A 72,089-nucleotide genomic window follows, 5' to 3' on the forward strand; every position below is an offset into this window, starting at 1 on the left:
GTAATTGGCATATTTTCGGTATGAAACGTCGTAATTTGAAACTGAAAATAGGTGCGGAGAGTCAGAAATCGGCTCAAAAATCACGCTTAGGAGTCAAATTTCCGACATTTCAGACATTTTGAAAACTGCAGGGGGGTTTGGGCAAAATATGACCAATCGACGTTTTTAGTAATTGGCATATTTTCGGTATAAAAAGTCGTAATTTGAAACTGAAAACAGGTGTAGATAGTCAGAATTCGGATAAAAAATCACGCTCAGGAGTCAAATTTTCGACATTTCAGACGTTTTGAAAACTGCAGGGGGGTTTGGGCAAAATATGACCCATCGCCGTTTACAGTAATTGGCATATTTTCGGTATGAAACGTCGTATTTTGAAAATAAAAATAGGTGCAGTGAGTCAGAATTCGGCTCAAAAATCACGCTCAGGAGTCAAATTTCCGACATTTCAGACATTTTAAAAACTGCAGGGGGGTTTGGGCAAAATATGACCCATCGCCGTTTTCAGTAATTGGCATATTTTCGGTATGAAAAGTCGTAATTTGAAACTGAAAATAGGTGCAGAGAGACAGAATTTGGATAAAAAATCACGCTCAGGAGTCAAATTTCCGACATTTCAGACATTTTGAAAACTGCAGGGGGGTTTGGGCAAAATATGACCCATCGCCGTTTACAGTAATTGGCATATTTTCGGTATGAAACTTCGTAATTTGAAACTAAAAATAGGTGCAGAGAGTCAGAATTTGGCTCAAAAATCACGCTCAGGAGTCAAATTTCCGACATTTCAGACATTTTGAAAACTGCAGGGGGGGTTTGGGCAAAATATGACCCATCGCCGTTTTCAGTAATTGGCATATTTTCGGTATAAAAAGTCGTAATTTGAAACTGAAAAAAGTTGAAGAGAGTCAGAATTCGGATAAAAAATCACGCTCAGGAGTCAAATTTCCGACACTTCAGACATTTTGAAAACTGCAGGGGGGTTTGGGCAAAATATGACCCATCGCCGTTTACAGTAATTGGCATATTTTCGGTATGAAACGTCGTAATTTGAAACTGAAAATAGGTGCAGAGAGTCAGAATTCGGATAAAAAATCACGCTCTGGAGTCAAATTTCCGACATTTCCGACATTTTGAAAACTGCAGGGGAGTTTGGACAAAATATGACCCATCGCCGTTTACAGTAATTGGCATATTTTCGGTATGAAAAGTCGTAATTTGAAACTGAAAATAGGTGCAGAGAGACAGAATTCGGATAAAAAATTACGCTCAGGAGTCAAATTTCCGACATTTCAGATATTTGAAAACTGCAGGGGGGCTTGGGCAAAATATGACCCATCGCCGTTTTCAGTAATTGGCATATTTTCGGTATGAAACGTCGTAATTTGAAACTGAAAATAGGTGCAGAGAGTCAGAATTCGGCTCAAAAATCACGCTTAGGAGTCAAATTTCAGACATTTTGAAAACTGCAGGGGGGTTTTGGTAAAATATGACCCATCGCCGTTTTCAGTAATGTGCATATTTTCGGTATGAAACGTCGTAATTTGAAACTGAAAATAGGTGTAGAGAGTCAGAATTCAGCTCAAAAATCACACTCAGGAGCCAAATTTCCGACATTTCGGACATTTTAAAAACTGCAGGGGGGTTTGGGTAAAATATGACCCATCGCCGTTTTCAGTAATTGGCATATTTTCGGTATGAAACGTCGTAATTTGAAACTGAAAATAGGTGCGGAGAGTCAGAAATCGGCTCAAAAATCACGCTTAGGAGTCAAATTTCCGACATTTCAGACATTTTGAAAACTGCAGGGGGGTTTGGGCAAAATATGACCAATCGACGTTTTTAGTAATTGGCATATTTTCGGTATAAAAAGTCGTAATTTGAAACTGAAAACAGGTGTAGATAGTCAGAATTCGGATAAAAAATCACGCTCAGGAGTCAAATTTTCGACATTTCAGACGTTTTGAAAACTGCAGGGGGGTTTGGGCAAAATATGACCCATCGCCGTTTACAGTAATTGGCATATTTTCGGTATGAAACGTCGTATTTTGAAAATAAAAATAGGTGCAGTGAGTCAGAATTCGGCTCAAAAATCACGCTCAGGAGTCAAATTTCCGACATTTCAGACATTTTAAAAACTGCAGGGGGGTTTGGGCAAAATATGACCCATCGCCGTTTTCAGTAATGTGCATATTTTCGGTATGAAACGTCGTAATTTGAAACTGAAAATAGGTGCAGAGAGTCAGAATTCGGCTCAAAAATCACACTCAGGAGCCAAATTTTCGACATTTCAGACATTTTAAAAACTGCAGGGGGGTTTGGGCAAAATATGACCCATCGCCGTTTTCAGTAATTGGCATATTTTCGGTATGAAACGTCGTAATTTGAAACTGAAAATAGGTGCAGAGAGTCAGAATTCGGCTCAAAAATCACACTCAGGAGCCAAATTTTCGACATTTCAGACATTTTAAAAACTGCAGGGGGGTTTGGGCAAAATATGACCCATCGCCGTTTTCAGTAATTAGCATATTTTCGGTATAAAAAGTCGTAATTTGAAACTGAAAATAGGTGCAGAGAGTCAGAATTCGGATAAAAAATCACGCTCAGGAGTCAAATTTTCGACATTTCAGACAGTTTGAAAACTGCAGGGGGGTTTGGGCAAAATACGACACATCACCGTTTTCAGTAATTGGCATTATTTCGGTATGAAAAGTCGTAATTTGAAACTGAAAATAGGTGCAGAGAGACAGAATTCGGATAAAAAATCACACTTAGGAGTAAAATTTGCGACATTTCAGACATTTTGAAAACTGCAGGGGGGTTTGGGCAAAATATGACCCATCGCCGTTTACAGTAATTGGCATATTTTCGGTATGAAACGTCGTATTTTGAAAATAAAAATAGGTGCAAAGAGTCAGAATTCGGCTCAAAAATCACGCTTAGGAGTCAAATTTCCGACATTTCAGACATTTTAAAAACTGCAGGGGGGTTTGGGCAAAATATGACCAATCGCCGTTTTCAGTAATGTGCATATTTTCGGTATGAAACGTCGTAATTTGAAACTGAAAATAAGTGGAAAGAGTCAGAATTCGGATAAAAAATCACACTCAGGAGCCAAATTTCCGACATTTCAGACATTTTAAAAACTGCAGGGGGGTTTGGGCAAAATATGACCCATCGCTGTTTTCAGTAATTGGCATATTTTCGGTATGAAACGTCGTAATTTGAAACTGAAAATAGGTGCAGAGAGTCAGAATTCGGCTCAAAAATCACGGTCAGGAGGAAAATTTCCGACATTTTAGACATTTTGAAAACTGAAGGGGGGTTTGTGCAAAATATGACCCATCGTTGTTTTCAGTAATTGGCATATTTTCTGTATAAAAAGTCGTAATTTGAAACTGAAAATAGGTGCAAAGAGTCAGAATTCGGGTAAAAAATCAGGCTCAGGAGTCAAATTTCCGACATTTCCGACATTTTGAAAACTGCAGGGGAGTTTGGGCAAAATGTGACCCATCGCCATTAACAGTAATTGGCATATTTTCGGTATGAAAAGTCGTAATTTGAAACTGAAAATAGGTGCAGAGAGACATAATTAGGATAAAAAATCACGCTCAGGAGTCAAATTTCCGACATTTCAGACATTTTGAAAACTGCAGGGGGGTTTTGGCAAAATATGACCCATCGCCGTTTTCAGTAATTGGCATATTTTCGGTATGAAACGTCGTAATTTGAAACTGAAAATAGGTGCAGAGAGTCAGAACTCAGCTCAAAAATCACACTCAGGAGCCAAATTTCAGACATTTCAGACATTTTAAAAACTGCAGGGGGGTTTGGGCAAAATATGACCCATCGCCGTTTTCAGTAATTGGCATATTTTCGGTATGAAACGTCGTAATTTGAAACTGAAAATAGGTGCAGAGAGTCAGAACTCAGCTCAAAAATCACACTCAGGAGCCAAATTTCAGACATTTCAGACATTTTAAAAACTGCAGGGGGGTTTGGGCAAAATATGACCCATCGCCGTTTTCAGTAATTGGCATATTTTCGGTATGAAACGTCGTAATTTGAAACTGAAAATAGGTGCAGAGAGTCAGAACTCAGCTCAAAAATCACACTCAGGAGCCAAATTTCAGACATTTCAGACATTTTAAAAACTGCAGGGGGGTTTGGGCAAAATATGACCCATCGCCGTTTTCAGTAATTGGCATATTTTCGGTATAAAAAGTCGTAATTTGAAACTGAAAACAGGTGTAGATAGTCAGAATTCGGATAAAAAATCACGCTCAGGAGTCAAATTTTCGACATTTCAGACGTTTTGAAAACTGCAGGGGGGTTTGGGCAAAATATGACCCATCGCCGTTTACAGTAATTGGCATATTTTCGGTATGAAACGTCGTATTTTGAAAATAAAAATAGGTGCAGTGAGTCAGAATTCGGCTCAAAAATCACGCTCAGGAGTCAAATTTCCGACATTTCAGACATTTTAAAAACTGCAGGGGGGTTTGGGCAAAATATGACCCATCGCCGTTTTCAGTAATTGGCATATTTTCGGTATGAAAAGTCGTAATTTGAAACTGAAAATAGGTGCAGAGAGACAGAATTTGGATAAAAAATCACGCTCAGGAGTCAAATTTCCGACATTTCAGACATTTTGAAAACTGCAGGGGGGTTTGGGCAAAATATGACCCATCGCCGTTTACAGTAATTGGCATATTTTCGGTATGAAACTTCGTAATTTGAAACTAAAAATAGGTGCAGAGAGTCAGAATTTGGCTCAAAAATCACGCTCAGGAGTCAAATTTCCGACATTTCAGACATTTTGAAAACTGCAGGGGGGGTTTGGGCAAAATATGACCCATCGCCGTTTTCAGTAATTGGCATATTTTCGGTATAAAAAGTCGTAATTTGAAACTGAAAAAAGTTGAAGAGAGTCAGAATTCGGATAAAAAATCACGCTCAGGAGTCAAATTTCCGACACTTCAGACATTTTGAAAACTGCAGGGGGGTTTGGGCAAAATATGACCCATCGCCGTTTACAGTAATTGGCATATTTTCGGTATGAAACGTCGTAATTTGAAACTGAAAATAGGTGCAGAGAGTCAGAATTCGGATAAAAAATCACGCTCTGGAGTCAAATTTCCGACATTTCCGACATTTTGAAAACTGCAGGGGAGTTTGGACAAAATATGACCCATCGCCGTTTACAGTAATTGGCATATTTTCGGTATGAAAAGTCGTAATTTGAAACTGAAAATAGGTGCAGAGAGACAGAATTCGGATAAAAAATTACGCTCAGGAGTCAAATTTCCGACATTTCAGATATTTGAAAACTGCAGGGGGGCTTGGGCAAAATATGACCCATCGCCGTTTTCAGTAATTGGCATATTTTCGGTATGAAACGTCGTAATTTGAAACTGAAAATAGGTGCAGAGAGTCAGAATTCGGCTCAAAAATCACGCTTAGGAGTCAAATTTCAGACATTTTGAAAACTGCAGGGGGGTTTTGGTAAAATATGACCCATCGCCGTTTTCAGTAATGTGCATATTTTCGGTATGAAACGTCGTAATTTGAAACTGAAAATAGGTGTAGAGAGTCAGAATTCAGCTCAAAAATCACACTCAGGAGCCAAATTTCCGACATTTCGGACATTTTAAAAACTGCAGGGGGGTTTGGGTAAAATATGACCCATCGCCGTTTTCAGTAATTGGCATATTTTCGGTATGAAACGTCGTAATTTGAAACTGAAAATAGGTGCGGAGAGTCAGAAATCGGCTCAAAAATCACGCTTAGGAGTCAAATTTCCGACATTTCAGACATTTTGAAAACTGCAGGGGGGTTTGGGCAAAATATGACCAATCGACGTTTTTAGTAATTGGCATATTTTCGGTATAAAAAGTCGTAATTTGAAACTGAAAACAGGTGTAGATAGTCAGAATTCGGATAAAAAATCACGCTCAGGAGTCAAATTTTCGACATTTCAGACGTTTTGAAAACTGCAGGGGGGTTTGGGCAAAATATGACCCATCGCCGTTTACAGTAATTGGCATATTTTCGGTATGAAACGTCGTATTTTGAAAATAAAAATAGGTGCAGTGAGTCAGAATTCGGCTCAAAAATCACGCTCAGGAGTCAAATTTCCGACATTTCAGACATTTTAAAAACTGCAGGGGGGTTTGGGCAAAATATGACCCATCGCCGTTTTCAGTAATGTGCATATTTTCGGTATGAAACGTCGTAATTTGAAACTGAAAATAGGTGCAGAGAGTCAGAATTCGGCTCAAAAATCACACTCAGGAGCCAAATTTTCGACATTTCAGACATTTTAAAAACTGCAGGGGGGTTTGGGCAAAATATGACCCATCGCCGTTTTCAGTAATTGGCATATTTTCGGTATGAAACGTCGTAATTTGAAACTGAAAATAGGTGCAGAGAGTCAGAATTCGGCTCAAAAATCACACTCAGGAGCCAAATTTTCGACATTTCAGACATTTTAAAAACTGCAGGGGGGTTTGGGCAAAATATGACCCATCGCCGTTTTCAGTAATTAGCATATTTTCGGTATAAAAAGTCGTAATTTGAAACTGAAAATAGGTGCAGAGAGTCAGAATTCGGATAAAAAATCACGCTCAGGAGTCAAATTTTCGACATTTCAGACAGTTTGAAAACTGCAGGGGGGTTTGGGCAAAATACGACACATCACCGTTTTCAGTAATTGGCATTATTTCGGTATGAAAAGTCGTAATTTGAAACTGAAAATAGGTGCAGAGAGACAGAATTCGGATAAAAAATCACACTTAGGAGTAAAATTTGCGACATTTCAGACATTTTGAAAACTGCAGGGGGGTTTGGGCAAAATATGACCCATCGCCGTTTACAGTAATTGGCATATTTTCGGTATGAAACGTCGTATTTTGAAAATAAAAATAGGTGCAAAGAGTCAGAATTCGGCTCAAAAATCACGCTTAGGAGTCAAATTTCCGACATTTCAGACATTTTAAAAACTGCAGGGGGGTTTGGGCAAAATATGACCAATCGCCGTTTTCAGTAATGTGCATATTTTCGGTATGAAACGTCGTAATTTGAAACTGAAAATAAGTGGAAAGAGTCAGAATTCGGATAAAAAATCACACTCAGGAGCCAAATTTCCGACATTTCAGACATTTTAAAAACTGCAGGGGGGTTTGGGCAAAATATGACCCATCGCTGTTTTCAGTAATTGGCATATTTTCGGTATGAAACGTCGTAATTTGAAACTGAAAATAGGTGCAGAGAGTCAGAATTCGGCTCAAAAATCACGGTCAGGAGGAAAATTTCCGACATTTTAGACATTTTGAAAACTGAAGGGGGGTTTGTGCAAAATATGACCCATCGTTGTTTTCAGTAATTGGCATATTTTCTGTATAAAAAGTCGTAATTTGAAACTGAAAATAGGTGCAAAGAGTCAGAATTCGGGTAAAAAATCAGGCTCAGGAGTCAAATTTCCGACATTTCCGACATTTTGAAAACTGCAGGGGAGTTTGGGCAAAATGTGACCCATCGCCATTAACAGTAATTGGCATATTTTCGGTATGAAAAGTCGTAATTTGAAACTGAAAATAGGTGCAGAGAGACATAATTAGGATAAAAAATCACGCTCAGGAGTCAAATTTCCGACATTTCAGACATTTTGAAAACTGCAGGGGGGTTTTGGCAAAATATGACCCATCGCCGTTTTCAGTAATTGGCATATTTTCGGTATGAAACGTCGTAATTTGAAACTGAAAATAGGTGCAGAGAGTCAGAACTCAGCTCAAAAATCACACTCAGGAGCCAAATTTCAGACATTTCAGACATTTTAAAAACTGCAGGGGGGTTTGGGCAAAATATGACCCATCGCCGTTTTCAGTAATTGGCATATTTTCGGTATGAAACGTCGTAATTTGAAACTGAAAATAGGTGCAGAGAGTCAGAACTCAGCTCAAAAATCACACTCAGGAGCCAAATTTCAGACATTTCAGACATTTTAAAAACTGCAGGGGGGTTTGGGCAAAATATGACCCATCGCCGTTTTCAGTAATTGGCATATTTTCGGTATGAAACGTCGTAATTTGAAACTGAAAATAGGTGCAGAGAGTCAGATTTCGGCTCAAAAATCACGCTTAGGAGTCAAATTTCCGACATTTCAGACATTTTGAAAACTGCAGGGGGGGTTTGGGCAAAATATGACCAATCGCCGTTTTCAGTAATTGGCATATTTTCGGTATAAAAAGTCGTAATTTGAAACTGAAAACAGGTGTAGATAGTCAGAATTCGGATAAAAAATCACGCTCAGGAGTCAAATTTTCGACATTTCAGACATTTTGAAAACTGCAGGGGGGTTTGGGCAAAATATGACCCATCGCCGTTTTCAGTAATTGGCATATTTTCGGTATGAAAAGTCGTAATTTGAAACTGAAAATAGGTGCAGAGAGACAGAATTTGGATAGAAAATCACGCTCAGGAGTCAAATTTCCGACATTTCAGACATTTTGAAAACTGCAGGGGGGTTTGGGCAAAATATGACCCATCGCCGTTTACAGTAATTGGCATATTTTCGGTATGAAACGTCGTATTTTGAAAATAAAAATAGGTGCAGAGAGTCAGAATTCGGCTCAAAAATCACGCTCAGGAGTGAAATTTCCGACATTTCAGACATTTTAAAAACTGCAGGGGGTTTGGGCAAAATATGACCCATCGCCGTTTTCAGTAATTGGCATTATTTCGGTATGAAAAGTCGTAATTTGAAACTGAAAATAGGTGCAGAGAGACAGAATTCGGATAAAAAATCACACTTAGGAGTAAAATTTGCGACATTTCAGACATTTTGAAAACTGCAGGGGGGTTTGGGCAAAATATGACCCATCGCCGTTTTCAGTAATTGGCATATTTTCGGTATGAAACTTCGTAATTTGAAACTAAAAATAGGTGCAGAGAGTCAGAATTCGACTCAAAAATCACGCTCATGAGTCAAATTTCCGACATTTCAGACATTTTAAAAACTGCAGGGGGGTTTGGGCAAAATATGACCCATCGTTGTTTTCAGTAATTGGCATATTTTCGGTATAAAAAGTCGTAAGTTGAAACTGAAAATAGGTGTAAAGAGTCAGAATTCGGATAAAAAATCAGGCTCAGGAGTCAAATTTCCGACATTTCAGACATTTTGAAAACTGCAGGGGGGTATTGGGCAAAATATGACCAATCGACGTTTTTAGTAATTGGCATATTTTCGGTATAAAAAGTCGTAATTTGAAACTGAAAACAGGTGTAGATAGTCAGAATTCGGAAAAAAAATCACGCTCAGGAGTCAAATTTTCGACATTTCAGACATTTTGAAAATTGCAGGGGGGTTTGGGCAAAATATGACCCATCGCCGTTTTCAGTAATTGGCATATTTTCGGTATGAAAACTCGTAATTTGAAACTGAAAATAGGTGCAGAGAGACAGAATTTGGATAAAAAATCACGCTCAGGAGTCAAATTTCCGACATTTCAGACATTTTGAAAACTGCAGGGGGGTTTGGGCAAAATATGACCCATCGCCGTTTACAGTAATTGGCATATTTTCGGTATGAAACTTCGTAATTTGAAACTAAAAATAGGTGCAGAGAGTCAGAATTTGGCTCAAAAATCACGCTCAGGAGTCAAATTTCCGACATTTCAGACATTTTGAAAACTGCAGGGGGGGTTTGGGCAAAATATGACCCATCGCCGTTTTCAGTAATTGGCATATTTTCGGTATAAAAAGTCGTAATTTGAAACTGAAAAAAGTTGAAGAGAGTCAGAATTCGGATAAAAAATCACGCTCAGGAGTCAAATTTCCGACACTTCAGACATTTTGAAAACTGCAGGGGGGTTTGGGCAAAATATGACCCATCGCCGTTTACAGTAATTGGCATATTTTCGGTATGAAACGTCGTAATTTGAAACTGAAAATAGGTGCAGAGAGTCAGAATTCGGATAAAAAATCACGCTCAGGAGTCAAATTTCCGACATTTCAGACATTTTGAAAACTGCAGGGGGGTTTGGGCAAAATATGACCCATCGCCGTTTTCAGTAATTGGCATATTTTCGGTATGAAACGTCGTAATTTGAAACTGAAAATAGGTGCAGAGAGTCAGAATTCGGCTCAAAAATCACGCTTAGGAGTCAAATTTCAGACCTTTTGAAAACTGCAGGGGGGTTTGGACAAAATACGACCCATCACCGTTTTCAGTAATTGGCATATTTTCGGTATGAAAAGTCGTAATTTAAAACTGAAAATAGGTGCAGAGAGACAGAATTCAGATAAAAAATCACACTTAGGAGTCAAATTTCCGACATTTCAGACATTTTGAAAACTGCAGAGGGGTTTGGGCAAAATATGACCCATCGCCGTTTACAGTAATTGGCATATTTTCGGTATGAAACGTCGTATTTTGAAAATAAAAATAGGTGCAGTGAGTCAGAATTCGGCTCAAAAATCACGCTCAGGAGTCAAATTTCCGACATTTCAGACATTTTAAAAACTGCAGGGGGGTTTGGGCAAAATATGACCCATCGCCGTTTTCAGTAATGTGCATATTTTCGGTATGAAACGTCGTAATTTGAAACTGAAAATAGGTGCAGAGAGTCAGAATTCGGCTCAAAAATCACACTCAGGAGCCAAATTTTCGACATTTCAGACATTTTAAAAACTGCAGGGGGGTTTGGGCAAAATATGACCCATCGCCGTTTTCAGTAATTGGCATATTTTCGGTATGAAACGTCGTAATTTGAAACTGAAAATAGGTGCAGAGAGTCAGAATTCGGCTCAAAAATCACACTCAGGAGCCAAATTTTCGACATTTCAGACATTTTAAAAACTGCAGGGGGGTTTGGGCAAAATATGACCCATCGCCGTTTTCAGTAATTAGCATATTTTCGGTATAAAAAGTCGTAATTTGAAACTGAAAATAGGTGCAGAGAGTCAGAATTCGGATAAAAAATCACGCTCAGGAGTCAAATTTCCGACATTTTGAAAACTGCAGGGGAGTTTGGGCAAAATATGACCCATCGCCGTTTACAGTAATTGGCATATTTTCGGTATGAAAAGTCGTAATTTGAAACTGAAAATAGGTGCAGAGAGACAGAATTCGGATAAAAAATCACGCCCAGGAGTCAAATTTCCGACATTTCAGACATTTTGAAAACAGCAGGGGGGTTTGGGCAAAATATGACCCATCGCCGTTTTCCGTAATGTGCATATTTTCGGTATGAAACGTCGTTATTTGAAACTGAAAATAGGTGCAGAGAGTCAGAATTCAGCTCAAAAATCACACTCAGGAGCCAAATTTCCGACATTTCAGACATTTTAAAAACTGCAGGGGGGTTTGGGCAAAATATGACCCATCGCCGTTTTCAGTAATTGGCATATTTTCGGTATGAAACGTCGTAATTTGAAACTGAAAATAGGTGCAGAGAGTCAGAATTCGGCTCAAAAATCACGCTTAGGAGTCAAATTTCCGACATTTCAGACATTTTGAAAACTGCAGGGGGGTTTGGGCAAAATATGACCCATCGCCGTTTTCAGTAATTGGCATATTTTCGGTATGAAAAGTCGTAATTTGAAACTGAAAATAGGTTCAGAGAGACAGAATTTGGATAAAAAATCACGTTCAGGAGTCAAATTTCCGACATTTCAGACATTTTGAAAACTGCAGGGGGGTTTGGGCAAAATATGAACCATCGCCGTTTACAGTAATTGGCATATTTTCGGTATGAAACGTCGTATTTTGAAACTAAAAATAGGTGCAGAGAGTCAGAATTCGGATAAAAAATCACGCTCAGGAGTCAAATTTTCGACATTTCAGACATTTTGAAAACTGCAGGGGGGTTTGGGCAAAATATGACCCATCGCCGTTTTCAGTAATGTGCATATTTTCGGTATGAAACGTCGTAATTTGAAACTGAAAATAGGTGCAGAGAGTCAGAATTCGGCTCAAAAATCACGCTCAGGAGTCAAATTTCCGACATTTCAGAAATTTTAAAAACTGCAGGGGGGTTTGGGCAAAATATGACACATTGCCGTTTTCAGTAATAGGCATATTTTCGGTATGAAACGTCGTAATTTGAAACTAAAAATAGGTGCAGAGAGTCAGAATTTGCCTAAAAAATCACGCTCAGGAGTCAAATTTCCGACATTTCAGACATTTTGAAAACTGCAGGGGGGGTTTGGGCAAAATATGACCCATCGCCGTTTTCAGTAATTGGCATATTTTCGGTATGAAACGTCGTAATTTGAAACTGAAAATAGGTGCAGAGAGTCAGAATTCGGCTCAAAAATCACGCTTAGGAGTCAAATTTTAGACATTTTGAAAACTGCAGGGGGGTTTTGGCAAAATATGACCAATCGCCGTTTTCAGTAATTGGCATATTTTCGGTATAAAAAGTCGTAATTTGAAACTGAAAACAGGTGTAGAGAGTCAGAATTCGGATAAAAAATCACGCTCAGGAGTCAAACTTTCGACATTTCAGACATTTTGAAAACTGCTGGGGGGTTTGGGCAAAATACGACCCATTACCGTTTTCAGTAATTGGCATATTTTCGGTATGAAAAGTCGTGATTTGAAACTGAAAATAGGTGCAGAGAGACAGAATTCGGATAAAAAATCACACTTAGGAGTCAAATTTCCGACATTTCAGACATTTTGAAAACTGCAGGGGGGTTTGGGCAAAATATGACCCATCGCCGTTTTCAGTAATTGGCATATTTTCGGTATGAAACGTCGTAATTTGAAACTGAAAATAGGTGCAGAGAGTCAGAATTCGGCTCAAAAATCATGGTCAGGAGGAAAATTTCCGACATTTCAGACATTTTAAAAACTGCAGGGGGGTTTGGGCAAAATATGACCCATCGCCGTTTTCCGTAATGTGCATATTTTCGGTATAAAACGTCGTAATTTGAAACTGAAAATAGGTGCAGAGAGTCAGAATTCAGCTCAAAAATCACACTCAGGAGCCAAATTTCCGACATTTCAGACATTTTAAAAACTGCAGGGGGGTTTGGGCAAAATATGACCCATCGCTGTTTTCAGTAATTGGCATATTTTCGGTATGAAACGTCGTAATTTGAAACTGAAAATAGGTGCAGAGAGTCAGAATTCGGCTCAAAAATCACGCTTAGGAGTCAAATTTCCGACATTTCAGACATTTTGAAAACTGCAGGGGGGTTTGTGCAAAATATGACCAATCGCCGTGTTCAGTAATTGGCATATTTTCGGTATAAAAAGTCGTAATTTGAAACTGAAAACAGGTGTAGAGAGTCATAATTCGGATTAAAAATCACGTTCAGGAGTCAAATTTTCGACATTTCAGACATTTTGAAAACTGCAGGGGGGTTTGGGCAAAATATGACCCATCGCCGTTTTCAGTAATTGGCATATTTTCGGTATGAAAAGTCGTATTTTGAAAATAAAAATAGGTGCAGAGAGTCAGAATTCGGCTCAAAAATCACGCTCAGGAGTCAAATTTCCGACATTTCAGACATTTTAAAAACTGCCGGGGGTTTGGGCAAAATATGACCCATTGCCGTTTTCAGTAATGTGCATATTTTCGGTATGAAACGTCGTAATTTGAAACTGAAAATAAGTGCAGAGAGTCAGAATTCGGCTCAAAAATCACGCTCAGGAGCCAAATTTCCGACATTTCAGACATTTTAAAAACTGCAAGGGGGTTTGGGCAAAATATGACCCATTGCCGTTTTGAGTAATTGGCATATTTTCGGTATGAAACGTCGTAATTTGAAACTAAAATTAGGTGCAGAGAGTCAGAATTTGGCTCAAAAATCACGCTCAGGAGTCAAATTTCCGACATTTCAGACATTTTTAAACTGCAGGGGGGTTTGGGCAAAATATGACCCATCGTTGTTTTCAGTAATTGGCATATTTTCGGTATAAAAATTCGTAATTTGAAACTGAAAATAGGTGCAAAGAGCCAGAATTCGGATAAAAAATCAGGCTCAGGAGTCAAATTTCCGACATTTCCGACATTTTGAAAACTGCAGGGGAGTTTGGGCAAAATATGACCCATCGCCGTTTACAGTAATTGGCATATTTTCGGTATGAAAAGTCGTAATTTGAAACTGAAAATAGGTGCAGAGAGACAGAATTCGGATAAAAAATCACGCTCAGGAGTCAAATTTCCGACATTTCAGACATTTTGAAAACTGCAGGGGGGTTTTGGCAAAATATGACCCATCGCCGTTTTCAGTAATGTGCATATTTTCGGTATGAAACGTCGTAATTTGAAACTGAAAATAGGTGCAGAGAGTCAGAATTCAGCTCAAAAATCACACTCAGGAGTCAAATTTCCGACATTTCAGACATTTTAAAAACTGCAGGGGGGTTTGGGCAAAATATGACCCATCGCCGTTTTCAGTAATTGGCATATTTTCGGTATGAAACGTCGTAATTTGAAACTGAAAATAGGTGCAGAGAGTCAGAATTCGGCTCAAAAATCACGCTTAGGAGTCAAATTTCCGACATTTCAGACATTTTGAAAACTGCAGGGGGTTTTGGGCAAAATATGACCAATCGCCGTTTTCAGTAATTGGCATATTTTCGGTATAAAAAGTCGTAATTTGAAACTGAAAAAAGTTGCAGAGAGTCAGAATTCGGATAAAAAATCACGCTCAGGAGTCAAATTTCCGACACTTCAGACATTTTGAAAACTGCAGGGGGGTTTGGGCAAAATATGACCCATCGCCGTTTACAGTAATTGGCATATTTTCGGTATGAAACGTCGTAATTTGAAACTGAAAATAGGTGCAGAGAGTCAGAATTCGGATAAAAAATCACGCTCAGGAGTCAAATTTCCGACATTTCCGACATTTTGAAAACTGCAGGGGAGTTTGGACAAAATATGACCCATCGCCGTTTACCGTAATTGGCATATTTTCGGTATGAAAAGTCGTAATTTGAAACTGAAAATAGGTGCAGAGAGACAGAATTCGGATAAAAAATCACGCTCAGGAGTCAAATTTTCGACATTTCAGACATTTTGAAAACTGCAGGGGGGTTTGGGCAAAATATGACCCATCGCCGTTTTCAGTAATGTGCATATTTTCGGTATGAAACTTCGTAATTTGAAACTGAAAATAGGTGCAGAGAGTCAGAATTCGGCTCAAAAATCACGCTCAGGAGCCAAATTTCCGACATTTCAGAAATTTTAAAAACTGCAGGGGGGTTTGGGCAAAATATAACACATTGCCGTTTTCAGTAATAGGCATATTTTCGGTATGAAACGTCGTAATTTGAAACTAAAAATAGGTGCAGAGAGTCAGAATTTGACTAAAAAATCACGCTCAGGAGTCAAATTTCCGACATTTCAGACATTTTGAAAACTGCAGGGGGGGTTTGGGCAAAATATGACCCATCGCCGTTTTCAGTAATTGGCATATTTTCGGTATGAAACGTCGTAATTTGAAACTGAAAATAGGTGCAGAGAGTCAGAATTCGGCTCAAAAATCACGCTTAGGAGTCAAATTTCAGACATTTTGAAAACTGCAGGGGGGTTTTGGCAAAATATGACCAATCGCCGTTTTCAGTAATTGGCATATTTTCGGTATAAAAAGTCGTAATTTGAAACTGAAAACAGGTGTAGAGAGTCAGAATTCGGATAAAAAATCACGCTTCGGAGTCAAATTTTCGACATTTCAGACATTTTGAAAACTGCTGGGGGGTTTGGGCAAAATACGACCCATTACCGTTTTCAGTAATTGGCATATTTTCGGTATGAAAAGTCGTGATTTGAAACTGAAAATAGGTGCAGAGAGACAGAATTCGGATAAAAAATCACACTTAGGAGTCAAATTTCCGACATTTCAGACATTTTGAAAACTGCAGGGGGGTTTGGGCAAAATATGACCCATCGCCGTTTTCAGTAATTGGCATATTTTCGGTATGAAACGTCGTAATTTGAAACTGAAAATAGGTGCAGCGAGTCAGAATTCGGCTCAAAAATCATGGTCAGGAGGAAAATTTCCGACATTTCAGACATTTTGAAAACAGCAGGGGGGTTTGGGCAAAATATGACCCATCGCCGTTTTCCGTAATGTGCATATTTTCGGTATAAAACGTCGTAATTTGAAACTGAAAATAGGTGCAGAGAGTCAGAATTCAGCTCAAAAATCACACTCAGGAGCCAAATTTCCGACATTTCAGACATTTTAAAAACTGCAGGGGGGTTTGGGCAAAATATGACCCATCGCTGTTTTCAGTAATTGGCATATTTTCGGTATGAAACGTCGTAATTTGAAACTGAAAATAGGTGCAGAGAGTCAGAATTCGGCTCAAAAATCACGCTTAGGAGTCAAATTTCCGACATTTCAGACATTTTGAAAACTGCAGGGGGGTTTGTGCAAAATATGACCAATCGCCGTGTTCAGTAATTGGCATATTTTCGGTATAAAAAGTCGTAATTTGAAACTGAAAACAGGTGTAGAGAGTCAGAATTCGGATAAAAAATCACGTTCAGGAGTCAAATTTTCGACATTTCAGACATTTTGAAAACTGCAGGGGGGTTTGGGCAAAATATGACCCATCGCCGTTTTCAGTAATTGGCATATTTTTGGTATGAAAAGTCGTATTTTGAAAATAAAAATAGGTGCAGAGAGTCAGAATTCGGCTCAAAAATCACGCTCAGGAGTCAAATTTCCGACATTTCAGACATTTTAAAAACTGCAGGGGGTTTGGGCAAAATATGACCCATTGCCGTTTTCAGTATTGTGCATATTTTCGGTATGAAACGTCGTAATTTGAAACTGAAAATAAGTGCAGAAGGTCAGAATTCGGCTCAAAAATCACGCTCAGGAGCCAAATTTCCGACATTTCAGACATTTTAAAAACTGCAGGGGGGTTTGGGCAAAATATGACCCATTGCCGTTTTGAGTAATTGGCATATTTTCGGTATGAAACGTCGTAATTTGAAACTAAAATTAGGTGCAGAGAGTCAGAATTTGGCTCAAAAATCACGCTCAGGAGTCAAATTTCCGACATTTCAGACATTTTAAAAACTGCAGGGGGGTTTGGGCAAAATATGACCCATCGTTGTTTTCAGTAATTGGCATATTTTCGGTATAAAAATTCGTAATTTGAAACTGAAAATAGGTGCAAAGAGTCAGAATTCGGCTCAAAAATCACGCTTAGGAGTCAAATTTCCGACATTTCAGACATTTTGAAAACTGCAGGGGGTTTTGGGCAAAATATGACCAATCGCCGTTTTCAATAATTGGCATATTTTCGGTATAAAAAGTCGTAATTTGAAACTGAAAATAGGTGCAGAGAGACAGAATTCGGATAAAAAATCACGCTCAGGATTCAAATTTCCGACATTTCAGACATTTTGAAAACTGCAGGGGGGTTTTGGCAAAATATGACCCATCGCCGTTTTCAGTAATGTGCATATTTTCGGTATGAAACGTTGTAATTTGAAACTGAAAATAAGTGCAGAGAGTCAGAATTCGGCTCAAAAATCACGCTCAGGAGCCAAATTTCCGACATTTCAGACATTTTGAAAACTGCAGGGGGGTTTGGGCAAAATATGACCCATCGCCGTTTTCAGTAATTGGCATATTTTCGGTATGAAACGTCGTAATTTGAAACTGAAAATAGGTGCAGAGAGTCAGAATTCGGCTCAAAAATCACGCTTAGGAGTCAAATTTCCGACATTTCAGACATTTTGAAAACTGCAGGGGTTTTTGGGCAAAATATGACCAATCGCCGTTTTCAGTAATTGGCATATTTTCGGTATAAAAAGTCGTAATTTGAAACTGAAAACAGGTGTAGATAGACAGAATTCGGATAAAAAATCACGCTCAGGAGTCAAATTTCCGACATTTCAAACATTTTGAAAACTGCAGGGGGGGTTTGGGCAAAATATGACCCATCGCCGTTTACAGTAATTGGCATATTTTCGGTATGAAACGTCGTATTTTGAAAATAAAAATAGGTGCAGAGAGTCAGAATTCGGCTCAAAAATCACGCTCAGGAGTCAAATTTATGACATTTCAGACATTTTAAAAACTGAAGGGGGTTTGGGCAAAATATGACCCATCGCCGTTTTCAGGAATGTGCATATTTTCGGTATGAAACGTCGTAATTTGAAACTGAAAATAAGTGCAGAGAGTCAGAATTCGGCTCAAAAATCACGCTCAGGAGCCAAATTTCCGACATTTCAGACATTTTAAAAACTGCAGGGGGGTTTGGGCAAAATATGACCCATTGCCGTTTTGAGTAATTGGCATATTTTCGGTATGAAACGTCGTAATTTGAAACTGAAAAAAGGTGCAGAGAGTCAGAATTCGGCTCAAAAATCACGCTCAGGAGCCAAATTTCCGACATTTCAGACATTTTAAAAACTGCAGGGGGGTTTGGGCAAAATATGACCCATTGCCGTTTTCAGTAATTGGCATATTTTCGGTATGAAACGTCGTAATTTGAAACTAAAAATAAGTGCAGAGAGTCAGAATTTGGCTCAAAAATCACGCTCAGGAGTCAAATTTCCGACATTTCAGACATTTTGAAAACTGCAGGGGGGTTTGGGCAAAATATGACCCATTGCCGTTTTCAGTAATTGGCATATTTTCGGTATGAAAAGTCGTATTTTGAAAAAAAAAATAGGTGCAGAGAGTCAGAATTCGGCTCAAAAATCACGCTCAGGAGTCAAATTTCCGACATTTCAGACATTTTAAAAACTGCAGGGGGTTTGGGCAAAATATGACCTATCGCCGTTTTCAGTAATGTGCATATTTTCGGTATGAAACGTTGTAATTTGAAACTGAAAATAAGTGCAGAGAGTCAGAATTCGGCTCAAAAATCACGCTCAGGAGCCAAATTTCCGACATTTCAGACATTTTAAAAACTGCAGGGGGGTTTGGGCAAAATATGACCCATCGCCGTTTTCAGTAATTGGCATATTTTCGGTATGAAACGTCGTAATTTGAAACTGAAAATAGGTGCAGAGTCAGAATTCGGCTCAAAAATCACGCTTAGGAGTCAAATTTCCGACATTTCAGACATTTTGAAAACTGCAGGGGGTTTTGGGCAAAATATGACCAATCGCCGTTTTCAGTAATTGGCATATTTTCGGTATAAAAAGTCGTAATTTGAAACTGAAAACAGGTGTAGATAGACAGAATTCGGATAAAAAATCACGCTCAGGAGTCAAATTTTCGACATTTCAGACATTTTGAAAACTGCAGGGGGGTTTGGGCAAAATATGACCCATCGCCGTTTACAGTAATTGGCATATTTTCGGTATGAAACGTCGTATTTTGAAACTAAAAATAGGTGCAGAGAGTCAGAATTCGGCTCAAAAATCACGCTCAGGAGTCAAATTTCCGACATTTCAGACATTTTGAAAACTGCAGGGGGGTTTGGGCAAAATATGACCCATCGCCGTTTTCAGTAATTGGCATATTTTCGGTATAAAAAGTCGTAATTTGAAACTGAAAAAAGTTGCAGAGAGTCAGAATTCGGATAAAAAATCACGCTCAGGAGTCAAATTTCCGACACTTCAGACATTTTGAAAACTGCAGGGGGGTTTGGGCAAAATATGACCCATCGCCGTTTACAGTAATTGGCATATTTTCGGTATGAAACGTCGTAATTTGAAACTGAAAATAGGTGCAGAGAGTCAGAATTCGGATAAAAAATCACGCTCAGGAGTCAAATTTCCGACATTTCCGACATTTTGAAAACTGCAGGGGAGTTTGGACAAAATATGACCCATCGCCGTTTACCGTAATTGGCATATTTTCGGTATGAAAAGTCGTAATTTGAAACTGAAAATAGGTGCAGAGAGACAGAATTCGGATAAAAAATCACGCTCAGGAGTCAAATTTTCGACATTTCAGACATTTTGAAAACTGCAGGGGGGTTTGGGCAAAATATGACCCATCGCCGTTTTCAGTAATGTGCATATTTTCGGTATGAAACGTCGTAATTTGAAACTGAAAATAGGTGCAGAGAGTCAGAATTCGGCTCAAAAATCACGCTCAGGAGCCAAATTTCCGACATTTCAGAAATTTTAAAAACTGCAGGGGGGTTTGGGCAAAATATAACACATTGCCGTTTTCAGTAATAGGCATATTTTCGGTATGAAACGTCGTAATTTGAAACTAAAAATAGGTGCAGAGAGTCAGAATTTGACTAAAAAATCACGCTCAGGAGTCAAATTTCCGACATTTCAGACATTTTGAAAACTGCAGGGGGGGTTTGGGCAAAATATGACCCATCGCCGTTTTCAGTAATTGGCATATTTTCGGTATGAAACGTCGTAATTTGAAACTGAAAATAGGTGCAGAGAGTCAGAATTCGGCTCAAAAATCACGCTTAGGAGTCAAATTTCAGACATTTTGAAAACTGCAGGGGGGTTTTGGCAAAATATGACCAATCGCCGTTTTCAGTAATTGGCATATTTTCGGTATGAAAAGTCGTGATTTGAAACTGAAAATAGGTGCAGAGAGACAGAATTCGGGTAAAAAATCACACTTAGGAGTCAAATTTCCGACATTTCAGACATTTTGAAAACTGCAGGGGGGTTTGGGCAAAATATGACCCATCGCCGTTTTCAGTAATTGGCATATTTTCGGTATGAAACGTCGTAATTTGAAACTGAAAATAGGTGCAGCGAGTCAGAATTCGGCTCAAAAATCATGGTCAGGAGGAAAATTTCCGACATTTCAGACATTTTGAAAACAGCAGGGGGGTTTGGGCAAAATATGACCCATCGCCGTTTTCCGTAATGTGCATATTTTCGGTATAAAACGTCGTAATTTGAAACTGAAAATAGGTGCAGAGAGTCAGAATTCAGCTCAAAAATCACACTCAGGAGTCAAATTTCCGACATTTCAGACATTTTAAAAACTGCAGGGGGTTTGGGCAAAATATGACCTATCGCCGTTTTCAGTAATGTGCATATTTTCGGTATGAAACGTTGTAATTTGAAACTGAAAATAAGTGCAGAGAGTCAGAATTCGGCTCAAAAATCACGCTCAGGAGCCAAATTTCCGACATTTCAGACATTTTAAAAACTGCAGGGGGGTTTGGGCAAAATATGACCCATCGCCGTTTTCAGTAATTGGCATATTTTCGGTATGAAACGTCGTAATTTGAAACTGAAAATAGGTGCAGAGTCAGAATTCGGCTCAAAAATCACGCTTAGGAGTCAAATTTCCGACATTTCAGACATTTTGAAAACTGCAGGGGGTTTTGGGCAAAATATGACCAATCGCCGTTTTCAGTAATTGGCATATTTTCGGTATAAAAAGTCGTAATTTGAAACTGAAAACAGGTGTAGATAGACAGAATTCGGATAAAAAATCACGCTCAGGAGTCAAATTTTCGACATTTCAGACATTTTGAAAACTGCAGGGGGGTTTGGGCAAAATATGACCCATCGCCGTTTACAGTAATTGGCATATTTTCGGTATGAAACGTCGTATTTTGAAACTGAAAATAGGTGCAGAGAGTCAGAATTCGGCTCAAAAATCACGCTCAGGAGTCAAATTTCCGACATTTCCGACATTTTGAAAACTGCAGGGGAGTTTGGACAAAATATGACCCATCGCCGTTTACCGTAATTGGCATATTTTCGGTATGAAAAGTCGTAATTTGAAACTGAAAATAGGTGCAGAGAGACAGAATTCGGATAAAAAATCACGCTCAGGAGTCAAATTTTCGACATTTCAGACATTTTGAAAACTGCAGGGGGGTTTGGGCAAAATATGACCCATCGCCGTTTTCAGTAATGTGCATATTTTCGGTATGAAACGTCGTAATTTGAAACTGAAAATAGGTGCAGAGAGTCAGAATTCGGCTCAAAAATCACGCTCAGGAGCCAAATTTCCGACATTTCAGAAATTTTAAAAACTGCAGGGGGGTTTGGGCAAAATATAACACATTGCCGTTTTCAGTAATAGGCATATTTTCGGTATGAAACGTCGTAATTTGAAACTAAAAATAGGTGCAGAGAGTCAGAATTTGACTAAAAAATCACGCTCAGGAGTCAAATTTCCGACATTTCAGACATTTTGAAAACTGCAGGGGGGGTTTGGGCAAAATATGACCCATCGCCGTTTTCAGTAATTGGCATATTTTCGGTATGAAACGTCGTAATTTGAAACTGAAAATAGGTGCAGAGAGTCAGAATTCGGCTCAAAAATCACGCTTAGGAGTCAAATTTCAGACATTTTGAAAACTGCAGGGGGGTTTTGGCAAAATATGACCAATCGCCGTTTTCAGTAATTGGCATATTTTCGGTATGAAAAGTCGTGATTTGAAACTGAAAATAGGTGCAGAGAGACAGAATTCGGGTAAAAAATCACACTTAGGAGTCAAATTTCCGACATTTCAGACATTTTGAAAACTGCAGGGGGGTTTGGGCAAAATATGACCCATCGCCGTTTTCAGTAATTGGCATATTTTCGGTATGAAACGTCGTAATTTGAAACTGAAAATAGGTGCAGCGAGTCAGAATTCGGCTCAAAAATCATGGTCAGGAGGAAAATTTCCGACATTTCAGACATTTTGAAAACAGCAGGGGGGTTTGGGCAAAATATGACCCATCGCCGTTTTCCGTAATGTGCATATTTTCGGTATAAAACGTCGTAATTTGAAACTGAAAATAGGTGCAGAGAGTCAGAATTCAGCTCAAAAATCACACTCAGGAGCCAAATTTCCGACATTTCAGACATTTTAAAAACTGCAGGGGGGTTTGGGCAAAATATGACCCATCGCTGTTTTCAGTAATTGGCATATTTTCGGTATGAAACGTCGTAATTTGAAACTGAAAATAGGTGCAGAGAGTCAGAATTCGGCTCAAAAATCACGCTTAGGAGTCAAATTTCCGACATTTCAGACATTTTGAAAACTGCAGGGGGGTTTGTGCAAAATATGACCAATCGCCGTGTTCAGTAATTGGCATATTTTCGGTATAAAAAGTCGTAATTTGAAACTGAAAACAGGTGTAGAGAGTCAGAATTCGGATAAAAAATCACGTTCAGGAGTCAAATTTTCGACATTTCAGACATTTTGAAAACTGCAGGGGGGTTTGGGCAAAATATGACCCATCGCCGTTTTCAGTAATTGGCATATTTTTGGTATGAAAAGTCGTATTTTGAAAATAAAAATAGGTGCAGAGAGTCAGAATTCGGCTCAAAAATCACGCTCAGGAGTCAAATTTCCGACATTTCAGACATTTTAAAAACTGCAGGGGGTTTGGGCAAAATATGACCCATTGCCGTTTTCAGTAATGTGCATATTTTCGGTATGAAACGTCGTAATTTGAAACTGAAAATAAGTGCAGAAGGTCAGAATTCGGCTCAAAAATCACGCTCAGGAGCCAAATTTCCGACATTTCAGACATTTTAAAAACTGCAGGGGGGTTTGGGCAAAATATGACCCATTGCCGTTTTGAGTAATTGGCATATTTTCGGTATGAAACGTCGTAATTTGAAACTAAAATTAGGTGCAGAGAGTCAGAATTTGGCTCAAAAATCACGCTCAGGAGTCAAATTTCCGACATTTCAGACATTTTAAAAACTGCAGGGGGGTTTGGGCAAAATATGACCCATCGTTGTTTTCAGTAATTGGCATATTTTCGGTATAAAAATTCGTAATTTGAAACTGAAAATAGGTGCAAAGAGTCAGAATTCGGCTCAAAAATCACGCTTAGGAGTCAAATTTCCGACATTTCAGACATTTTGAAAACTGCAGGGGGTTTTGGGCAAAATATGACCAATCGCCGTTTTCAATAATTGGCATATTTTCGGTATAAAAAGTCGTAATTTGAAACTGAAAATAGGTGCAGAGAGACAGAATTCGGATAAAAAATCACGCTCAGTATTCAAATTTCCGACATTTCAGACATTTTGAAAACTGCAGGGGGGTTTTGGCAAAATATGACCCATCGCCGTTTTCAGTAATGTGCATATTTTCGGTATGAAACGTTGTAATTTGAAACTGAAAATAAGTGCAGAGAGTCAGAATTCGGCTCAAAAATCACGCTCAGGAGCCAAATTTCCGACATTTCAGACATTTTAAAAACTGCAGGGGGGTTTGGGCAAAATATGACCCATCGCCGTTTTCAGTAATTGGCATATTTTCGGTATGAAACGTCGTAATTTGAAACTGAAAATAGGTGCAGAGAGTCAGAATTCGGCTCAAAAATCACGCTTAGGAGTCAAATTTCCGACATTTCAGACATTTTGAAAACTGCAGGGGTTTTTGGGCAAAATATGACCAATCGCCGTTTTCAGTAATTGGCATATTTTCGGTATAAAAAGTCGTAATTTGAAACTGAAAACAGGTGTAGATAGACAGAATTCGGATAAAAAATCACGCTCAGGAGTCAAATTTTCGACATTTCAGACATTTTGAAAACTGCAGGGGGGTTTGGGCAAAATATGACCCATCGCCGTTTTCAGTAATTGGCATATTTTCGGTATGAAAAGTCGTAATTTGAAACTGAAAATAGATGCAGAGAGACAGAATTTGGATAAAAAATCACGCTCAGGAGTCAAATTTCCGACATTTCAAACATTTTGAAAACTGCAGGGGGGGTTTGGGCGAAATATGACCCATCGCCGTTTACAGTAATTGGCATATTTTCGGTATGAAACGTCGTATTTTGAAAATAAAAATAGGTGCAGAGAGTCAGAATTCGGCTCAAAAATCACGCTCAGGAGTCAAATTTATGACATTTCAGACATTTTAAAAACTGAAGGGGGTTTGGGCAAAATATGACCCATCGCCGTTTTCAGGAATGTGCATATTTTCGGTATGAAACGTCGTAATTTGAAACTGAAAATAAGTGCAGAGAGTCAGAATTCGGCTCAAAAATCACGCTCAGGAGCCAAATTTCCGACATTTCAGACATTTTAAAAACTGCAGGGGGGTTTGGGCAAAATATGACCCATTGCCGTTTTGAGTAATTGGCATATTTTCGGTATGAAACGTCGTAATTTGAAACTAAAATTAGGTGCAGATAGTCAGAATTTGCCTCAAAAATCACGCTCAGGAGTCAAATTTCCGACATTTCAGACATTTTGAAAACTGCAGGGGGGTTTGTTCAAAATATGACCAATCACCGTGTTAAGTAATTGGCATATTTTCGGTATAAAAAGTCGTAATTTGAAACTGAAAACAGGTGTAGAGAGTCAGAATTCGGATAAAAAATCACGTTCAGGAGTCAAATTTTCGACATTTCAGACATTTTGAAAACTGCAGGGGGGTTTGGGCAAAATATGACCCATCGCCGTTTTCATTAATTGGCATATTTTCGGTATGAAAAGTCGTATTTTGAAAATAAAAATAGGTGCAGAGAGTCAGAATTCGGCTCAAAAATCACGCTCAGGAGTCAAATTTCCGACATTTCAGACATTTTAAAAACTGCAGGGGGTTTGGGCAAAATATGACCCATTGCCGTTTTGAGTAATTGGCATATTTTCGGTATGAAACGTCGTAATTTGAAACTAAAATTAGGTGCAGAGAGTCAGAATTTGGCTCAAAAATCACGCTCTGGAGTCAAATTTCCGACATTTCAGACATTGTAAAAACTGCAGGGGGGTTTGGGCAAAATATGACCCATCGTTGTTTTCAGTAATTGGCATATTTTCGGTATAAAAAGTCGTAATTTGAAACTGAAAACAGGTGTAGAGAGTCAGAATTCGGATAAAAAATCACGTTCAGGAGTCAAATTTTCGACATTTCAGACATTTTGAAAACTGCAGGGGGGTTTGGGCAAAATATGACCCATCGCCGTTTTCATTAATTGGCATATTTTCGGTATGAAAAGTCGTATTTTGAAAATAAAAATAGGTGCAGAGAGTCAGAATTCGGCTCAAAAATCACGCTCAGGAGTCAAATTTCCGACATTTCAGACATTTTGAAAACAGCAGGGGGGTTTGGGCAAAATATGACCCATCGCCGTTTTCCGTAATGTGCATATTTTCGGTATAAAACGTCGTAATTTGAAACTGAAAATAGGTGCAGAGAGTCAGAATTCAGCTCAAAAATCACACTCAGGAGCCAAATTTCCGACATTTCAGACATTTTAAAAACTGCAGGGGGGTTTGGGCAAAATATGACCCATCGCTGTTTTCAGTAATTGGCATATTTTCGGTATGAAACGTCGTAATTTGAAACTGAAAATAGGTGCAGAGAGTCAGAATTCGGCTCAAAAATCACGCTTAGGAGTCAAATTTCCGACATTTCAGACATTTTGAAAACTGCAGGGGGGTTTGTGCAAAATATGACCAATCGCCGTGTTCAGTAATTGGCATATTTTCGGTATAAAAAGTCGTAATTTGAAACTGAAAACAGGTGTAGAGAGTCAGAATTCGGATAAAAAATCACGTTCAGGAGTCAAATTTTCGACATTTCAGACATTTTGAAAACTGCAGGGGGGTTTGGGCAAAATATGACCCATCGCCGTTTTCAGTAATTGGCATATTTTTGGTATGAAAAGTCGTATTTTGAAAATAAAAATAGGTGCAGAGAGTCAGAATTCGGCTCAAAAATCACGCTCAGGAGTCAAATTTCCGACATTTCAGACATTTTAAAAACTGCAGGGGGTTTGGGCAAAATATGACCCATTGCCGTTTTCAGTAATGTGCATATTTTCGGTATGAAACGTCGTAATTTGAAACTGAAAATAAGTGCAGAAGGTCAGAATTCGGCTCAAAAATCACGCTCAGGAGCCAAATTTCCGACATTTCAGACATTTTAAAAACTGCAGGGGGGTTTGGGCAAAATATGACCCATTGCCGTTTTGAGTAATTGGCATATTTTCGGTATGAAACGTCGTAATTTGAAACTAAAATTAGGTGCAGAGAGTCAGAATTTGGCTCAAAAATCACGCTCAGGAGTCAAATTTCCGACATTTCAGACATTTTAAAAACTGCAGGGGGGTTTGGGCAAAATATGACCCATCGTTGTTTTCAGTAATTGGCATATTTTCGGTATAAAAATTCGTAATTTGAAACTGAAAATAGGTGCAAAGAGTCAGAATTCGGCTCAAAAATCACGCTTAGGAGTCAAATTTCCGACATTTCAGACATTTTGAAAACTGCAGGGGGTTTTGGGCAAAATATGACCAATCGCCGTTTTCAATAATTGGCATATTTTCGGTATAAAAAGTCGTAATTTGAAACTGAAAATAGGTGCAGAGAGACAGAATTCGGATAAAAAATCACGCTCAGTATTCAAATTTCCGACATTTCAGACATTTTGAAAACTGCAGGGGGGTTTTGGCAAAATATGACCCATCGCCGTTTTCAGTAATGTGCATATTTTCGGTATGAAACGTTGTAATTTGAAACTGAAAATAAGTGCAGAGAGTCAGAATTCGGCTCAAAAATCACGCTCAGGAGCCAAATTTCCGACATTTCAGACATTTTAAAAACTGCAGGGGGGTTTGGGCAAAATATGACCCATCGCCGTTTTCAGTAATTGGCATATTTTCGGTATGAAACGTCGTAATTTGAAACTGAAAATAGGTGCAGAGAGTCAGAATTCGGCTCAAAAATCACGCTTAGGAGTCAAATTTCCGACATTTCAGACATTTTGAAAACTGCAGGGGTTTTTGGGCAAAATATGACCAATCGCCGTTTTCAGTAATTGGCATATTTTCGGTATAAAAAGTCGTAATTTGAAACTGAAAACAGGTGTAGATAGACAGAATTCGGATAAAAAATCACGCTCAGGAGTCAAATTTTCGACATTTCAGACATTTTGAAAACTGCAGGGGGGTTTGGGCAAAATATGACCCATCGCCGTTTTCAGTAATTGGCATATTTTCGGTATGAAAAGTCGTAATTTGAAACTGAAAATAGATGCAGAGAGACAGAATTTGGATAAAAAATCACGCTCAGGAGTCAAATTTCCGACATTTCAAACATTTTGAAAACTGCAGGGGGGGTTTGGGCGAAATATGACCCATCGCCGTTTACAGTAATTGGCATATTTTCGGTATGAAACGTCGTATTTTGAAAATAAAAATAGGTGCAGAGAGTCAGAATTCGGCTCAAAAATCACGCTCAGGAGTCAAATTTATGACATTTCAGACATTTTAAAAACTGAAGGGGGTTTGGGCAAAATATGACCCATCGCCGTTTTCAGGAATGTGCATATTTTCGGTATGAAACGTCGTAATTTGAAACTGAAAATAAGTGCAGAGAGTCAGAATTCGGCTCAAAAATCACGCTCAGGAGCCAAATTTCCGACATTTCAGACATTTTAAAAACTGCAGGGGGGTTTGGGCAAAATATGACCCATTGCCGTTTTGAGTAATTGGCATATTTTCGGTATGAAACGTCGTAATTTGAAACTAAAATTAGGTGCAGATAGTCAGAATTTGCCTCAAAAATCACGCTCAGGAGTCAAATTTCCGACATTTCAGACATTTTGAAAACTGCAGGGGGGTTTGTTCAAAATATGACCAATCACCGTGTTAAGTAATTGGCATATTTTCGGTATAAAAAGTCGTAATTTGAAACTGAAAACAGGTGTAGAGAGTCAGAATTCGGATAAAAAATCACGTTCAGGAGTCAAATTTTCGACATTTCAGACATTTTGAAAACTGCAGGGGGGTTTGGGCAAAATATGACCCATCGCCGTTTTCATTAATTGGCATATTTTCGGTATGAAAAGTCGTATTTTGAAAATAAAAATAGGTGCAGAGAGTCAGAATTCGGCTCAAAAATCACGCTCAGGAGTCAAATTTCCGACATTTCAGACATTTTAAAAACTGCAGGGGGTTTGGGCAAAATATGACCCATTGCCGTTTTGAGTAATTGGCATATTTTCGGTATGAAACGTCGTAATTTGAAACTAAAATTAGGTGCAGAGAGTCAGAATTTGGCTCAAAAATCACGCTCTGGAGTCAAATTTCCGACATTTCAGACATTGTAAAAACTGCAGGGGGGTTTGGGCAAAATATGACCCATCGTTGTTTTCAGTAATTGGCATATTTTCGGTATAAAACTTCGTAATTTGAAACTGAAAATAGGTGCAAAGAGTCAGAATTCGGATAAAAAATCAGGCTCAGGAGTCAAATTTCCGACATTTCCGACATTTTGAAAACTGCAGGGGAGTTTGGGCAAAATATGACCCATCGCCGTTTACAGTAATTGGCATATTTTCGGTATGAAAAGTCGTAATTTGAAACTGAAAATAGGTGCAGAGAGACAGAATTCGGATAAAAAATCACGCTCAGGAGTCAAATTTCCGACATTTCAGACATTTTGAAAACTGCAGGGGGGTTTTGGCAAAATATGACCCATCGCCGTTTTCAGTAATGTGCATATTTTCGGTATGAAACGTCGTAATTTGAAACTGAAAATAGGTGCAGAGAGTCAGAATTCAGCTCAAAAATCACACTCAGGAGCCAAATTTCCGACATTTCAGACATTTTAAAAACTGCAGGGGGGTTTGGGGAAAATATGACCCATCGCCGTTTTCAGTAATTGGCATATTTTCGGTATAAAAAGTCGTAATTTGAAACTGAAAACAGGTGTAGATAGACAGAATTCGGATAAAAAATCACGCTCAGGAGTCAAATTTTCGACATTTCAGACATTTTGAAAACTGCAGGGGGGTTTGGGCAAAATATGACCCATCGCCGTTTTCAGTAATTGGCATATTTTCGGTATGAAAAGTCGTAATTTGAAACTGAAAATAGGTGCAGAGAGACAGAATTTGGACAAAAAATCACGCTCAGGAGTCAAATTCCCGACATTTCAAACATTTTGAAAACTGCAGGGGGGGTTTGGGCAAAATATGACCCATCGCCGTTTACAGTAATTGGCATATTTTCGTTATGAAACGTCGTATTTTGAAAATAAAAATAGGTGCAGAGAGTCAGGATTCGGCTCAAAAATCACGCTCAGGAGTCAAATTTCCGACATTTCAGACAATTTAAAAACTGAAGGGGGTTTGGGCAAAATATGACCCATCGCCGTTTTCAGGAATGTGCATATTTTCGGTATGAAACGTCGTAATTTGAAACTAAAAATAGGTGCAGAGAGTCAGAATTTGGCTCAAAAATCACACTCAGGAGTCAAATTTCCGACATTTCAGACATTTTAAAAACTGCAGGGGGTTTTGGGCAAAATATGACCCATTGCCGTTTTCAGTAATTGGCATATTTTCGGTATGAAACGTCGTAATTTGAAACTAAAAATAGGTGCAGAGAGTCAGAATTTGGCTCAAAAATCACGCTCAGGAGTCAAATTTCCGACATTTCAGACATTTTGAAAACTGCAGGGGGGGTTTGGGCAAAATATGACCCATCGCCGTTTTCAGTAATTGGCATATTTTCGGTGTGAAACGTCGTAATTTGAAACTAAAAATAGGTGCAGAGAGTCAGAATTCGGCTCAAAAATCACGCTCAGGAGTCAAATTTTCGACATTTCAGACATTTTAAAAACTGCAGGGGGGTTTGGGCAAAATATGACCCATCGTTGTTTTCAGTAATTGGCATATTTTCGGTATAAAAAGTCGTAATTTGAAACTGAAAATAGGTGCAAAGAGTCAGAATTCGGATAAAAAATCAGGCTCAGGAGTCAAATTTCCGACATTTCCGACATTTTGAAAACTGCAGGGGAGTTGTGGCAAAATATGACCCATCGCCGTTTACAGTAATTGACATATTTTCGGTATGAAAAGTCGTAATTTGAAACTGAAAATAGGTGCAGAGAGACAGAATTCGGAAAAAAAATCACGCTCAGGAGACCAATTTCCGACATTTCAGACATTTTGAAAACTGCAGGGGGGTTTTGGCAAAATATGACCCATCGCTGTTTTCAGTAATGTGCATATTTTCGGTATGAAACGTCGTAATTTGAAACTGAAAATAGGTGCAGAGAGTCAGAATTCAGCTCAAAAATCACACTCAGGAGCCAAATTTCCGACATTTCAGACATTTTAAAAACTGCAGGGGGGTTTGGGCAAAATATGACCCATCGCCGTTTTCAGTAATTGGCATATTTTCGGTATGAAACGTCGTAATTTGAAACTGAAAATAGGTGCAGAGAGTCAGAATTAGGCTCAAAAATCACGCTTAGGAGTCAAATTTCCGACATTTCAGACATTTTGAAAACTGCAGGGGGGTTTGGGCAAAATATGACCAATCGCCGTTTTCAGTAATTGGCATATTTTCGGTATAAAAAGTCGTAATTTGAAACTGAAAACAGGTGTAGATAGTCAGGATTCGGATAAAAAATCACGCTCAGGAGTCAAATTTTCGACATTTCAGACATTTTGAAAACTGCAGGGGGGTTTGGGCAAAATATGACCCATCGCCGTTTTCAGTAATTGGCATATTTTCGGTATGAAAAGTCGTAATTTGAAACTGAAAATAGGTGCAGAGAGACAGAATTTGGATAAAAAATCACGCTCAGGAGTCAAATTTCCGACATTTCAAACATTTTGAAAACTGCAGGGGGGTTTGGGCAAAATATGACCCATCGCCGTTTACAGTAATTGGCATATTTTCGTTATGAAACGTCGTATTTTGAAAATAAAAATAGGTGCAGAGAGTCAGGATTCGGCTCAAAAATCACGCTCAGGAGTCAAATTTCCGACATTTCATACAATTTAAAAACTGAAGGGGGTTTGGGCAAAATATGACCCATCGCCGTTTTCAGGAATGTGCATATTTTCGGTATGAAACGTCGTAATTTGAAACTAAAAATAGGTGCAGAGAGTCAGAATTTGGCTCAAAAATCACGCTCAGGAGTCAAATTTCCGACATTTCAGACATTTTAAAAACTGCAGGGGGTTTTGGGCAAAATATGACCCATTGCCGTTTTCAGTAATTGGCATATTTTCGGTATGAAACGTCGTAATTTGAAACTAAAAATAGGTGCAGAGAGTCAGAATTTGGCTCAAAAATCACGCTCAGGAGTCAAATTTCCGACATTTCAGACATTTTGAAAACTGCAGGGGGGGTTTGGGCAAAATATGACCCATCGCCGTTTTCAGTAATTGGCATATTTTCGGTGTGAAACGTCGTAATTTGAAACTAAAAATAGGTGCAGAGAGTCAGAATTCGGCTCAAAAATCACGCTCAGGAGTCAAATTTTCGACATTTCAGACATTTTAAAAACTGCAGGGGGGTTTGGGCAAAATATGACCCATCGTTGTTTTCAGTAATTGGCATATTTTCGGTATAAAAAGTCGTAATTTGAAACTGAAAATAGGTGCAAAGAGTCAGAATTCGGATAAAAAATCAGGCTCAGGAGTCAAATTTCCGACATTTCCGACATTTTGAAAACTGCAGGGGAGTTGTGGCAAAATATGACCCATCGCCGTTTACAGTAATTGACATATTTTCGGTATGAAAAGTCGTAAATTGAAACTGAAAATAGGTGCAGAGAGACAGAATTCGGATAAAAAATCACGCTCAGGAGACCAATTTCCGACATTTCAGACATTTTGAAAACTGCAGGGGGGTTTTGGCAAAATATGACCCATCGCCGTTTTCAGTAATGTGCATATTTTCGGTATGAAACGTCGTAATTTGAAACTGAAAATAGGTGCAGAGAGTCAGAATTCAGCTCAAAAATCACACTCAGGAGCCAAATTTCCGACATTTCAGACATTTTAAAAACTGCAGGGGGGTTTGGGCAAAATATGACCCATCGCCGTTTTCAGTAATGTGCATATTTTCGGTATGAAACGTCGTAATTTGAAACTGAAAATAGGTGCAGAGAGTCAGAATTCAGCTCAAAAATCACACTCAGGAGCCAAATTTCCGACATTTCAGACATTTTAAAAACTGCAGGGGGGTTTGGGCAAAATATGACCCATCGCCGTTTTCAGTAATTGGCATATTTTCGGTATGAAACGTCGTAATTTGAAACTGAAAATAGGTGCAGAGAGTCAGAATTAGGCTAAAAAATCACGCTTAGGAGTCAAATTTCCGACATTTCAGACATTTTGAAAACTGCAGGGGGGTTTGGGCAAAATATGACCAATCGCCGTTTTCAGTAATTGGCATATTTTCGGTATAAAAAGTCGTAATTTGAAACTGAAAACAGGTGTAGATAGTCAGGATTCGGATAAAAAATCACGCTCAGGAGTCAAATTTTCGACATTTCAGACATTTTGAAAACTGCAGGGGGGTTTGGGCAAAATATGACCCATCGCCGTTTTCAGTAATTGGCATATTTTCGGTATGAAAAGTCGTAATTTGAAACTGAAAATAGGTGCAGAGAGACAGAATTTGGATAAAAAATCACGCTCAGGAGTCAAATTTCCGACATTTCAGACATTTTGAAAACTGCAGGGGGGTTTGGGCAAAATATGACTCATCGCCGTTTACAGTAATTGGCATATTTTCGGTATGAAACGTCGTATTTTGAAAATAAAAATAGGTGCAGAGAGTCAGAATTCGGCTCAAAAATCACGCTCAGGAGTCAAATTTCCGACATTTCAGACATTTTAAAAACTGCAGGGGGTTTGGGCAAAATATGACCCATCGCCGTTTTCAGTAATGTGCATATTTTCGGTATGAAACGTCGTAATTTGAAACTGAAAATAGGTGCAGAGAGTCAGAATTCGGCTCAAAAATCACGCTCAGGAGCCAAATTTCCGACTTTTCAGACATTTTAAAAACTGCAGGGGGGTTTGGGCAAAATATGACCCATTGCCGTTTTCAGTAATTGGCATATTTTCGGTATGAAACTTCGTAATTTGAAACTAAAAATAGGTGCAGAGAGTCAGAATTTGGCTCAAAAATCACGCTCAGGAGTCAAATTTTCGACATTTCAGACATTTTAAAAACTGCAGGGGGGTTTGGGCAAAATATGACCCATCGTTTTTTTCAGTAATTGGCATATTTTCGGTATAAAAAGTCGTAATTTGAAACTGAAAATAGGTGCAAAGAGTCAGAATTCGGATAAAAAATCAGGCTCAGGAGTCAAATTTCCGACATTTCCGACATTTTGAAAACTGCAGGGGAGTTGTGGCAAAATATGACCCATCGCCGTTTACAGTAATTGACATATTTTCGGTATGAAAATTCGTAATTTGAAACTGAAAATAGGTGCAGAGAGACAGAATTCGGATAAAAAATCACGCTCAGGAGACCAATTTCCGACATTTCAGACATTTTGAAAACTGCAGGGGGGTTTTGGTAAAATATGACCCATCGCCGTTTTCAGTAATGTGCATATTTTCGGTATGAAACGTCGTAATTTGAAACTGAAAATAGGTGCAGAGAGTCAGAATTCAGCTCAAAAATCACACTCAGGAGCCAAATTTCCGACATTTCAGACATTTTAAAAACTGCAGGGGGGTTTGGGCAAAATATGACCCATCGCCGTTTTCAGTAATGTGCATATTTTCGGTATGAAACGTCGTAATTTGAAACTGAAAATAGGTGCAGAGAGTCAGAATTCAGCTCAAAAATCACACTCAGGAGCCAAATTTCCGACATTTCAGACATTTTAAAAACTGCAGGGGGGTTTGGGCAAAATATGACCCATCGCCGTTTTCAGTAATTGGCATATTTTCGGTATGAAACGTCGTAATTTGAAACTGAAAATAGGTGCAGAGAGTCAGAATTAGGCTAAAAAATCACGCTTAGGAGTCAAATTTCCGACATTTCAGACATTTTGAAAACTGCAGGGGGGTTTGGGCAAAATATGACCAATCGCCGTTTTCAGTAATTGGCATATTTTCGGTATAAAAAGTCGTAATTTGAAACTGAAAACAGGTGTAGATAGTCAGGATTCGGATAAAAAATCACGCTCAGGAGTCAAATTTTCGACATTTCAGACATTTTGAAAACTGCAGGGGGGTTTGGGCAAAATATGACCCATCGCCGTTTTCAGTAATTGGCATATTTTCGGTATGAAAAGTCGTAATTTGAAACTGAAAATAGGTGCAGAGAGACAGAATTTGGATAAAAAATCACGCTCAGGAGTCAAATTTCCGACATTTCAGACATTTTGAAAACTGCAGGGGGGTTTGGGCAAAATATGACTCATCGCCGTTTACAGTAATTGGCATATTTTCGGTATGAAACGTCGTATTTTGAAAATAAAAATAGGTGCAGAGAGTCAGAATTCGGCTCAAAAATCACGCTCAGGAGTCAAATTTCCGACATTTCAGACATTTTAAAAACTGCAGGGGGTTTGGGCAAAATATGACCCATCGCCGTTTTCAGTAATGTGCATATTTTCGGTATGAAACGTCGTAATTTGAAACTGAAAATAGGTGCAGAGAGTCAGAATTCGGCTCAAAAATCACGCTCAGGAGCCAAATTTCCGACTTTTCAGACATTTTAAAAACTGCAGGGGGGTTTGGGCAAAATATGACCCATTGCCGTTTTCAGTAATTGGCATATTTTCGGTATGAAACTTCGTAATTTGAAACTAAAAATAGGTGCAGAGAGTCAGAATTTGGCTCAAAAATCACGCTCAGGAGTCAAATTTCCAACATTTCAGACATTTTGAAAACTGCAGGGGGGGTTTGGGCAAAATATGACCCATCGCGGTTTTCAGTAATTGGCATATTTTCGGTATAAAAAGTCGTAATTTGAAACTGAAAAAAGTTGCAGAGAGTCAGAATTCGGATAAAAAATCACGCTCAGGAGTCAAATTTCCGACACTTCAGACATTTTGAAAACTGCAGGGGGGTTTGGGCAAAATATGACCATCGCCATTTACAGTAATTGGCATATTTTCGGTATGAAACGTCGTAATTTGAAACTGAAAATAGGTGCAGAGAGTCAGAATTCGGATAAAAAATCACGCTCAGGAGTCAAATTTCCGACATTTCCGACATTTTGAAAACTGCAGGGGAGTTTGGACAAAATATGACCCATCGCCGTTTACAGTAATTGTCATATTTTCGGTATGAAAAGTCGTATTTTGAAAATAAAAATAGGTGCAGCGAGACAGAATTCGGATAAAAAATCACACTCAGGAGTCAAATTTCCGACATTTCAGACATTTTGAAAACTGCAGGGGGGTTTTTGCAAAATATGACCCATCGCCGTTTTCAGTAATGTGCATATTTTCGGTATGAAATGTCGTAATTTGAAACTGAAAATAGGTGCAGAGAGTCATAATTCAGCTCAAAAATCACACTCAGGAGCCAAATTTCCGACATTTCAGACATTTTGAAAACTGCAGGGGGGTTTGGGCAAAATATGACCAATCGCCGTTTTCAGTAATTGGCATATTTTCGGTAAAAAAGTCGTAATTTGAAACTGAAAACAGGTGTAGATAGTCAGAATTCGGATAAAAAATCACGCTCAGGAGTCAAATTTTCGACATTTCAGACATTTTGAAAACTGCAGGGGGGTTTGGGCAAAATATGACCAATCGCCGTTTTCAGTAATTGGCATATTTTCGGTATGAAAATCGTAATTTGAAACTGAAAATAGGTGCAGAGAGACAGAATTTGGATAAAAAATCACGCTCAGGAGTCAAATTTCCGACATTTCAGACTTTTTGAAAACTGCAGGGGGGTTTGGGCAAAATATGACCCATCGCCGTTTACAGTAATTGGCATATTTTCGGTATGAAACGTCGTATTTTGAAAATAAAAATAGGTGCAGAGAGTCAGAATTCGGCTCAAAAATCACACTCAGGAGCCAAATTTTCGACATTTCAGACATTTTAAAAACTGCAGGGGGGTTTGGGCAAAATATGATCCATCGCCGTTTTCAGTAATTGGCATATTTTCGGTATGAAACGTCGTAATTTGAAACTGAAAATAGGTGCAGAGAGTCAGAATTCGGCTCAAAAATCATGGTCAGGAGGAAAATTTCCGACATTTCAGACATTTTGAAAACTGCAGGGGGGTTTGGGCAAAATATGACCCATCGCCGTTTTCAGTAATTAGCATATTTTCGGTATAAAAAGTCGTAATTTGAAACTGAAAATAGGTGCAGAGAGTCAGAATTCGGATAAAAAATCACGCTCAGGAGTCAAATTTCCGACATTTCCGACATTTTGAAAACTGCAGGGGAGTTTGGGCAAAATATGACCCATCGCCGTTTACAGTAATTGGCATATTTTCGGTATGAAAAGTCGTAATTTGAAACTGAAAATAGGTGCAAAGAGACAGAATTTGGATAAAAAATCACGCTCAGGAGTCAAATTTCCGACATTTCAGACATTTTGAAAACTGCAGGGGGGTTTGGGCAAAATATGACTCATCGCCGTTTACAGTAATTGGCATATTTTCGGTATGAAACTTCGTATTTTGAAAATAAAAATAGGTGCAGAGAGTCAGAATTCGGCTCAAAAATCACGCTCAGGAGTCAAATTTCCGACATTTCAGACATTTTAAAAACTGCAGGGGGTTTGGGCAAAATATGACCCATCGCCGTTTTCAGTAATGTGCATATTTTCGGTATGAAACGTCGTAATTTGAAACTGAAAATAGGTGCAGAGAGTCAGAATTCGGCTCAAAAATCACGCTCAGGAGCCAAATTTCCGACATTTCAGACATTTTAAAAACTGCAGGGGGGTTTGGGCAAAATATGACCCATTGCCGTTTTCAGTAATTGAAATATTTTCGGTATGAAACTTCGTAATTTGAAACTAAAAATAGGTGCAGAGAGTCAGAATTTGGCTCAAAAATCACGCTCAGGAGTCAAATTTCCGACATTTCAGACTTTTGAAAACTGCAGGGGGGGTTTGGCCAAAATATGACCCATCGCAGTTTTCAGTAATTGGCATATTTTCGGTATAAAAAGTCGTAATTTGAAACTGAAAAAAGTTGCAGAGAGTCAGAATTCGGATAAAAAATCACGCTCAGGAGTCAAATTTCCGACACTTCAGACATTTTGAAAACTGCAGGGGGGTTTGGGCAAAATATGACCATCGCCGTTTACAGTAATTGGCATATTTTCGGTATGAAACGTCGTAATTTGAAACTGAAAATAGGTGCAGAGAGTCAGAATTCGGATAAAAAATCACGCTCAGGAGTCAAATTTCCGACATTTGCGACATTTTGAAAACTGCAGGGGAGTTTGGACAAAATATGACCCATCGCCGTTTACAGTAATTGTCATATTTTCGGTATGAAAAGTCGTATTTTGAAAATAAAAATAGGTGCAGCGAGACAGAATTCGGATAAAAAATCACACTCAGGAGTCAAATTTCCGACATTTCAGACATTTTGAAAACTGCAGGGGGGTTTTGGCAAAATATGACCCATCGCTGTTTTCAGTAATGTGCATATTTTCGGTATGAAATGTCGTAATTTGAAACTGAAAATAGGTGCAGAGAGTCAGAATTCAGCTCAAAAATCACACTCAGGAGCCAAATTTCCGACATTTTAGACATTTTAAAAACTGCAGGGGGGTTTGGGCAAAATATGACCCATCGCCGTTTTCAGTAATTGGCATATTTTCGGTATGAAACGTCGTAATTTGAAACTGAAAATAGGTGCAGAGAGTCAGAATTCGGCTCAAAAATCACGCTTAGGAGTCAAATTTCCGACATTTCAGACATTTTGAAAACTGCAGGGGGGTTTGGGCAAAATATGACCAATCGCCGTTTTCAGTAATTGGCATATTTTCGGTATAAAAAGTCGTAATTTGAAACTGAAAACAGGTGTAGATAGTCAGAATTCGGATAAAAAATCACGCTCAGGAGTCAAATTTTCGACATTTCAGACATTTTGAAAACTGCAGGGGGGTTTGGGCAAAATATGACCAATCGCCGTTTTCAGTAATTGGCATATTTTCGGTATGAAAATCGTAATTTGAAACTGAAAATAGGTGCAGAGAGACAGAATTTGGATAAAAAATCACGCTCAGGAGTCAAATTTCCGACATTTCAGACTTTTTGAAAACTGCAGGGGGGTTTGGGCAAAATATGACCCATCGCCGTTTACAGTAATTGGCATATTTTCGGTATGAAACGTCGTATTTTGAAAATAAAAATAGGTGCAGAGAGTCAGAATTCGGCTCAAAAATCACAGTCAGGAGCCAAATTTTCGACATTTCAGACATTTTAAAAACTGCAGGGGGGTTTGGGCAAAATATGATCCATCGCCGTTTTCAGTAATTGGCATATTTTCGGTATGAAACGTCGTAATTTGAAACTGAAAATAGGTGCAGAGAGTCAGAATTCGGCTCAAAAATCATGGTCAGGAGGAAAATTTCCGACATTTCAGACATTTTGAAAACTGCAGGGGGGTTTGGGCAAAATATGACCCATCGCCGTTTTCAGTAATTAGCATATTTTCGGTATAAAAAGTCGTAATTTGAAACTGAAAATAGGTGCAGAGAGTCAGAATTCGGATAAAAAATCACGCTCAGGAGTCAAATTTCCGACATTTCCGACATTTTGAAAACTGCAGGGGAGTTTGTGCAAAATATGACCCATCGCCGTTTACAGTAATTGTCATATTTTCGGTATGAAAAGTCGTAATTTGAAACTGAAAATAGGTGCAGAGAGACAGAATTCGGATAAAAAATCACGCCCAGGAGTCAAATTTCCGACATTTCAGACATTTTGAAAACTGCAGGGGGGTTTGGGCAAAATATGACCCATCGCTGTTTTCAGTAATGTACATATTTTCGGTATGAAACGTCGTAATTTGAAACTGAAAATAGGTGCAGAGAGTCAGAAATCAGCTCAAAAATCACACTCAGGAGCCAAATTTCCGACATTTCAGACATTTTAAAAACTGCAGGGGGGTTTGGGCAAAATATGACCCATCGCCGTTTTCAGTAATTGACATATTTTCGGTATGAAACGTCGTAATTTGAAACTGAAAATAGGTGCAGAGAGTCAGAATTCGGCTCAAAAATCCCGCTGAGGAGTCAAATTTCCGACATTTCAGACATTTTGAAAACTGCAGGGGGGTTTGTGCAAAATATGACCAATCGCCGTGTTCATTAATTGGCATATTTTCGGTATAAAAAGTTGTAATTTGAAACTGAAAACAGGTGTAGAGAGTCAGAATTCGGATAAAAAATCACCTTCAGGAGTCAAATTTTCGACATTTCAGACATTTTGAAAACTGCAGGGGGGTTTGGGCAAAATATGAACCATCGCCGTTTACAGTAATTGGCATATTTTCGGTATGAAACGTCGTAATTTGAAACTGAAAATAGGTGCAGAGAGTCAGAATTCGGCTCAAAAATCATGGTTAGGAGGAAAATTTCCGACATTTCAGACATTTTGAAAACTGCAGGGGGGTTTGGGCAAAATATGACCCATCGCCGTTTTCAGTAATTAGCATATTTTCGGTATAAAAAGTCGTAATTTGAAACTGAAAATAGGTGCAGAGAGTCAGAATTCGGATAAAAAATCACGCTCAGGAGTCAAATTTCCGACATTTCCGACATTTTGAAAACTGCAGGGGAGTTTGGGCAAAATATGACCCATCGCCGTTTACAGTAATTGGCATATTTTCGGTATGAAAAGTCGTAATTTGAAACTGAAAATAGGTGCAGAGAGACAGAATTCGAATAAAAAATCACGCCCAGGAGTCAAATTTCCGACATTTCAGACATTTTGAAAACTGCAGGGGGGTTTGGGCAACATATGACCCATCGCCGTTTTCCGTAATGTGCATATTTTCGGTATGAAACGTCGTAATTTGAAACTGAAAATTGGTGCAGAGAGTCAGAATTCAGCTCAAAAATCACACTCAGGAGCCAAATTTCCGACATTTTAGACATTTTAAAAACTGCAGGGGGGTTTGGGCAAAATATGACCCATCGCCGTTTTCAGTAATTGGCATATTTTCGGTATGAAACGTCGTAATTTGAAACTGAAAATAGGTGCAGAGAGTCAGAATTCGGCTCAAAAATCCGGCTTAGGAGTCAAATTTCCGACATTTCAGACATTTTGAAAACTGCAGGGGGGTTTGGGCAAAATATGACCCATTGCCGTTTTCAGTAATTGGCATATTTTCAGTATGAAACTTCGTAATTTGAAACTAAAAATAGGTGCAGAGAGTCAGAATTTGGCTCAAAAATCATGCTCAGGAGTCAAATTTCCGACATTTCAGACATTTTGAAAACTGCAGGGGGGGGGTTTGGGCAAAATATGACCCATCGCGGTTTTCAGTAATTGGCATATTTTCGGTATAAAAAGTCGTAATTTGAAACAGAAAAAAGTTGCAGAGAGTCAGAATTTGGATAAAAAATCACGCTCAGGAGTCAAATTTCCGACACTTCAGACATTTTGAAAACTGCAGGGGGGTTTGGGCAAAATATGACCATCGCCGTTTACAGTAATTGGCATATTTTCGGTATGAAACGTCGTAATTTGAAACTGAAAATAGGTGCAGAGAGTCAGAATTCGGATAAAAAATCACGCTCAGGAGTCAAATTTCCGACATTTCCGACATTTTGAAAACTGCAGGGGAGTTTGGACAAAATATGATTCATCGCCGTTTACAGTAATTGTCATATTTTCGGTATGAAAAGTCGTATTTTGAAAATAAAAATAGGTGCAGCGAGACAGAATTCGGATAAAAAATCACGCTCAGGAGTCAAATTTCCGACATTTCAGACATTTTGAAAACTGCAGGGGGGTTTTGGCAAAATATGACCCATCGCCGTTTTCAGTAATGTGCATATTTTCGGTATGAAACGTCGTAATTTGAAACTGAAAATAGGTGCAGAGAGTCAGAATTCAGCTCAAAAATCACGCTCAGGAGTCAAATTTTCGAAATTTCAGACATTTTGAAAACTGCAGGGGGGGGGGTTGGGCAAAATATGACCCATCGCCGTTTTTAGTAATGTGCATATTTTCGGTATGAAACGTCGTAATTTGAAACTGAAAATAAGTGCAGAGAGTCAGAATTCGGCTCAAAAATCACGCTCAGGAGCCAAATTTCCGACATTTCAGACATTTTAAAAACTGCAGGGGGGTTTGGGCAAAATATGACCCATTGCCGTTTTGAGTAATTGGCATATTTTCGTAGGAAACGTCGTAATTTGAAACTAAAATTAGGTGCAGAGAGTCAGAATTTGGCTCAAAAATCACGCTCAGGAGTCAAATTTCCGACATTTCAGACATTTTGAAAACTGCAGGGGGGGTTGGGGGGTTGGGCAAAATATGACCCATCGCCGTTTTCAGTAATTGGCATATTTTCGGTATAAAAAGTCGTAATTTGAAACTGAAAAAAGTTGCAGAGAGTCGGAATTCGGATATAAAATCAGGCTCAGGAGTCAAATTTCCGACACTTCAGACATTTTGAAAACTGCAGGGGGATTTGGGCAAAATATGACCCATCGCCGTTTACAGTAATTGGCATATTTTCGGTATGAAACGTCGTAATTTGAAAATGAAAATAGGTGCAGAGAGTCATAATTCGGCTCAAAAATCACGCTCAGGAGTCAAATTTCCGACATAGCAGACATTTTAAAAACTACAGGGGGGTTTGGGCAAAATATGACCCATCGCCGTTTTCAGTAATTGGCATATTTTCGGTATGAAACGTCGTAATTTGAAACTGAAAATTGGTGCAGAGAGTCAGAATTCAGCTCAAAAATGACGGTCAGGAGTCAAATTTCCGACATTTCAGACATTTTAAAAAATACAGGGGTGTTTGGGCAAAATATGACCCATCGCCGTTTTCAGTAATTGGCATATTTTCGGTATGAAACGTCGTAATTTGAAACTGAAAATAGCTGCAGAGAGTCAGAATTCGGCTCAAAAATCACGCTTAGGAGTCAAATTTCCGACATTTCAGACATTTTGAAAACTGCAGGGGGGTTTGGGCAAAATATGACCAATCGCCGTGTTCAGTAATTGGCATATTTTCGGTATAAAAAGTCTTAATTTGAAACTGAAAACAGGTGTAGAGAGTCAGAATTCGGATAAAAAATCACGTTCAGGAGTCAAATTTTCGACATTTCAGACATTTTGAAAACTGCAGGGGTGTTTGGGCAAAATATGACCCATCGCCGTTTTCAGTAATTGGCATATTTTCGGTATTAAAAGTCGTAATTTGAAACTGAAAATAGGCGCAGAGAGACAGAATTTGGATAAAAAATCACGTTCAGGAGTCAAATTTCCGACATTTCAGACATTTTGAAAACTGCAGGGGGGTTTGGGCAAAATATGAACCATCGCCGTTTACAGTAATTGGCATATTTTCGGTATGAAACGTCGTATTTTGAAAATAAAAATAGGTGCAGAGAGTCAGAATTCGGCTCAAAAATCACGCTCAGGAGTCAAATTTCCGACATTTCAGACATTTTAAAAACTGCAGGGGGTTTGGGCAAAATATGACCCATCGCCGTTTTCAGTAATGTGCATATTTTCGGTATGAAACGTCGTAATTTGAAACTGAAAATAAGTGCAGAGAGTCAGAATTCGGCTCAAAAATCACGCTCAGGAGCCAAATTTCCGACATTTCAGACATTTTAAAAACTGCAGGGGGGTTTGGGCAAAATATGACCCATTGCCGTTTTGAGTAATTGGCATATTTTCGGTATGAAACGTCGTAATTTGAAACTAAAATTAGGTGCAGAGAGTCAGAATTTGGCTCAAAAATCACGCTCAGGAGTCAAATTTCCGACATTTCAGACATTTTGAAAACTGCAGGGGGGGTTTGGGCAAAATATGACCCATCGCCGTTTTCAGTAATTGGCATATTTTCGGTATAAAAAGTCGTAATTTGAAACTGAAAAAAGTTGCAGAGAGTCAGAATTCGGATATAAAATCAGGCTCAGGAGTCAAATTTCCGACACTTCAGACATTTTGAAAACTGCAGGGAGATTTGGGCAAAATATGACCCATCGCCGTTTACAGTAATTGGCATATTTTCGGTATGAAACGTCGTAATTTGAAACTGAAAATAGGTGCAGAGAGTCAGAATTCGGCTCAAAAATCACGCTCAGGAGTCAAATTTCCGACATATCAGACATTTTAAAAACGACAGGGGGGTTTGGGCAAAATATGACCCATCGCCGTTTTCAGTAATTGGCATATTTTCGGTATGAAACGTCGTAATTTGAAACTGAAAATAGGTGCAGTGAGTCAGAATTCAGCTCAAAAATCACGGTCAGGAGTCAAATTTCCGACATTTCAGACATTTAAAAAACTGCAGGGGGGTTTGGGCAAAATATGACCCATCGCCGTTTTCAGTAATTGGCATATTTTCGGTATGAAACGTCGTAATTTGAAACTGAAAATAGCTGCAGAGAGTCAGAATTCGGCTCAAAAATCACGCTTAGTAGTCAAATTTCTGACATTTCAGACATTTTGAAAACTGCAGGGGGGTTTGTGCAAAATATGACCAATCGCTGTATTCAGTAATTGGCATATTTTCGGTATAAAAAGTCGTAATTTGAAACTGAAAACAGGTGTAGAGAGTCAGAATTCGGATACAAAATCACGTTCAGGAGTCAAATTTTCGACATTTCAGACATTTTGAAAACTGCAGGGGGGTTTGGGCAAAATATGACCCATCGCCGTTTTCAGTAATTGGCATATTTTCGGTATGAAAAGTCGTAATTTGAAACTGAAAATAGGTGCAGTGAGACAGAATTTGGATAAAAAATCACGTTCAGGAGTCAAATTTCCGACATTTCATACATTTTGAAAACTGCAGGGGGGTTTGGGCAAAATATGAACCATCGCCGTTTACAGTAATTGGCATATTTTCGGTATGAAACGTCGTATTTTGAAAATAAAAATAGGTGCAGAGAGTCAGAATTCGGCTCAAAAATCACGCTTAGGAGTCAAATTTCCGACATTTCAGACATTTTGAAAACTGCAGGGGGGTTTGGGCAAAATATGACCAATCGCCGTGTTCAGTAATTGGCATATTTTCGGTATAAAAAGTCGTAATTTGAAACTGAAAACAGGTGTAGAGAGTCAGAATTCGGATAAAAAATCACGTTCAGGAGTCAAATTTTCGACATTTCAGACATTTTGAAAACTGCAGGGGGGTTTGGGCAAAATATGACCCATCGCCGTTTTCAGTAATTGGCATATTTTCGGTATAAAAAGTCGTAATTTGAAACTGAAAATAGGTGCAGAGAGACAGAATTTGGATAAAAAATCACGTTCAGGAGTCAAATTTCCGACATTTCAGACATTTTGAAAACTGCAGGGGGGTTTGGGCAAAATATGAACCATCGCCGTTTTCAGTAATTGGCATATTTTCGGTATGAAACGTCGTAATTTGAAACTGAAAATAGGTGCAGAGAGTCAGAATTCGGCTAAAAAATCACGCTCAGGAGTCAAATTTCCGACATTGCAGACATTTTAAAAACTGCAGGGGGGTTTGGGCAAAATATGACCCATCGCCGTTTTCAGTAATTGGCATATTTTCGGTATGAAACGTCGTAATTTGAAACTGAAAATAGCTGCAGAGAGTCAGAATTCGGCTCAAAAATCATGCTTAGGAGTCAAATTTCCGACATTTCAGACATTTTGAAAACTGCAGGGGGGGGTTTGTGCAAAATATGACCAATCGCCGTGTTCAGTAATTGGCATATTTTCGGTATAAAAAGTCGTAATTTGAAACTGAAAACAGGTGTAGAGAGTCAGAATTCGGATAAAAAATCACGTTCAGGAGTCAAATTTTCGACATTTCAGACATTTTGAAAACTGAAGGGGGGTTTGGGCAAAATATGACCCATCGCCGTTTTCAGTAATTGGCATATTTTCGGTATGAAAAGTCGTAATTTGAAACTGAAAATAGGTGCATAGAGTCAGAATTCGGCTCAAAAATCACGCTCAGGAGCCAAATTTCCGACATTTCAGACATTTTAAAAACTGCAGGGGGGTTTGGGCAAAATATGACCCATTGCCGTTTTGAGTAATTGGCATATTTTCGGTATGAAACGTCGCAATTTGAAACTAAAATTAGGTGCAGAGAGTCAGAATTTGGCTCAAAAATCACGCTCAGGAGTCAAATTTCCGACATTTCAGACATTTTGAAAACTGCAGGGGGGGGGGGGTTTGGGCAAAATATGACCCATCGCCGTTTTCAGTAATTGGCATATTTTCGGTATAAAAAGTCGTAATTTGAAACTGAAAAAAGTTGCAGAGAGTCAGAATTCGGATATAAAATCACGCTCAGGAGTCAAATTTCCGACACTTCAGACATTTTGAAAACTGCAGGGGGATTTGGGCAAAATATGACCCATCGCCGTTTACAGTAATTGGCATATTTTCGGTATGAAACGTCGTAATTTGAAACTGAAAATAGGTGCAGAGAGTCAGAATTCGGCTCAAAAATCACGCTCAGGAGTCAAATTTCCGACATTTCAGACATTTTAAAAACTGCAGAAGGGTTTGGGCAAAATATGACCCATCGCCGTTTTCAGTAATTGGCATATTTTCGGTATGAAACGTCGTAATTTGAAACTGAAAATAGCTGCAGAGAGTCAGAATTCGGCTCAAAAATCACGCTTAGTAGTCAAATTTCTGACATTTCAGACATTTTGAAAACTGCAGGGGGGTTTGTGCAAAATATGACCAATCGCTGTATTCAGTAATTGGCATATTTTCGGTATAAAAAGTCGTAATTTGAAACTGAAAACAGGTGTAGAGAGTCAGAATTCGGATACAAAATCACGTTCAGGAGTCAAATTTTCGACATTTCAGACATTTTGAAAACTGCAGGGGGGTTTGGGCAAAATATGACCCATCGCCGTTTTCAGTAATTGGCATATTTTCGGTATGAAAAGTCGTAATTTGAAACTGAAAATAGGTGCAGAGAGACAGAATTTGGATAAAAAATCACGTTCAGGAGTCAAATTTCCGACATTTCATACATTTTGAAAACTGCAGGGGGGTTTGGGCAAAATATGAACCATCGCCGTTTACAGTAATTGGCATATTTTCGGTATGAAACGTCGTATTTTGAAAATAAAAATAGGTGCAGAGAGTCAGAATTCGGCTCAAAAATCACGCTTAGGAGTCAAATTTCCGACATTTCAGACATTTTGAAAACTGCAGGGGGGTTTGGGCAAAATATGACCAATCGCCGTGTTCAGTAATTGGCATATTTTCGGTATAAAAAGTCGTAATTTGAAACTGAAAACAGGTGTAGAGAGTCAGAATTCGGATAAAAAATCACGTTCAGGAGTCAAATTTTCGACATTTCAGACATTTTGAAAACTGCAGGGGGGTTTGGGCAAAATATGACCCATCGCCGTTTTCAGTAATTGGCATATTTTCGGTATAAAAAGTCGTAATTTGAAACTGAAAATAGGTGCAGAGAGACAGAATTTGGATAAAAAATCACGTTCAGGAGTCAAATTTCCGACATTTCAGACATTTTGAAAACTGCAGGGGGGTTTGGGCAAAATATGAACCATCGCCGTTTTCAGTAATTGGCATATTTTCGGTATGAAACGTCGTAATTTGAAACTGAAAATAGGTGCAGAGAGTCAGAATTCGGCTAAAAAATCACGCTCAGGAGTCAAATTTCCGACATTGCAGACATTTTTAAAACTGCAGGGGGGTTTGGGCAAAATATGACCCATCGCCGTTTTCAGTAATTGGCATATTTTCGGTATGAAACGTCGTAATTTGAAACTGAAAATAGCTGCAGAGAGTCAGAATTCGGCTCAAAAATCATGCTTAGGAGTCAAATTTCCGACATTTCAGACATTTTGAAAACTGCAGGGGGGGGTTTGTGCAAAATATGACCAATCGCCGTGTTCAGTAATTGGCATATTTTCGGTATAAAAAGTCGTAATTTGAAACTGAAAACAGGTGTAGAGAGTCAGAATTCGGATAAAAAATCACGTTCAGGAGTCAAATTTTCGACATTTCAGACATTTTGAAAACTGAAGGGGGGTTTGGGCAAAATATGACCCATCGCCGTTTTCAGTAATTGGCATATTTTCGGTATGAAAAGTCGTAATTTGAAACTGAAAATAGGTGCATAGAGTCAGAATTCGGCTCAAAAATCACGCTCAGGAGCCAAATTTCCGACATTTCAGACATTTTAAAAACTGCAGGGGGGTTTGGGCAAAATATGACCCATTGCCGTTTTGAGTAATTGGCATATTTTCGGTATGAAACGTCGCAATTTGAAACTAAAATTAGGTGCAGAGAGTCAGAATTTGGCTCAAAAATCACGCTCAGGAGTCAAATTTCCGACATTTCAGACATTTTGAAAACTGCAGGGGGGGGGGGGGGGGTTTGGGCAAAATATGACCCATCGCCGTTTTCAGTAATTGGCATATTTTCGGTATAAAAAGTCGTAATTTGAAACTGAAAAAAGTTGCAGAGAGTCAGAATTCGGATATAAAATCACGCTCAGGAGTCAAATTTCCGACACTTCAGACATTTTGAAAACTGCAGGGGGATTTGGGCAAAATATGACCCATCGCCGTTTACAGTAATTGGCATATTTTCGGTATGAAACGTCGTAATTTGAAACTGAAAATAGGTGCAGAGAGTCAGAATTCGGCTCAAAAATCACGCTCAGGAGTCAAATTTCCGACATTTCAGACATTTTAAAAACTGCAGAAGGGTTTGGGCAAAATATGACCCATCGCCGTTTTCAGTAATTGGCATATTTTCGGTATGAAACGTCGTAATTTGAAACTGAAAATAGGTGCAGAGAGTCAGAATTCAGCTCAAAAATCACGGTCAGGACTCAAATTTCCGACATTTCAGACATTTTAAAAACTGCAGGGGGGTTTGGGCAAAATATGACCCATCGCCGTTTTCAGTAATTAGCATATTTTCGGTATGAAACGTCGTAATTTGAAACTGAAAATAGGTGCAGAGAGTCAGAATTCGGCTCAAAAATCACGCTTAGGAGTCAAATTTCCGACATTTCAGACATTTTGAAAACTGCAGGGGGGTTTGGGCAAAATATGACCCATCGCCGTTTACAGTAATTGGCATATTTTCGGTATGAAACGTCGTAATTTGAAACTGAAAATAGGTGCAGAGAGTCAGAATTCGGCTCAAAAATCACGTTCAGGAGTCAAATTTCCGACATTTCAGACATTTTGAAAACTGCAGGGGGGTTTGGGCAAAATATGAACCATCGCCGTTTACAGTAATTGGCATATTTTCGGTATGAAAAGTCGTAATTTGAAACTGAAAATATGTGCAGAGAGTCAGAATTTGGCTCAAAAATCACGCTCAGGAGTCAAATTTCCGACATTTCCGACATTTTGAAAACTGCAGGGGGGGGGGGGGGGGGTTTGGGCAAAATATGACCCATCGCCGTTTTCAGTAATTGGCATATTTTCGTTATAAAAAGTCGTAATTTGAAACTGAAAAAAGTTGCAGAGAGTCAGAATTCGGATATAAAATCAGGCTCAGGAGTCAAATTTCCGACACTTCAGACATTTTGAAAACTGCAGGGGGATTTGGGCAAAATATGACCCTTCGCCGTTTACAGTAATTGGCATATTTTCGGTATGAAACGTCGTAATTTGAAACTGAAAATAGGTGCAGAGAGTCAGAATTCGGCTCAAAAATCACGCTCAGGAGTCAAATTTCCGACATATCAGACATTTTAAAAACTACAGGGGGGTTTGGGCCAAATATGACCCATCGCCGTTTTCAGTAATTGGCATATTTTCGGTATGAAACGTCGTAATTTGAAACTGAAAATTGGTGCAGAGAGTCAGAATTCAGCTCAAAAATCACGGTCAGGATTCAAATTTCCGACGTTTCAGACATTTTAAAAACTGCAGGGGGGTTTGGGCAAAATATGACCCATCGCCGTTTTCAGTAATTGGCATATTTTCGGTATGAAACGTCGTAATTTGAAACTGAAAATAGCTGCAGAGAGTCAGAATTCGGCTCAAAAATCACGCTTAGGAGTCAAATTTCCGACATTTCAGACATTTTGAAAACTGCAGGGGGGTTTGGGCAAAATATGACCAATCGCTGTGTTCAGTAATTGGCATATTTTCGGTATAAAAAGTCGTAATTTGAAACTGAAAACAGGTGTAGAGAGTCAGAATTCGGATAAAAAATCACGTTCAGGAGTCAAATTTTCGACATTTCAGACATTTTGAAAAATGCAGGGGGGTTTGGGCAAAATATGACCCATCGCCGTTTTCAGTAATTGGCATATTTTCGGTATAAAAAGTCGTAATTTGAAACTGAAAATAGGTGCAGAGAGACAGAATTTGGATAAAAAATCACGTTCAGGAGTCAAATTTCCGACATTTCAGACATTTTGAAAACTGCAGGGGGGTTTGGGCAAAATATGAACCATCGCCGTTTACAGTAATTGGCATATTTTCGGAATGAAACGTCGTATTTTGAAAATAAAAATAGGTGCAGAGAGTCAGAATTCGGCTCAAAAATCACGCTCAGGAGTCAAATTTCCGACATTTCAGACATTTTAAAAACTGCAGGGGGTTTGGGCAAAATAGGACCCATCGCCGTTTTCAGTAATGTGCATATTTTCGGTATGAAACGTCGTAATTTGAAACTGAAAATAAGTGCAGAGAGTCAGAATTCGGCTCAAAAATCACGCTCAGGAGCCAAATTTCCGACATTTCAGACATTTTAAAAACTGCAGGGGGGTTTGGGCAAAATATGACCCATTGCCGTTTTGAGTAATTGGCATATTTTCGGTATGAACGGCGTAATTTGAAACTAAAATTAGGTGCAGAGAGTCAGAATTTGGCTCAAAAATCACGCTCAGGAGTCAAATTTCCGACATTTCAGACATTTTGAAAACTGCAGGGGGGGGGGGGTTTGGGCAAAATATGACCCATCGCCGTTTTCAGTAATTGGCATATTTTCGGTATAAAAAGTCGTAATTTGAAACTGAAAACAGGTGTAGAGAGTCAGAATTCGGATAAAAAATCACGTTCAGGAGTCAAATTTTCGACATTTCAGACATTTTGAAAACTGAAGGGGGGTTTGGGCAAAATATGACCCATCGCCGTTTTCAGTAATTGACATATTTTCGGTATGAAAAGTCGTAATTTGAAACTGAAAATAGGTGCATAGAGTCAGAATTCGGCTCAAAAATCACGCTCAGGAGCCAAATTTCCGACATTTCAGACATTTTAAAAACTGCAGGGGGGTTTGGGCAAAATATGACCCATTGCCGTTTTGAGTAATTGGCATATTTTCGGTATGAAACGTCGCAATTTGAAACTAAAATTAGGTGCAGAGAGTCAGAATTTGGCTCAAAAATCACGCTCAGGAGTCAAATTTCCGACATTTCAGACATTTTGAAAACTGCAGGGGGGGGGGGGGGTTTGGGCAAAATATGACCCATCGCCGTTTTCAGTAATTGGCATATTTTCGGTATAAAAAGTCGTAATTTGAAACTGAAAAAAGTTGCAGAGAGTCAGAATTCGGATATAAAATCACGCTCAGGAGTCAAATTTCCGACACTTCAGACATTTTGAAAACTGCAGGGGGATTTGGGCAAAATATGACCCATCGCCGTTTACAGTAATTGGCATATTTTCGGTATGAAACGTCGTAATTTGAAACTGAAAATAGGTGCAGAGAGTCAGAATTCGGCTCAAAAATCACGCTCAGGAGTCAAATTTCCGACATTTCAGACATTTTAAAAACTGCAGAAGGGTTTGGGCAAAATATGACCCATCGCCGTTTTCAGTAATTGGCATATTTTCGGTATGAAACGTCGTAATTTGAAACTGAAAATAGCTGCAGAGAGTCAGAATTCGGCTCAAAAATCACGCTTAGTAGTCAAATTTCTGACATTTCAGACATTTTGAAAACTGCAGGGGGGTTTGTGCAAAATATGACCAATCGCTGTATTCAGTAATTGGCATATTTTCGGTATAAAAAGTCGTAATTTGAAACTGAAAACAGGTGTAGAGAGTCAGAATTCGGATACAAAATCACGTTCAGGAGTCAAATTTTCGACATTTCAGACATTTTGAAAACTGCAGGGGGGTTTGGGCAAAATATGACCCATCGCCGTTTTCAGTAATTGGCATATTTTCGGTATGAAAAGTCGTAATTTGAAACTGAAAATAGGTGCAGAGAGACAGAATTTGGATAAAAAATCACGTTCAGGAGTCAAATTTCCGACATTTCATACATTTTGAAAACTGCAGGGGGGTTTGGGCAAAATATGAACCATCGCCGTTTACAGTAATTGGCATATTTTCGGTATGAAACGTCGTATTTTGAAAATAAAAATAGGTGCAGAGAGTCAGAATTCGGCTCAAAAATCACGCTTAGGAGTCAAATTTCCGACATTTCAGACATTTTGAAAACTGCAGGGGGGTTTGGGCAAAATATGACCAATCGCCGTGTTCAGTAATTGGCATATTTTCGGTATAAAAAGTCGTAATTTGAAACTGAAAACAGGTGTAGAGAGTCAGAATTCGGATAAAAAATCACGTTCAGGAGTCAAATTTTCGACATTTCAGACATTTTGAAAACTGCAGGGGGGTTTGGGCAAAATATGACCCATCGCCGTTTTCAGTAATTGGCATATTTTCGGTATAAAAAGTCGTAATTTGAAACTGAAAATAGGTGCAGAGAGACAGAATTTGGATAAAAAATCACGTTCAGGAGTCAAATTTCCGACATTTCAGACATTTTGAAAACTGCAGGGGGGTTTGGGCAAAATATGAACCATCGCCGTTTTCAGTAATTGGCATATTTTCGGTATGAAACGTCGTAATTTGAAACTGAAAATAGGTGCAGAGAGTCAGAATTCGGCTAAAAAATCACGCTCAGGAGTCAAATTTCCGACATTGCAGACATTTTTAAAACTGCAGGGGGGTTTGGGCAAAATATGACCCATCGCCGTTTTCAGTAATTGGCATATTTTCGGTATGAAACGTCGTAATTTGAAACTGAAAATAGCTGCAGAGAGTCAGAATTCGGCTCAAAAATCATGCTTAGGAGTCAAATTTCCGACATTTCAGACATTTTGAAAACTGCAGGGGGGGGTTTGTGCAAAATATGACCAATCGCCGTGTTCAGTAATTGGCATATTTTCGGTATAAAAAGTCGTAATTTGAAACTGAAAACAGGTGTAGAGAGTCAGAATTCGGATAAAAAATCACGTTCAGGAGTCAAATTTTCGACATTTCAGACATTTTGAAAACTGAAGGGGGGTTTGGGCAAAATATGACCCATCGCCGTTTTCAGTAATTGGCATATTTTCGGTATGAAAAGTCGTAATTTGAAACTGAAAATAGGTGCATAGAGTCAGAATTCGGCTCAAAAATCACGCTCAGGAGCCAAATTTCCGACATTTCAGACATTTTAAAAACTGCAGGGGGGTTTGGGCAAAATATGACCCATTGCCGTTTTGAGTAATTGGCATATTTTCGGTATGAAACGTCGCAATTTGAAACTAAAATTAGGTGCAGAGAGTCAGAATTTGGCTCAAAAATCACGCTCAGGAGTCAAATTTCCGACATTTCAGACATTTTGAAAACTGCAGGGGGGGGGGGGGTTTGGGCAAAATATGACCCATCGCCGTTTTCAGTAATTGGCATATTTTCGGTATAAAAAGTCGTAATTTGAAACTGAAAAAAGTTGCAGAGAGTCAGAATTCGGATATAAAATCACGCTCAGGAGTCAAATTTCCGACACTTCAGACATTTTGAAAACTGCAGGGGGATTTGGGCAAAATATGACCCATCGCCGTTTACAGTAATTGGCATATTTTCGGTATGAAACGTCGTAATTTGAAACTGAAAATAGGTGCAGAGAGTCAGAATTCGGCTCAAAAATCACGCTCAGGAGTCAAATTTCCGACATTTCAGACATTTTAAAAACTGCAGAAGGGTTTGGGCAAAATATGACCCATCGCCGTTTTCAGTAATTGGCATATTTTCGGTATGAAACGTCGTAATTTGAAACTGAAAATAGGTGCAGAGAGTCAGAATTCAGCTCAAAAATCACGGTCAGGACTCAAATTTCCGACATTTCAGACATTTTAAAAACTGCAGGGGGGTTTGGGCAAAATATGACCCATCGCCGTTTTCAGTAATTAGCATATTTTCGGTATGAAACGTCGTAATTTGAAACTGAAAATAGGTGCAGAGAGTCAGAATTCGGCTCAAAAATCACGCTTAGGAGTCAAATTTCCGACATTTCAGACATTTTGAAAACTGCAGGGGGGTTTGGGCAAAATATGACCCATCGCCGTTTACAGTAATTGGCATATTTTCGGTATGAAACGTCGTAATTTGAAACTGAAAATAGGTGCAGAGAGTCAGAATTCGGCTCAAAAATCACGTTCAGGAGTCAAATTTCCGACATTTCAGACATTTTGAAAACTGCAGGGGGGTTTGGGCAAAATATGAACCATCGCCGTTTACAGTAATTGGCATATTTTCGGTATGAAAAGTCGTAATTTGAAACTGAAAATATGTGCAGAGAGTCAGAATTTGGCTCAAAAATCACGCTCAGGAGTCAAATTTCCGACATTTCCGACATTTTGAAAACTGCAGGGGGGGGGGGGGGGTTTGGGCAAAATATGACCCATCGCCGTTTTCAGTAATTGGCATATTTTCGTTATAAAAAGTCGTAATTTGAAACTGAAAAAAGTTGCAGAGAGTCAGAATTCGGATATAAAATCAGGCTCAGGAGTCAAATTTCCGACACTTCAGACATTTTGAAAACTGCAGGGGGATTTGGGCAAAATATGACCCTTCGCCGTTTACAGTAATTGGCATATTTTCGGTATGAAACGTCGTAATTTGAAACTGAAAATAGGTGCAGAGAGTCAGAATTCGGCTCAAAAATCACGCTCAGGAGTCAAATTTCCGACATATCAGACATTTTAAAAACTACAGGGGGGTTTGGGCCAAATATGACCCATCGCCGTTTTCAGTAATTGGCATATTTTCGGTATGAAACGTCGTAATTTGAAACTGAAAATTGGTGCAGAGAGTCAGAATTCAGCTCAAAAATCACGGTCAGGATTCAAATTTCCGACATTTCAGACATTTTAAAAACTGCAGGGGGGTTTGGGCAAAATATGACCCATCGCCGTTTTCAGTAATTGGCATATTTTCGGTATGAAACGTCGTAATTTGAAACTGAAAATAGCTGCAGAGAGTCAGAATTCGGCTCAAAAATCACGCTTAGGAGTCAAATTTCCGACATTTCAGACATTTTGAAAACTGCAGGGGGGTTTGGGCAAAATATGACCAATCGCCGTGTTCAGTAATTGGCATATTTTCGGTATAAAAAGTCGTAATTTGAAACTGAAAACAGGTGTAGAGAGTCAGAATTCGGATAAAAAATCACGTTCAGGAGTCAAATTTTCGACATTTCAGACATTTTGAAAACTGCAGGGGGGTTTGGGCAAAATATGACCCATCGCCGTTTTCAGTAATTGGCATATTTTCGGTATAAAAAGTCGTAATTTGAAACTGAAAATAGGTGCAGAGAGACAGAATTTGGATAAAAAATCACGTTCAGGAGTCAAATTTCCGACATTTCAGACATTTTGAAAACTGCAGGGGGGTTTGGGCAAAATATGAACCATCGCCGTTTACAGTAATTGGCATATTTTCGGAATGAAACGTCGTATTTTGAAAATAAAAATAGGTGCAGAGAGTCAGAATTCGGCTCAAAAATCACGCTCAGGAGTCAAATTTCCGACATTTCAGACATTTTAAAAACTGCAGGGGGTTTGGGCAAAATAGGACCCATCGCCGTTTTCAGTAATGTGCATATTTTCGGTATGAAACGTCGTAATTTGAAACTGAAAATAAGTGCAGAGAGTCAGAATTCGGCTCAAAAATCACGCTCAGGAGCCAAATTTCCGACATTTCAGACATTTTAAAAACTGCAGGGGGGTTTGGGCAAAATATGACCCATTGCCGTTTTGAGTAATTGGCATATTTTCGGTATGAACGGCGTAATTTGAAACTAAAATTAGGTGCAGAGAGTCAGAATTTGGCTCAAAAATCACGCTCAGGAGTCAAATTTCCGACATTTCAGACATTTTGAAAACTGCAGGGGGGGGGGTTTGGGCAAAATATGACCCATCGCCGTTTTCAGTAATTGGCATATTTTCGGTATAAAAAGTCGTAATTTGAAACTGAAAAAAGTTGCAGAGAGTCAGAATTCGGATATAAAATCAGGCTCAGGAGTCAAATTTCTGACACTTCAGACATTTTGAAAACTGCAGGGGGATTTGGGCAAAATATGACCCATCGCCGTTTACAGTAATTGGCATATTTTCGGTATGAAACGTCGTAATTTGAAACTGAAAATAGGTGCAGAGAGTCAGAATTCGGCTCAAAAATCACGCTCAGGAGTCAAATTTCCTACATATCAGACATTTTAAAAACTACAGGGGGGTTTGGGCAAAATATGACCCATCGCCGTTTTCAGTAATTGGCATATTTTCGGTATGAAACGTCGTAATTTGAAACTGAAAATAGGTGCAGAGAGTCAGAATTCAGCTCAAAAATCAAGGTCAGGAGTCAAATTTCCGACATTTCAGACATTTTAAAAACTGCAGGGGGGTTTGGGCAAAATATGACCCATCGCCGTTTTCAGTAATTGGCATATTTTCGGTATGAAACGTAGTAATTTGAAACTGGAAATAGCTGCAGAGATTCAGAATTCGGCTCAAAAATCACGTTTAGGAGTCAAATTTCTGACATTTCAGACATTTTGAAAACTGCAGGGGGGTTTGGGCAAAATATGACCAATCGCCGTATTCAGTAATTGGCATATTTTCGCTATAAAAAGTCGTAATTTGAAACTGAAAACAGGTGTAGAGAGTCAGAATTCGGATAAAAAATCATCTTCAGGAGTCAAATTTTCGACATTTCAGACATTTTGAAAACTGCAGGGGGGTTTGGGCAAAATATGACCCATCGCCGTTTTCAGTAATTGGCATATTTTCGGTATGAAAAGTCGTAATTTGAAACTGAAAATAGGTGCAGAGAGACAGAATTTGGATAAAAAATCACGTTCAGGAGTCAAATTTTCGACATTTCAGACATTTTGAAAACTGAAGGGGGGTTTGGGCAAAATATGACCCATCGCCGTTTTCAGTAATTGGCATATTTTCGGTATGAAAAGTCGTAATTTGAAACTGAAAATAGGTGCAGAGAGACAGAATTTGGATAAAAAATCACGTTCAGGAGTCAAATTTCCGACATTTCAGACATTTTAAAAACTGCAGGGGGGTTTGGGCAAAATATGACCCATTGCCGTTTTGAGTAATTGGCATATTTTCGGTATGAAACGTCGTAATTTGAAACTAAAATTAGGTGCAGAGAGTCAGAATTTGGCTCAAAAATCACGCTCAGGAGTCAAATTTCCGACATTTCAGACATTTTGAAAACTGCAGGGGGGGGGGGGGGTTTGGGTAAAATATGACCCATCGCCGTTTTCAGTAATTGGCATATTTTCGGTATAAAAAGTCGTAATTTGAAACTGAAAAAAGTTGCAGAGAGTCAGAATTCGGATATAAAATCACGCTCAGGAGTCAAATTTCCGACACTTCAGACATTTTGAAAACTGCAGGGGGATTTGGGCAAAATATGACCCATCGCTGTTTACAGTAATTGGCATATTTTCGGTATGAAACGTCGTAATTTGAAACTGAAAATAGGTGCAGAGAGTCAGAATTCGGCTCAAAAATCACGCTCAGGAGTCAAATTTCCGACATTTCAGACATTTTAAAAACTGCAGGGGGGTTTGGGCAAAATATGACCCATCGCCGTTTTCAGTAATTGGCATATTTTCGGTATGAAACGTCTTAATTTGAAACTGAAAATAGGTGCAGAGAGTCAGAATTCAGCTCAAAAATCACGGTCAGGAGTCAAATTTCCGACATTTCAGACATTTTGAAAACTGCAGGGGGGTTTGGGCAAAATATGACCCATCGCCGTTTTCAGTAATTAGCATATTTTCGGTATGAAACGTCGTAATTTGAAACTGAAAATAGGTGCAGAGAGTCAGAATTCGGCTCAAGAATCACGCTTAGGAGTCAAATTTCCGACATTTCAGACATTTTGAAAACTGCAGGGGGGTTTGGGCAAAATATGACCCATCGCCGTTTACAGTAATTAGCATATTTTCGGTATGAAACGTCGTATTTTGAAACTGAAAATAGGTGCAGAGAGTCAGAATTCGGCTCAAAAATCACGCTCAGGAGCCAAATTTCCGACATTTCAGACATTTTAAAAACTGCAGGGGGGTTTGGGCAAAATATGACCCATTGCCGTTTTCAGTAATTGGCATATTTTCGGTATGAAACGTCGTAATTTGAAACTAAAAATAGGTGCAGAGAGTCAGAATTTGGCTCAAAAATCACGCTCAGGAGTCAAATTTCCGGCATTTCAGACATTTTGAAAACTGCAGGGGGAGTTTGGGCAAAATATGACCCATCGCCGTTTTCAGTAATTGGCATATTTTCGGTATGAAACGTCGTAATTTGAAACTGAAAATAGGTGCAGAGAGTCAGAATTCGGCTAAAAAATCACGCTTAGGAGTCAAATTTCAGACATTTTGAAAACTGCAGGGGGGTTTGGGCAAAATATGACCCATCGCCGTTTTCAGTAATTGGCATATTTTCGGTATAAAAAGTCGTAATTTGAAACTGAAAACAGGTGTAGAGAGTCAAAATTCGGATAAAAAATCACGCTCAGGAGTCAAATTTTCGACATTTCAGACAGTTTGAAAACTGCAGGGGCGTTTGGGCAAAATAGAAACCATCACCGTTTTCAGTAATTGGCATATTTTCGGTATGAAACGTCGTATTTTGAAAAAAAAAATAGGTGCAGTGAGTCAGAATTCGGCTCAAAAATCACGCTCAGGAGTCAAATTTCCGACAATCCAGACATTTTAAAAACTGCAGGGGGGTTTGGGCAAAATATGACTCATCGCCGTTTTCAGTAATGTGCATATTTTCGGTATAAAAAGTCGTAATTTGAAACTGAAAACAGGTGCAGAGAGTCAGAATTCGGCTCAAAAATCACGCTTAGGAGTCAAATTTCCGACATTTCAGACATTTTGAAAATTGCAGGGGGGTTTGGGCAAAATATGACCAATCGCCGTTTTCAGTAATTGGCATATTTTCGGTATAAAATGCCGTAATTTGAAACTGAAAACAGGTGTAGAGAGTAAGAATTCGGATAAAAAATCACGCTCAGGAGTCAAATTTTCAACATTTCAGACATTTTGAAAACTGCAGGGGGGTTTGGGCAAAATATGACCCATCGCCGTTTACAGTAATTGGCATATTTTCGGTATGAAACGTCGTATTTTGAAAATAAAAATAGGTGCAGAGAGTCAGAATTCGGCTCAAAAATCACGCTCAGGAGTCAAATTTCCGACATTTCAGACATTTTAAAAACTGCAGGGGGTTTGGGCAAAATATGACCCATCGCCGTTTTCAGTAATGTGCATACTTTCGGTATGAAACGTCGTAATTTGAAACTGAAAATAAGTGCAGAGAGTCAGAATTCGGCTAAAAAATCACGCTTAGGAGTCAAATTTCAGACATTTTGAAAACTGCAGGGGGGTTTGGGCAAAATATGACCCATCGCCGTTTTCAGTAATTGGCATATTTTCGGTATAAAAAGTCGTAATTTGAAACTGAAAACAGGTGTAGAGAGTCAAAATTCGGATAAAAAATCACGCTCAGGAGTCAAATTTTCGACATTTCAGACAGTTTGAAAACTGCAGGGGCGTTTGGGCAAAATAGAAACCATCACCGTTTTCAGTAATTGGCATATTTTCGGTATGAAACGTCGTATTTTGAAAAAAAAAATAGGTGCAGTGAGTCAGAATTCGGCTCAAAAATCACGCTCAGGAGTCAAATTTCCGACAATCCAGACATTTTAAAAACTGCAGGGGGGTTTGGGCAAAATATGACTCATCGCCGTTTTCAGTAATGTGCATATTTTCGGTATAAAAAGTCGTAATTTGAAACTGAAAACAGGTGCAGAGAGTCAGAATTCGGCTCAAAAATCACGCTTAGGAGTCAAATTTCCGACATTTCAGACATTTTGAAAATTGCAGGGGGGTTTGGGCAAAATATGACCAATCGCCGTTTTCAGTAATTGGCATATTTTCGGTATAAAATGCCGTAATTTGAAACTGAAAACAGGTGTAGAGAGTAAGAATTCGGATAAAAAATCACGCTCAGGAGTCAAATTTTCAACATTTCAGACATTTTGAAAACTGCAGGGGGGTTTGGGCAAAATATGACCCATCGCCGTTTACAGTAATTGGCATATTTTCGGTATGAAACGTCGTATTTTGAAAATAAAAATAGGTGCAGAGAGTCAGAATTCGGCTCAAAAATCACGCTCAGGAGTCAAATTTCCGACATTTCAGACATTTTAAAAACTGCAGGGGGTTTGGGCAAAATATGACCCATCGCCGTTTTCAGTAATGTGCATACTTTCGGTATGAAACGTCGTAATTTGAAACTGAAAATAAGTGCAGAGAGTCAGAATTCGGCTCAAAAATCACGCTCAGGAGCCAAATTTCCGACATTTCAGACATTTTAAAAACTGCAGGGGGTTTGGGCGAAATATGACCCATCGCCGTTTTCAGTAATGTGCATATTTTCGGTATGAAACGTCGTAATTTGAAACTAAAATTAGGTGCAGAGAGTCAGAATTTGGCTCAAAAATCACGCTCAGGAGTCAAATTTCCGACATTTCAGACATTTTGAAAACTGCAGGGGGGGGGGGGGGTTTGGGCAAAATATGACCCATCGCCGTTTTCAGTAATTGGCATATTTTCGGTATAAAAAGTCGTAATTTGAAACTGAAAAAAGTTGCAGAGAGTCAGAATTCGGATATAAAATCAGGCTCAGGAGTCAAATTTCCGACACTTCAGACATTTTGAAAACTGCAGGGGGATTTGGGAAAAATATGACCCATCGCCGTTTACAGTAATTGGCATATTTTCGGTATGAAACGTCGTAATTTGAAACTGAAAATAGGTGCAGAGAGTCAGAATTCGGCTCAAAAATCACGCTCAGGAGTCAAATTTCCGAAATATCAGACATTTTAAAAACTACAAGGGGGTTTGGGCAAAATATGACCCATCGCCGTTTTCAGTAATTGGCATATTTTCGGTATGAAACGTCGTAATTTGAAACTGAAAATAGGTGCAGAGAGTCAGAATTCAGCTCAAAAATCACGGTCAGGAGTCAAATTTCCGACATTTCAGACCTTTTAAAAACTGCAGGGGGGTTTGGGCAAAATATGACCCATCGCCGTTTTTAGTAATTGGCATATTTTCGGTATGAAACGTCGTAATTTGAAACTGAAAATAGCTGCAGAGAGTCAGAATTCGGCTCAAAAATCACGCTTAGGAGTCAAATTTCTGACATTTCAGACATTTTGAAAACTGCAGGGGGGTTTGTGCAAAATATGACCAATCGCCGTGTTCAGTAATTGGCATATTTTCGGTATAAAAAGTCGTAATTTGAAACTGAAAACAGGTGTACAGAGTCAGAATTCGGATAAAAAATCACGTTCAGGAGTCAAATTTTCGACATTTCAGACATTTTGAAAACTGCAGGGGGGTTTGGGCAAAATATGACCCATCGCCGTTTTCAGTAATTGGCATATTTTCGGTATGAAAAGTCGTAATTTGAAACTGAAAATAGGTGCAGAGAGACAGAATTTGGCTCAAAAATCACGTTCAGGAGTCAAATTTCCGACATTTCATACATTTTGAAAACTGCAGGGAGGTTTGGGCAAAATATGAACCATCGCCGTTTACAGTAATTGGCATATTTTCGGTATGAAACGTCGTATTTTGAAAATAAAAATAGGTGCAGAGAGTCAGAATTCGGCTCAAAAATCACGCTCAGGAGTCAAATTTCCGACATTTCAGACATTTTAAAAACTGCAGGGGGTTTGGGCAAAATATGACCCATCGCCGTTTTCAGTAATGTGCATATTTTCGGTATGAAACGTCGTAATTTGAAACTGAAAATAAGTGCAAAGAGTCAGAATTCGGCTCAAAAATCACGCTCAGGAGCCAAATTTCCGACATTTCAGACATTTTAAAAACTGCAGGGGGGTTTGGGCAAAATATGACCCATTGCAGTTTTGAGTAATTGGCATATTTTCGGTATGAAACGTCGTAATTTGAGACTAAAATTAGGTGCAGAGAGTCAGAATTTGGCTCAAAAATCACGCTCAGGAGTCAAATTTCCGACATTTCAGACATTTTGAAAACTGCAGGGGGGAGGGGGGTTTGGGCAAAATATGACCCATCGCCGTTTTCAGTAATTGGCATATTTTCGGTATAAAAAGTCGTAATTTGAAACTGAAAAAAGTTGCAGAGAGTCAGAATTCGGATATAAAATCACGCTCATGAGTCAAATTTCCGACACTTTAGACATTTTGAAAACTGCAGGGGGATTTGGGCAAAATATGACCCATCGCCGTTTACAGTAATTGGCATATTTTCGGTATGAAACGTAGTAATTTGAAACTGAAAATAGGTGCAGAGAGTCAGAATTCGGCTCAAAAATCACGCTCAGGAGTCAAATTTCCGACATTTCAGACATTTTAAAAACTGCAGGGGGGTTTGGGCAAAATATGACCCATCGCCGTTTTCAGTAATTGGCATATTTTCGGTATGAAACGTCGTAATTTGAAACTGAAAATAGGTGCAGAGTGTCAGAATTCAGCTCAAAAATCACGGTCAGGAGTCAAATTTCCGACATTTCAGACATTTTGAAAACTGCAGGGGGGTTTGTGCAAAATATGACCAATCACCGTGTTCAGTAATTGGCATATTTTCGGTATAAAAAGTCGTAATTTGAAACTGAAAACAGGTGTAGAGAGTCAGAATTCGGATAAAAAATCACGTTCAGGAGTAAAATTTTCGACATTTCAGACATTTTGAAAACTGCAGGGGGGTTTGGGCAAAATATGACCCATCGCCGTTTCCAGTAATTGGCATATTTTCGGTATGAAACGTCGTAATTTGAAACTGAAAATAGGTGCAGAGAGTCAGAATTCGGCTCAAGAATCAGGCTCAGGAGTCAAATTTCCGACATTTCAGACATTTTAAAAACTGCAGGGGGGTTTGGGCAAAATATGACCCATCGCCGTTTTCAGTAATTGGCATATTTTCGGTATGAAACGTCGTAATTTGAAACTGAAAATAGCTGCAGAGAGTCAGAATTCGGCTCAAAAATCATGCTTAGGAGTCAAATTTCCGACATTTCAGACATTTTGAAAACTGCAGGGGGGTTTGTGCAAAATATGACCAATCGCCGTGTTCAGTAATTGGCATATTTTCGGTATCAAAAGTCGTAATTTGAAACTGAAAATAGGTGCAGAGAGACAGAATTTGGATAAAAAATCACGTTCAGGAGTCAAATTTCCGACATTTCAGACATTTTGAAAACTGCAGGGGGGTTTGGGCAAAATATTAACCATCGCTGTTTACAGTAATTGGCATATTTTCGGTATGAAACGTCGTATTTTGAAAATAAAAATAGGTGCAGAGAGTCAGAATTCGGCTCAAAAATCACGCTCAGGAGTCAAATTTCCGACATTTCAGACATTTTAAAAACTGCAGGGGGTTTGGGCAAAATATGACCCATCGCCGTTTTCAGTAATGTGCATATTTTCGGTATGAAACGTCGTAATTTGAAACTGAAATAAGTGCAGAGAGTCAGAATTCGGCTCAAAAATCACGCTCAGAAGCCAAATTTCCGACATTTCAGACATTTTAAAAACTGCAGGGGGGTTTGGGCAAAATATGACCCATTGCCGTTTTGAGTAATTGGCATATTTTCGGTATGAAACGTCGTAATTTGAAACTAAAATTAGGTGCAGAGAGTTAGAATTTATCTCAAAAATCACGCTCAGGAGTCAAATTTCCGACATTTCAGACATTTTGAAAACTGCAGGGGGGGGGGTTTTGGCAAAATATGACCCATCGCCGTTTTCAGTAATTGGCATATTTTCGGTATAAAAAGTCGTAATTTGAAACTGAAAAAAGTTGCAGAGAGTCAGAATTCGGATATAAAATCACGCTCAGGAGTCAAATTTCCGACACTTCAGACATTTTGAAAACTGCAGGGGGATTTGGGCAAAATATGACCCATCGCCGTTTACAGTAATTGGCATATTTTCGGTATGAAACGTCGTAATTTGAAACTGAAAATAGGTGCAGAGAGTCAGAATTCGGCTCAAAAATCACGCTCAGGAGTCAAATTTCCGACATTTCAGACATTTTGAAAACTGCAGGGGGGTTTGGGCAAAATATGACCCATCGCCGTTTTCAGTAATTGGCATATTTTCGGTATGAAACGTCGTAATTTGAAACTGAAAATAGGTGCAGAGAGTCAGAATTCAGCTCAAAAATCACGGTCAGTAGTCAAATTTCCGACATTTCAGACATTTTAAAAACTGCAGGGGGGTTTGGGCAAAATATGACCCATCGCCGTTTTCAGTAATTAGCATATTTTCGGTATGAAACGTCGTAATTTGAAACTGAAAATAGGTGCAAAGAGTCAGAATTCGGCTCAAAAATCACGCTTAGGAGTCAAATTTCCGACATTTCAGACATTTTGAAAACTGCAGGGGGGTTTGGGCAAAATATGACCCATCGCCGTTTACAGTAATTAGCATATTTTCGGTATGAAACGTCGTATTTTGAAACTGAAAATAGGTGCAGAGAGTCAGAATTCGGCTCAAAAATCACGCTCAGGAGCCAAATTTCCGACATTTCAGACATTTTAAAAACTGCAGGGGGGTTTGGGCAAAATATGACCCATCGCCGTTTTCAGTAATTGGCATATTTTCGGTATGAAACGTCGTAATTTGAAACTGAAAATAGGTGCAGAGAGACAGAATTCGGATAAAAAATCACGCTCAGGAGTCAAATTTTCGACATTTCAGACAGTTTGAAAACTGCAGGGGCGTTTGGGCAAAATACAACCCATCACCGTTTTCAGTAATTGGCATATTTTCGGTATGAAACGTCGTATTTTGAAAATAAAAATAGGTGCAGTGATTCAGAATTCGGCTCAAAAATCACACTCAGGAGCCAAATTTCCGACATTTCAGACATTTTAAAAACTGCAGGGGGGTTTGGGCAAAATATGACCAATCGCCGTTTTCAGTAATTGGCATATTTCGCGGTATAAAAAGTCGTAATTTGAAACTGAAAACAGGTTCAGAGAGTCAGAATTCGGCTCAAAAATCACGCTTAGGAGTCAAATTTCCGACATTTCAGACATTTTGAAAATTGCAGGGGGGTTCGGGCAAAATATGACCAATCGCCGTTTTCAGTTATTGGCATATTTTCGGTATAAAAAGCCGTAATTTGAAACTGAAAACAGGTGTAGAGAGTCAGAATTCGGATAAAAAATCACGCTCAGGAGTCAAATTTTCGACATTTCAGACATTTTGAAAACTGCAGGGGGGTTTGGGCAAAATATGACCCATCGCCGTTTTCAGTAATTGGCATATTTTCGGTATGAAAAGTCGTAATTTGAAACTGAAAATAGGTGCAGAGAGACAGAATTTGGATAAAAAATCACGCTCAGGAGTCAAATTTCCGACATTTCAGACATTTTGAAAACTGCAGGGGGGTTTGGGCAAAATATGACCCATCGCCGTTTACAGTAATTCGCATATTTTCGGTATGAAACGTCGTATTTTGACAATAAAAATAGATGCAGAGAGTCAGAATTCGGCTCAAAAATCACGCTCAGGAGTCAAATTTCCGACATTTCAGACATTTTAAAAACTGCAGGGGGTTTGGGCAAAATAGGACCCATCGCCGTTTTCAGTAATGTGCATATTTTCGGTATGAAACGCCGTAATTTGAAACTGAAAATAGGTGCAGAGAGTCAGAATTCGGCTCAAAAATCACGCTCAGGAGCCAAATTTCCGACATTTCAGACATTTTAAAAACTGCAGGGGGGTTTGGGCAAAATATGACCCATTGCCGTTTTCAGTAATTGGCATATTTTCGGTATGAAACGTCGTAATTTGAAACTAAAAATAGGTGCAGAGAGTCAGAATTTGGCTCAAAAATCACGCTCAGGATTCAAATTTCCGACATTTCAGACATTTTGAAAACTGCAGGGGGGGTTTGGGCAAAATATGACCCATCGCCGTTTTCAGTAATTGGCATATTTTCGGTATAAAAAGCCGTAATTTGAAACTGAAAAAAGTTGCAGAGAGTCAGAATTCGGATAAAAAATCACGCTCAGGAGTCAAATTTCCGACATTTCTGACATTTTGAAAACTGCAGGGGGGTTTGGGCAAAATATGACCCATCGCCGTTTACAGTAATTGGCATATTTTCGGTATGAAACGTCGTAATTTGAAACTGAAAATAGGTGCAGAAAGTCAGAATTTGGCTCAAAAATCACGCTTAGGATTCAAATTTCCGACATTTCAGACATTTTGAAAACTGCAGGGGGGTTTGGGTAAAATATGACCAATCGCCGTTTTCAGTAATTGGCATATTTTCGGCATAAAAAGTCGTAATTTGAAACTGAAAACAGGTGTAGAGAGTCAGAATTCGGATAAAAAATCACGCTCAGGAGTCAAATTTTCGACATTTCAGACATTTTGAAAACTGCAGGGGGGGTTTGGGCAAAATATGACCCATCGCCGTTTTCAGTAATTGGCATATTTTCGGTATGAAACGTCGTAATTTGAAACTGAAAATAGGTGCAGAGAGTCAGAATTCGGCTCAAAAATCACGCTTAGGAGTCAAATTTCAGACATTTTAAAAACTGCAGTTGGGTTTGGGCAAAATATGACCAATCGCCGTTTTCAGTAATTGGCATATTTTCGGTATAAAAAGTCGTAATTTGAAACTGAAAACAGGTGTAGAGAGTCAGAATTCGGATAAAAAATCACGCTCAGGAGTCAAATTTTCGACATTTCAGACAGTTTGAAAACTGCAGGGGGGTTTGGGCAAAATACGACCCATCACCGTTTTCAGTAATTGGCATATTTTCGGTATGAAAAGTCGTAATTTGAAACTGAAAATAGGTTCAGAGAGACAGAATTCGGATAAAAAATCACACTTAGGAGTCAAATTTCCGACATTTCAGACATTTTAAAAACTGCAGGGGGGTTTGGGCAAAATATGACCCATCGCCGTTTACAGTAATTGGCATATTTTCGGTATGAAACGTCGTATTTTGAAAATAAAAATAGGTGCAGTGAGTCAGAATTCGGCTAAAAAATCACACTCAGGAGTCAAATTTCCGACATTCCAGACATTTTAAAAACTGCAGGTGGGTTTGGGCAAAATATGACCCATCGCCGTTTTCAGTAATTGGCATATTTTCGGTATGAAAAGCCGTAATTTGAAACTGAAAATAGGTGCAGAGAGACAGAATTTGGATAAAAAATCACGTTCAGGAGTCAAATTTCCGACATTTCATACATTTTGAAAACTGCAGGGGGGTTTGGGCAAAATATGAACCATCGCCGTTTACAGTAATTGGCATATTTTCGGTATGAAACGTCGTATTTTGAAAATAAAAATAGGTGCAGAGAGTCAGAATTCGGCTCAAAAATCACGCTCAGGAGTCAAATTTCCGACATTTCAGACATTTTAAAAACTGCAGGGGGTTTGGGCAAAATATGACCCATCGCCGTTTTCAGTAATGTGCATATTTTCGGTATGAAACGTCGTAATTTGAAACTGAAAATAAGTGCAGAGAGTCAGAATTCGGCTCAAAAATCACGCTCAGGAGCCAAATTTCCGAAATTTCAGACATTTTAAAAACTGCAGGGGGGTTTGGGCAAAATATGACCCATTGCAGTTTTGAGTAATTGGCATATTTTCGGTATGAAACGTCGTAATTTGAGACTAAAATTAGGTGCAGAGAGTCAGAATTTGGCTCAAAAATCACGCTCAGGAGTCAAATTTCCGACATTTCAGACATTTTGAAAACTGCAGGGGGGGGGGGGGGGTTGGGCAAAATATGACCCATCGCCGTTTTCAGTAATTGGCATATTTTCGGTATAAAAAGTCGTAATTTGAAACTGAAAAAAGTTGCAGAGAGTCAGAATTCGGATATAAAATCACGCTCATGAGTCAAATTTCCGACACTTCAGACATTTTGAAAACTGCAGGGGGATTTGGGCAAAATATGACCCATCGCCGTTTACAGTAATTGGCATATTTTCGGTATGAAACGTAGTAATTTGAAACTGAAAATAGGTGCAGAGAGTCAGAATTCGGCTCAAAAATCACGCTCAGGAGTCAAATTTCCGACATTTCAGACATTTTAAAAACTGCAGGGGGGTTTGGGCAAAATATGACCCATCGCCGTTTTCAGTAATTGGCATATTTTCGGTATGAAACGTCGTAATTTGAAACTGAAAATAGGTGCAGAGAGTCAGAATTCAGCTCAAAAATCACGGTCAGGAGTCAAATTTCCGACATTTCAGACATTTTGAAAACTGCAGGGGGGTTTGTGCAAAATATGACCAATCGCCGTGTTCAGTAATTGGCATATTTTCGGTATAAAAAGTCGTAATTTGAAACTGAAAACAGGTGTAGAGAGTCAGAATTCGGATAAAAAATCACGTTCAGGAGTCAAATTTTCGACATTTCAGACATTTTGAAAACTGAAGGGGGGTTTGGGCAAAATATGACCCATCGCCGTTTTCAGTAATTGGCATATTTTCGGTATGAAAAGTCGTAATTTGAAACTGAAAATAGGTGCAGAGAGACAGAATTTGGATAAAAAATCACGTTCAGGAGTCAAATTTCCGACATTTCAGACATTTTGAAAACTGCAGGGGGGTTTGGGCAAAATATGAACCATCGCCGTTTACAGTAATTGGCATATTTTCGGTATGAAACGTCGTATTTTGAAAATAAAAATAGGTGCAGAGAGTCAGAATTCGGCTCAAAAATCACGCTCAGGAGTCAAATTTCCGACATTTCAGACATTTTAAAAACTGCAGGGGGTTTGGGCAAAATATGACCCATCGCCGTTTTCAGTAATGTGCATATTTTCAGTATGAAACGTCGTAATTTGAAACTGAAAATAAGTGCAGAGAGTCAGAATTCGGCTCAAAAATCACGCTCAGGAGCCAAATTTCCGACATTTCAGACATTTTAAAAACTGCAGGGGGGTTTGGGCAAAATATGACCCATTGCCGTTTTGAGTAATTGGCATATTTTCGGTATGAAACGTCGTAATTTGAAACTAAAATTAGGTGCAGAGAGTCAGAATTTGCCTCAAAAATCACGCTCAGGAGTCAAATTTCCGACATTTCAGACATTTTGAAAACTGCAGGGGGGGGTTTTGGCAAAATATGACCCATCGCCGTTTTCAGTAATTGGCATATTTTCGGTATAAAAAGTCGTAATTTGAAACTGAAAATAGGTGCAGAGAGTCAGAATTCAGCTCAAAAATCACGGTCAGGAGTCAAATTTCCGACATTTCAGACATTTTAAAAACTGCAGGGGGGTTTGGGCAAAATATGACCCATCGCCGTTTTCAGTAATTAGCATATTTTCGGTATGAAACGTCGTAATTTGAAACTGAAAATAGGTGCAGAGAGTCAGAATTCGGCTCAAAAATCACGCTTAGGAGTCAAATTTCCGACATTTCAGACATTTTGAAAACTGCAGGGGGGTTTGGGCAAAATATGACCCATCGCCGTTTACAGTAATTAGCATATTTTCGGTATGAAACGTCGTATTTTGAAACTGAAAATAGGTGCAGAGAGTCAGAATTCGGCTCAAAAATCACGCTCAGGAGCCAAATTTCCGACATTTCAGACATTTTAAAAACTGCAGGGGGGTTTGGGCAAAATATGACCCATTGCCGTTTTCAGTAATTGGCATATTTTCGGTATGAAACGTCGTAATTTGAAACTAAAAATAGGTGCAGAGAGTCAGAATTTGGCTCAAAAATCACGCTCAGGAGTCAAATTTCCGGCATTTCAGACATTTTGAAAACTGCAGGGGGAGTTTAGGCAAAATATGACCCATCGCCGTTTTCAGTAATTGGCATATTTTCGGTATGAAACGTCGTAATTTGAAACTGAAAATAGGTGCAGAGAGTCAGAATTCGGCTCAAAAATCACGCTTAGGAGTCAAATTTCAGACATTTTGAAAACTGCAGGGGGGTTGGGGCAAAATATGACCCATCGCCGTTTTCAGTAATTGGCATATTTTCGGTATAAAAAGTCGTAATTTGAAACTGAAAACAGGTGTAGAGAGTCAGAATTCGGATAAAAAATCACGCTCAGGAGTCAAATTTTCGACATTTCAGACAGTTTGAAAACTGCAGGGGCGTTTGGGCAAAATACAACCCATCACCGTTTTCAGTAATTGGCATATTTTCGGTATGAAACGTCGTATTTTGAAAATAAAAATAGGTGCAGTGAGTCAGAATTCGGCTCAAAAATCACGCTCAGGAGTCAAATTTCCGACAATCCAGACATTTTAAAAACTGCAGGGGGGTTTGGGCAAAATATGACCCATCGCCGTTTTCAGTAATGTGCATATTTTCGGTATGAAACGTCGTAATTTGAAACTGAAAATAGGTGCAGAGAGTCAGAATTCGGCTCAAAATCACACTCAGGAGCCAAATTTCCGACATTTCAGACATTTTAAAAACTGCAGGGGGGTTTGGGCAAAATATGACCAATCGCCGTTTTCAGTAATTGGCATATTTCGCGGTATAAAAAGTCGTAATTTGAAACTGAAAACAGGTGCAGAGAGTCAGAATTCGGCTCAAAAATCACGCTTAGGAGTCAAATTTCCGACATTTCAGACATTTTGAAAATTGCAGGGGGGTTTGGGCAAAATATGACCAATCGCCGTTTTCAGTAATTGGCATATTTTCGGTATAAAAAGCCGTAATTTGAAACTGAAAACAGGTGTAGAGAGTCAGAATTCGGATAAAAAATCACGCTCAGGAGTCAAATTTTCGACATTTCAGACATTTTGAAAACTGCAGGGGGGTTTGGGCAAAATATGACCCATCGCCGTTTTCAGTAATTGGCATATTTTCGGTATGAAAAGTCGTAATTTGAAACTGAAAATAGGTGCAGAGAGACAGAATTTGGTTAAAAAATCACGCTCAGGAGTCAAATTTCCGACATTTCAGACATTTTGAAAACTGCAGGGGGGTTTGGGCAAAATATGACCCATCGCCGTTTACAGTAATTCGCATATTTTCGGTATGAAACGTCGTATTTTGACAATAAAAATAGGTGCAGAGAGTCAGAATTCGGCTCAAAAATCACGCTCAGGAGTCAAATTTCCGACATTTCAGACATTTTAAAAACTGCAGGGGGTTTGGGCAAAATAGGACCCATCGCCGTTTTTAGTAATGTGCATATTTTCGGTATGAAACGCCGTAATTTGAAACTGAAAATAGGTGCAGAGAGTCAGAATTCGGATAAAAAATCACGCTCAGGAGTCAAATTTCCGACATTTCTGACATTTTGAAAACTGCAGGGGGGTTTGGGCAAATTATGACCCATCGCCGTTTACAGTAATTGGCATATTTTCGGTATGAAACGTCGTAATTTGAAACTGAAAATAGGTGCAGAGAGTCAGAATTTGGCTCAAAAGTCACGCTTAGGATTCAAATTTCCGACATTTCAGACATTTTGAAAACTGCAGGGGGGGTTTGGGCAAAATATGACCAATCGCCGTTTTCAGTAATTGGCATATTTTCGGCATAAAAAGTCGTAATTTGAAACTGAAAACAGGTGTAGAGAGTCAGAATTCGGATAAAAAATCACGCTCAGGAGTCAAATTTTCGACATTTCAGACATTTTGAAAACTGCAGGGGGGGTTTGGGCAAAATATGACCCATCGCCGTTTTCAGTAATTGGCATATTTTCGGTATGAAACGTCGTAATTTGAAACTGAAAATAGGTGCAGAGAGTCAGAATTCGGATAAAAAATCACGCTTAGGAGTCAAATTTCAGACATTTTAAAAACTGCAGTTTGGTTTGGGCAAAATATGACCAATCGCCGTTTTCAGTAATTGGCATATTTTCGGTATAAAAAGTCGTAATTTGAAACTGAAAACAGGTGTAGAGAGTCAGAATTCGGATAAAAAATCACGCTCAGGAGTCAAATTTTCGACATTTCAGACAGTTTGAAAACTGCAGGGGGGTTTGGGCAAAATACGACCCATCACCGTTTTCAGTAATTGGCATATTTTCGGTATGAAAAGTCGTAATTTG

Source organism: Procambarus clarkii, unplaced genomic scaffold (genome assembly GCF_040958095.1).
Source record: "Procambarus clarkii isolate CNS0578487 unplaced genomic scaffold, FALCON_Pclarkii_2.0 HiC_scaffold_286, whole genome shotgun sequence".
Lineage (NCBI taxonomy): Eukaryota > Metazoa > Arthropoda > Malacostraca > Decapoda > Cambaridae > Procambarus > Procambarus clarkii.